The 72,089-nt window shown below is 41.0% G+C and overlaps 1 protein-coding gene across 1 annotated transcript; it reads left to right on the plus strand.

Moving 5' to 3' along the window:
* The first annotated feature begins 5,833 nt into the window (after positions 1–5,833).
* On the plus strand, positions 5,834–35,765 carry QPCT (glutaminyl-peptide cyclotransferase). The gene is made up of 7 exons (XM_040224651.1): positions 5,834–6,077; positions 13,731–13,877; positions 20,826–21,104; positions 27,118–27,294; positions 30,743–30,842; positions 33,258–33,374; positions 35,137–35,765. Exons 1-7 carry the CDS (start codon positions 5,958–5,960, stop codon positions 35,280–35,282), a joined length of 1,086 nt encoding a protein of 361 aa, XP_040080585.1. The 5' UTR covers positions 5,834–5,957; the 3' UTR covers positions 35,283–35,765.
* The last annotated feature ends 36,324 nt before the right edge of the window (positions 35,766–72,089 follow it).

The raw sequence follows: 72,089 nt of genomic DNA on the forward strand, positions 1-72,089 counted from the left end.
CTCTTCCTTTTTCCATGATCCAGTGGATGTTGGCAATTTGATCTCTGGTTCCTCTGCCTTTTCTAAAACCAGCTTGAACATCTGGAAGTTCACGGTTCACGTATTGCTGAAGGCTGGCTTGGAGAATTTTAAGGATTATTTTACTAGCGTGTGAGATAAGTGCAATTGTGTGGTAGTTTGAGCATTCTTGGGACTGCCTTTCTTTGGGATTGGAATGAAAACTGACCTTTTCCAGTCCTGTGGCCACTGCTGAGTTTTCCAAATTTGCTGGCATATTGAGTGCAGCACTTTCACAGCATCATCTTTTAGGATTTGAAAGAGCTCAACTGGAATTCCATCACCTCCACTAGTTTTGGTCATAGTGATGCTTCCTACGGCCCATTTGAATTCACATTCCAGGATGTCTGGCTCTAGGTGAGTGATCACACCATCGTGATAATCTGGGTCATGAAGATCTTTTTTGTAGTTTTTTTGTGTATTCTTGCCACCTCTTCTTAATATCTTCTGCTTCTGTTAGGTCCCTACCATTTCTGTCCTTTATTGAGCCCATCTTTGCATGAAATGTTCCCTTGGTATCTCTAATTTTCTTGAAGAGATCTCTAGTCTTTCCCATTCTATTGTTTTCCTCTATTGCTTTGCATTGATCGCTGAGGAAGGCTTTCTTATCTCTCCTTGCTATTCTTTGGAACTCTGCATTCAAATGGGTGTATCTTTCCTTTTCTCCTTTGCTTTCGATTCTCTTATTTTCACAGCTATTTGTAAGGCCTCCTCAGACAGCCATTTTGCTTTTATGCACTTCTTTTTCTTGGGGTTGGTCTTGATTCCTGTCTCCTGTACAATGTCACAAACCTCCATCCCTAGTTCATCAGGCGCTCTGTGTATCAGATCTAGTCCCTTAAATCTATTTCTCACTTCCACTGTATAGTCTGTATATAATCACTGTATGGAAACTAAATAATATATTCTAAATAACCTATAGGTAGAGATGGAATTGTTCATTTCCTTGATTGTGATGATGATTTTGTGGGTGTAAACATACGTTAAAATGCATGAGATTGTATGCCTTAAATGCACTGTTTAACATATTCTAATTCTATTTCAATAAAGTTGTTAAAAAAGAAAACACACTTGCTCAAATGTTGAGATTTAACAATAACGACAAATTTTATTGTTTTGTCAATGATATTCTTAAACTAGACTGGATCTTTTCCCTTTCTTTGGTCTTTCTCTCTTTTTTTTCTTTCTTTTTTTTTTTTTTATTGTGCATGCAGTGAAAAATGCAATTACTAAAAGTAAGTGGTTTTTTTTTTTAATAGTACAATTTTGTGCTCTGTCTTGGTAAGTGACTGTGAAGAAAGCTGAGTGCCGAAGAATTGATGATTTCAGACTGTGGTGTTGGAGAAGACTCTTGAGAGTCCCTTGGACTGAAAGGAGGTCCAACCAGTCCATTCTAAAGGAGATCAGTCCTGGGTGTTCTTTGGAAGGACTGATGCTAAAGCTGAAACTCCAGTACTTTGGCCACCTCATGCGAAGAGTTGACTCATTAGAAAAGACTCTGATGCTGGGAGGGTTTGGGGGCAGGAGGAGAAGGGGACGACCAAGGATGAGATGGCTGGATGGCATCACCGACTTGGTGGACATGAGTTTGGGTGAACTCTGGGAGTTGGTGATGGACAGGGAGCCCTTGGGTGCTGCAATTCATGGGGTCACAAGGAGTTGGACCCAACTGAGTGACTGAACTGAACTGAAGGTGCCAGAAGTTTTAGTCACTATTGCTTTAGCAACATCAGTACAAATTTAATACAGTAAAAAGTAAACATTGTTTTTGTATTATTGTAAAGGTTGATTTGACCTTGAAGACATTCCCCAAAAGGGTCTTGGGGAATCCTAAGGGATCCATGGATCACATTTTCAGAACTGCTGTTTTATTACAACTTTCTGATTATTACTGCTTTAGTCCAATAGTGTCACTTTAAAGGCAGGACTTGGTATATGAAAAACCTGCCAGCAAAACTGAATGGGTAAGACCTTTTTTTAGCAGTTGAGCCCTTAAAGTGCTTCAAATTACAGTACAGAATCTATACTATAATAAAGATGATAACCATTCCACTTGTGACTAATGCTTATCACTGCATACACAAATAATTTTTTCCATGGTTAAAAATTGTGCCTGCAATTGTCTAGTTAAATGTAATAGTCATGGGTTACCCTCTACAGAAAGAGTTTGAAGACAGAAAAAGTTGTAGTAGGGAAAATAATAACAGATAGAAGAGATTTGAAAAGTTTACAGAATGAAGGAGGAGAGAAGAGAAGAATGAACGAAGAAAAGGGAAAGATATATATTTCGGATATGTTGTTGTTCAGTTGCCAAGTCATGTCCAACACTTTGCAATTTCATGGACTGAAGCATGCCAGACTTCCCTGTCTTTCACTATTTCCTGGAGTTTGCTCGAACTCATGTCCATTGAGTTGGTGATGCTGTCCAACATCTCATCCTCTGTTGTCCCCTTCCCCTCCTGCTTTTAATCTTTCCCAGCATCAGGGTCTTTTCAAATGAATTGGGTCTTCACATCAACTGTCCAAAGTATTGGGGTTTCAGCTTCAGGAAAAGTCCTTCCAATGAATATTCAGGACTGATTTCCTTTAGGATGGACTAGTTTGATCTCCTTGCTGTCCAAGGGACTCGCAAGAGTCTTCTCCAACACCACAGTCTGAAATCATCAATTCTTTGGCACTCAGCCTTCTTTTATAGTTCAATTCTCACATCCCTACATGGCTACTGGAAAAACCATAGCTTTGACTAGATGGACATTTGTTGGCAAAGTAATGTCTCTGCTTTTTAATATGCTGTCTAGTTTTGTTATAACTTTTCTTCCAAGGAGCAAATGTCTTTTAATTTCATGGCTGCAGTCACCATCTGCAATGATTTTGGAGCCCAAGAAAATAAAGTCTGTCATTATTTCCACCCTGCCCTCCCCGGCCATCTATTTGCCATGAAGTGATGGGACTGGTGAAAGTGAGAGGAGAGTGAAAAATTTGGCTTAAAGCTCAACATTCAGAAAACTAAGATCATGGTGTCTCGTCCCATCACTTCATGGCATATTGATGCGGAAACAGTGGAAACAGTGGCTGACTTTATTTTTTGGGCTCCAAAATCCACTGCAGATGATGACTGCAGCCATGAAATTAAACGATGCTTACTACTTGGAAGGAAAGTTATGATCAACCTAGACAGCATATTAAAAAGCAGAGACATCACTTTGTCAACAAAGGTCTGTCTAGTCAAGGCTATGGTTTTTCCAGTAGTCATGTGTGGATGTGAGAGTTGGACTATAAAGCAAGCTGAGAGCTGAAGAACTGATGCTTTTGAACTGTGGGGTTGGAGAAGACTCTTGAGAGTCTCTTGAACTGCAAGGAGATCCAACCATTCTATACTAAAGGAGATCAGTCCTGGGTGTTCATTGGAAGGACTGATGCTGAAGCTGAAACTCCAATACTTTGGCCACCTGATGTGAAGATCTGACTCCTTGGAAAAGACCCTGATGCTGGGAAAGATTGAAGGCGGGAAGAGAAGGGGATGACAGAGCATGAGATGGTTGGATGGCATCACTGATTCAATTGACGTGAGTCTGAGTAAACTCTGGGAGTTGGTGATGAAGAGGGAGGCCAGCTGTGCTGCAGTCCATCGGGTCACAAAGAGTTGGACGTGACTGAATGACTGAACTGATGACCTGAACTGAACTGATGGGACTGGATGTCATGATATTCATTTTTTGAATGTTGAGTTTTAAACGAGCTTTTTCGCTTTCCTCTTTCATTGTCATCAAGAGGCTTTTTAGTTCTTCTTCACTTTCTGACTTTAGGGTGGTATCATCTGCATATCAAGAAAAGATAAAAATAAAGAAGGAAGAGACATAAGTAGAGTTGTACTGGATTCATTGCTTATCAAAAAATCTCACCTGTGTAAAAGAACAATTTACTAAAATCAGTTTCACTTACTATGCAAATGTTTTAGGGGTACAGGTACATCATAAGGATGCATGAGTAGTGAATACAGAGATATACTGTTCACATTCCCTTTATCGAAAGACTGCTCCAGTTGCTGGCGTGTTCCTGGCAGACAGCCTCTAGCTGTCAGCTCCTTTGGCTACAGAGAACTGTTTCTTGTAGGAAGAAGAGGAGGTGAGGTTATAAAGCTTCAGCCATTCTGGGTCACGGTGGGACAACTCTTCACTCTGGGTGAAGCTGTGGAAGACGGCACGCTCCCCTGCTGACTCTTGCCTCCACCCAGTGGAGTTCCGCCCTCTCCCTCCCACAGGGGTTTGTCCCATGGGCACTCCCTAATATATCCTGAATGTCTAGCTCTGTCTCAGTCTACTTCCCGTAGATCCCAAACTGGAACTGCATCTTACTGACTTAAATATAACCAAAATTGGAGAAGACTTGAGAACCCTAGGCAATGGAAACTAATTAACCTATTAACACAAGCATTTATTTTGAATTGCTTATACTCAGCATATTATCTTTAACATTTGTTTTCATATTTCCACCTCCCCTTTCTTGAAGAAATCTTATTGTGGAAAGATAAAAAGGTAGTAAGGTAAGAAAAACAATTATGCTGTTTCTTACCCAGACACTCAGGAAACCCACAATTTCAAAGTTGGCCTAAGCAGCAAAAGAGGAGATGTGAATATATACCAATAGAAAGTTCTGAGGTTGTCTGATGATGAGAAGTGTTTAATTTTGTTTGAGCCTGAAGATTTGCATGGTTACACAAAACTCTCAGATATGAACAGGATTAGTCATTTTGATCAGGAAAGTGGGTATTTCCTTCCTGTCTTCCTCCCTGGCTCCAGAGGAGGGCAGACAGAGTATTCCCAGGTCAGTTCTCTCCCTTTTCAAACTCACTCTTATAGCCAAGCCTAAAACAGAGTGGGTGAGCCTTCTGACTGTCCATTACCTTCAGACCTTCACCCTCTGGGAAATAGGTCTGTTTAAGTGTCCTTGTTTTGATTCTTTTTCTGGGATCTATATGTTACTAGCAGATGACTCATGGCAGCCCACACCCTGATCCTCAGTTTGGAAGAAAAAGAGGGTGGCGAAGTAATTGTCCCGACAAGTTAGACTAGAAACGTCTCAACTGCCTAAAACTGAGATAACGTTTTGTTTCTAGGATTACCTGGATAACAGTGATCTTTGATGTTACAAAGTAAAGACGATTGTATTGAGCTTTTCCTTTGGGGGTATGGATTGGAGGAGTTGGCCCCTGTGAACATTTTAGATCTCAGTTATTTCAGAAAATTACTTCAGCCATACTCCTCAGCTTGGGAGTATGATTGTCTCCTATAAGGCACAGTAACTATTTGTGAGAAAAAAAAGAGAAAAGATATATGGGCTGTTATAAAGGAAATACTCTGAAGGTTCCATTCAGGCTTTGTCTCCTCATCTGTTAAATGGGATTAATACCTGCATAACTTGGTTATGAAGATTCAATAAGGAAACATCGGAAAAGCACCTAGAACGGTGGCTAGTACAGAAGTATTCGGTAAATAGCGATCCCTGTCCATCCCTTCTAAATGGGCCGTGGGAAAACAATTCTTAACCTCACAGGGTCTCCTCCCCTTTTCCTTCCCCGTCACAGCAGTGGAGATTGTAAAGATGCTTCTCCCATGTCTCTTCTCTCCTTCCCTTCTTCCAAGGAAGTGGCAGTGTGTCCCCGTGGATTCGGAAGCTCGTGCCTCCTAGGACAGCCCAGTCCCCGGGTTGCTAAGGTGGGGGTGGTGGGTGGAGAGCTGCGGCTTTGGCCTGCGCAGAGCGGCGGGGAGGCGACCCGGAGACGATGGGGAGGCGGGCGCAGTCGACCCAAGGGTGGAGAAGGGGGAAGGCGAAGGACGCGCGTTCCCGGGCTCGTGACCGCCGGCGGCTCCGGGAACCGGCACCCAGACAGCCCAGGAGAGATGGCAGGCGGCAGGGACCCGCGCGTCGTGGACACCCTCCACCTGCTGCTGCTGGTGGCCGTCCTACCCCTGGCAGTCCGGGGGGTCCGTCGGGGCGCGGTAGACTGGACCCAGGAGAAGGTGAGGGGCTGCTGCTGCGCGATTGTATCTGGGCGGCTCGCGCGCGTGCGGGGACTCAGTCCCGCGACCCCCACCTGGGCAGGATGGGAAGCGGGCAGAGCCGAGGTCCCCCAACCCTGCGCCCAGAGGAGTTGGGGCTCTGCGTGCTCGCCAGGGTGCCTCGCTGGCCGCCGGGAGGCTTTGGAGCTGCCTCGGGAGCTGGGTGATGTCACCGAGCTCAGCTCGGCTGCGGTCTGATGCTGGTACTGATAGGCACATGAAGTGTGACTTGCCTGCGGTGGCGGGGCGGGGAGGTGAGGGCGCAGGACCGCGCATCCGCCCGCTCGGGAGACGCGGGGGCTGGGTCTCGGCGCTCCCGGCGGCCTAGGTGCGGGGCTTGCCTGGGGGTGTGCCACCGCTCCCTCGCCGCGCCGCCGTATCCCGAGACGCCCTCCGGGTGTTGAAGTTTCCAGGCACGGACGTGTGTGTGGGTCCGTTTTAGGTTTTTAAGCGCATCAGCTCCGAAAGGAGGAGATTACTTGGAGATCCACTATACTTTAAAATGTATTTTTTTTTTCGTTAAAAGATAGTAAAATACAATTGTTAAAGAAATGTATAAAATTGTAGGTGGAGATTTCATGTAAGGAACTTAGGATAAAAGGGATTTGCAAGTTCCTTCTGTGTGAAGTAAATAGGTTCACAGTTATTTCCATTTCTTGTGTAACAGTTTTGAATTCCTAAAACTGCTAGGGACTTAAGCAAAGGTTATTGATATTGGAGTAAAATGGTATACTTTCAAAGATACTAAGAAAAGCAGCAAAGTAAAGGGATATGACCTCTGACAGCATTGTTGAAAGATCTCTTAAATGCTTGTGGTCTGCCAGTTCTGACTTACAGGGCTCAGGGCGAATGCACAGGCCCTCTCCGGGGTTACCTGTGGGTCCTGGCCTGCACAGGCTATGGATATCAATAGCCCCCTTCAGCTCTCTGGGTGATACTTATAGCTTCACCATTCAAGGACCACAAGGGTGCTCCACTTACATAAGGACATCACTAGCCACAGGGAACCTGGGGAGGATGAGGGCAATTGACTCACAAATAACTTCATTATAAGAAAAGCTTCCCATGAGAATTCAATAGGGCTAATGTCTATTGATCCAACCAGTCCATTCTGAAGGAGATCAGCCCTGGGATTTCTTTGGAAGGAATGATGCTAAAGCTGAAACTCCAGTACTTTGGCCATCTCATGCGAAGAGTTGACTCATTGGAAAAGACTGTGATGCTGGGAGGGGTTGAGGGCAGGAGGAGAAGGGGACGACAGAGGATGAGATGGCTGGATGGCATCACTGACTCGATGGATGTGAGTCTGAGTGAACTCTGGGAGTTGGTGATGGACAAGGAGGCCTGGCGTGCTGTGATTCACGGGGTCTCAAAGAGTCAGACACGACTGAGCGACTGAACTGAACTGAACTGAATGTCCATTGATGAACATAGGGTTACAGACTTCCATCTTCTCCTTCCTGCCAAAAATTGGGAAGGGACATTAACTATCAGAATGTGGAGCCACACCAAATGCGTCTTTATGATCCGTGGAAATGGATGGGAATAAGTGAGGTGGGGACAAAAGGAGCTGATCTGAGGGATCATTTACAGGCAGAAGGTACTTGTGAGTGTGAGAAGATGCCGGATTCTTTCAGTGTTTTAAACTAATGAGACTCTAGCTTTTGAGAAATGTCTTTTAAAGCCCGAATCTTTTATATTTAAGAAGCTTCTAATCGCTGTTCTATTTGTTTCCTTTCAAGAGGTGCAAGCGAATGATGCCAATGACAAAGTCAGCCACCACAATGCCTGATTTCTGGTCCCCCACCCCCCTACTCTCTAAGGCTTTAATAAGGTCTACCAGGTGTCGAGTACAATTTGCAGCCTGGGAAATGAATTAATCCACACTAAAGTTTATGCCTTCCTGCTCTGCGTGATATTTAGCTATTTTAATCATGTGGGGTGTGCCCTTGGCACACTGGTCTGGTGTGAGGTGTGGTAAAGGAAGTATTGATTTTGAAATCCATTTTCTTTGCTTTGAAATAAAGGCGTGTCTTTTCTAGTGGGATCTAATATGTAAAAACAGCTCAACCCTAGTTTATGGTTGTGTTTAGAAGACTGCGATTTGTTTGAAACCTGTAAACAGTTTTTTCATAGAAGTCATATTATAAGTTATTTGATTCACAGATGGGCTCACTGGTATATATTTAGGGGCATTGGTATCTGGGTATCAGGCTTCTATGTATAAGCATCTGACTTGAAACTTGCAGTGCCCTCATAGTGAGAAGGATATATTCATCCCCAGTTTATAGATGAGGAACCTTGACCACCATTACAGCGGCGAACTGAAGAGTCCTCATCTTTCCTTAAATCAACCATGCCTTTATTATTGGATGTTTAGGTGGTTTCCAAACTTTCTTTATCATAAAGCTGGGACCCAATGTATTTTACCTGATAGATTTTCCCTTTGTTATTAACAAAAGTAAAAAAGACAACTTTAAGTCATAGGAAGGATGGAGGAACCTTGTACAGGAGAGTTGGCTTCACCTAGGAGTCCTCCTCTAGGATTGTTCTGGAGGAGAACTACTGCTCTCACCAGCATTTCACAGTTTTCTGCTGCTGGAGCCACATATATTCTAAAACCCCATTAGGTTCCCCTCCTCTGTGGTTCTAAAATTCTTGGCCATCTATCCCTCTGCCCATCATGATTCTTGTGAATCATAAAGCAGCAATGAAGACTCCATTTGCAGGGGCAGGGGGCCAGTGGTAGTCTGCATGTTGGTGGTAGAAGGAGGAAGAAAATGTGCTGTTTTTGAGCTTCTCATATCTGGCTGGTAAGTACTATGACATCCATTATGCAGATATGGGAGCTTTTCCTAGTCATAGCTAGCAAGTGAGGATCTGGGATTTGGCTCTAAATTGTTGTTTTTAAAACCTGCACTGCTTCGCTTTTAGATAGAAGGCTGTTAGCATTAAAGAAGATAGGACTTTATCATATTCACTTCTCAACTGTTCTACAACTTCATTTGTCATATCAGTGGAATCTGACCCAGAAGGAGTTCTGTAAATGGGTTGAATTTGGAGTAGACATAGGTGTTAATCTGAGCACTGTCTGGGAGATGCTCATATTGGATGGAAACTAGAATTGATTTGGCTGTGCTTCTGTAATGTTCTCCCTTTCATTCAATGGTGTGGGACCTCAAATCCATCTGCAAGCTGGGCCAGTTCTGCAAATTATGTAATTAAAACCCTCTTTGGCCGGGCACTGTGTGATTAGTCCAGAGGAGATGCTGGAGACCTGGTTCACACTTTTTGCAGCTGAAAGATTCTTGTCACCCAAAGCAGACTTATTGTCCTTTCTGCCTGGATGGAAAGACAAGGCAGGGGCTGTAATAGAGACTCATTCCTCTGAGAATGCCCGTACCAATGGAAAATTGTCTATGTGCCTTTTAACTGAAATAAACCTAGAGTGGTTTGGGGTTGACATTTAACATTGAGCTCAACACAGTTTTACCTCATTCATTTACTGTCCTCATACCCAATTTGCACTTTCTTTCCAGGTTTCTTCTCTTACTGCTTCCTCTCAGCTGCACATAGATTTTTTTTTTTTTTTTTTTGCACATAGATTTTTATATTTATTGAGTTCTGAGAGTCAGCCTCCATAAAAATCAAACAAATGCTGTTTAGGTTGGAAAAATCAAATGGTTCTCCATTCAGGGCTTTAATGAATAGAAAGGGTTAGGCAATTAACCGATTATGACTGTTTCCCCTTCTCTAGCTTTTAATCTCTGTGATTTCACAGGGGCATCTTTACTCCCAGAGAGGCAGGGAGGGGGAGGGCTCTTTACCGAAGTGTGTTCATAATGGGTGAGCCCAGGAGACTGAGGATCAACACAAGTAAGTTTCTGTATTCAGGAGCACTGATAGGCTTGTCTAATGAGCTTACCCTTTACTTATCCATTAAGCATTATTTGGTGGTGTTTGTCAACCATGTTTCATTCACAGTATCTGTAACAGGTAGTGATGCTAGAGGATTATTTTGTTCCTTATTATTTAAGGAAAAACCCTTAAATCTCTTAAGAACTCTTTTTAAGCCTCCATAAATCGCCTATTTACTTATTTCTCTTCTTCCTCATAATCCTTATTTCCCAACATCTTGGGGCTCATGGGAGTTTCCTTGGGCTCCTGTTTGGCTCATGAATTGTTGGGCTGCACCTTGCAGGCCTGTGAACCCTGTAGTTGCCCAGTTTTGAGGCCAAAGTAAGAGCCTGGAGATGGTGACAGAGACAATCAGTGATTTATTGAACAGAGGATCTTACATGCCCAAAACAAAGGGTCCTGGAGCAACACTCCACCCTGTTGGGCAAGCAGGCAGGCCATGGCAGCAATCTTTATATAAATCGCCCATTTAAATATCAACTTGATTTCCATTCACTGTGGACATGGAGTCAAGGACCACAGTGACCAGATAGGGTCTGGGATGGATGGAGTAATAAACAGTAAATGAAAAGGAGTCCTTGGCCAGACAGCCTTTGACACAACAGTTCTTGATTGTCACAGTGACTTTCCCAGGCCAACTCTCAACTCTAAACATCACAAGCATCGACTCTCAGAAATTCAAAAAGAACAAAGTCTACCAACATTGAACTACAGCACTTCCTGGCCCCCTAGAGCAGGCAGCCGCTTGTCTTTCCTGGCCCTATAATCTCTGTTCATTCAACTGACTTGGTATATATGATGGCAAACTTCCCATTTTACTTTATTATTATGTACATACTGTCTTAGTGAAGTTAGTTTTAGAAAGACAGTTCACTTGTTGATTCCGTATTTGATTAGTTCATCCAATAAGTATTGAGTGTGCCACGAGAGCCAGGTGCTGTGTGGTTCTGGGGAGAGCATGGAAAGTAAGAGAGATAGTTCCTGTCCTCCTGGAGTTGACATCTTGCATGAAATTAGACATTAAACAAATAGACACACAAGGCCTCTACACTCCAACCTGAAATGAGCAGGAGTTAGCTAGGTGAAGAGGAAGCGGAAAGCCTTCAAGGGTAGAAGGCACCACAGTGCAAAGGCCCCAAGAAGCCCAAGCCTCACTGCCTTGGGTCCTGAAGAGTGCCAGGGAGACTGAAGATGGTGAGTTGGTCTGAGTGGTCCTGCCCGGGGGCTTGTGGGGCAGCAGGAGAGATCAGAGGTTCTTGTCTGTGTTAAGTAATAATTAACCGTGTGAGTTTTCCAACTTCTTGCTTCCTTTCTCTTCGCTTCTCACGTTTCTATGGTTTTATCTTTTAGCTCCCTCTTTCTTCTCAAAGTGCTGTTTGAGAGTTAACAGGAAGACTTAGATCTGAGATACCAGGGACTTTAAAGGCTGCAGCAACAAATTTAGCAAGGAAATATATTTTTAAATGTATGATCAGTAAATAAACACAAACCTTAAGATGTTCAGAAGCAGCATCAATAGACAGTGTTGTACAATGAAAGTCACAGATAATGCAGGGGGGCAGAGTGGAACGAGCATGGGATTGGGAATTGACACGACCATGGTCCTTTCTCAAAGTTACCTACAACTCTCCTACAACCTTGGGAAAATCGGCTAGTCTCTCTGACTCAGTTTCCACTGACAGCAAAGAGATTGGATTATAATCATCTCTAAGTGACCTTTCCAGCTCAGAATTCTATACCTCTTCAGTGTCTGACAGACGGTAATAGAACTAATAATACTTACCAAATGTTTACTGAGGTAGTTTACATGAGTTAGCTCACTTAGTTATAATTACCCTGGGAAGTAGGTGTTATTACCTCCCTTTAACAGATGAGGATGTTAAGTCATAATGAGGTTAAGTAACCTAGCCAGAGTTATAGATAGTAAATGGTGAGGAGTTGAGTTGAGAGGCCAAGTTGAAGGGGGCTGCCTGGACCCACAGCTCCCTATCATTGTGTGATAATAGCTGAGAGTGCCACTGAGACATAGTGAAGTATAAGCATAATAAGCATTAGACAATAAAGTGAAGTTGCTCAGTCATGTCTGACTCTTTGTGATCTCTTGGACTGTAGTCTACCAGGCTTCTCTGTCCATGAGATTTGTAGGCAAGAGTACTAGAATGGGTTGCCATTTCCTTCTCCAACTAGACAATAAGTATGCTCTAATTCCACAGTTTCTCATGGAGTGAAAACACCCATGTGATAACCTGCACATAATCAATTTATACTGGTTTTGGAAAAAGCGATAAAATAGAGAGGGCTCCCATGAGCTCTGTTTTGATTTCCAAAAAATTTATGTTACCTTCATCGTTACCCTCAGAGAAGAAATCAGATCAATGACTCACTTCCCTATGGGGAGGAGTAACACATTCTGTCATTGAATGCCTGATGAACATATAATGAATCACTGGAATTATTAAAAATTCAGCATGTGTAAAGTAGTATCCAGAAACAAATTTGAATGTTATGCTTGTTCAGCTGCTTAAATTAAGGTTCACTTAATTAATATATAAGTGTATCAAAGAGTGTGAGCATTAATGGAATATTAAAATAATTTTAACTGAAGACAAAAAATGTACTATTTAGTGGATTGTAGAATCATCAATCTCTGACTGAAAAGAATTGCAGCAATCATCCGGGTTAGAGCTATTCAATAGAAATATATAATGCAAAGCACATATGTAATTTAAAATTTTCTAGTAGCTCTATTAAAAAAGTAAAAGACAATAGGTTAAATTAATTTTAACACTATTTAACTCAATATATCAAATTTTTTCATTTCAACATGTAATCACTATAAAAATTCTTAGTGAGCTATTTTGCATGTTTTTTCATACTAAGTCTTCAAAATTCAATATGTGTATTACACATAAAGCACCCTTCCACCTGACTCTCTACATTTCAAGAGCTTAATAGCACATGTGGCTCCTGGCTACCATATTAGACAATGCAGATTTAGCTCAAATTCCTTTATTAGTATTTTAGGGAAATTAGAACTTAAGTGACCTGCCCAAGGTCATACAATCTGTAAATGGCAGCAGAAACTTTGAATCCAGCTCCTCTCACCCCGAGTATGCTTATTCCATAACATCACACTGGCTTTTATAGCACAATTATGCTAACAGAGTATATTGTTTTGTTGGCTGTAGTTTTTGCAATATTGAGTTTTCTTAAGACTAGGATAGCAACAATTGTTATTTGTAAACCATAGTTTTACAAAGTAATTGTAGCAAAATTATTAAAAGTTACACAGCTACAAGTGTTAAGTATTAATTCTCAGGTTCAAAGAATTATTTTAATTCTGTTTTAAAAACAAGCTGCCAAAAGAGTTGAACTTGTAGATCTAAGGGGCCAATTTTAAAGTTGAGTAGTTTAATTTACTCGGAGAAGGCAATGGCAACCCACTCCAGTACTCTTGCCTGGAAAATCCCATGGACGGAGAAGCCTGGTAGGCTACAATCCATGGGGTCATGAAGAGTCAGACACGACGACGTGACTTAGCAGCAGTAGCAGCAGTTTAGTTTACTATGTTATAATGTAAGAGCTATCCCTTTATTTTGAAGTTCAAAGCAAATATTTTACAATTGCAAATGTTTCAGGATAAATCTTAAATATGTTATGAAATGATGTAAATATTAATGTTTATTTATTTCTCAGAATTATCACCAACCAGCCCTTTTGAATGTATCATCTCTTCGGCAAGTTGCAGAAGGCACCAATATTTCTGAAATGTGGCAAAATGACTTACGACCATTGCTGATAGAGCGATATCCTGGATCGCCTGGAAGCTTTGCTGCTCGCCAGGTGAGAAACAGCATACTAATCTGAAGGTTGTCCAACATGTTCCGTTCCCATGAGAAATGATGCTATGCTCAAAATTCTGAGTTGTCTAATATTCAGATCTGTCATCTCATCTTATGAACTAAAATAAGCATCCTAGAAAAGCAGACAACTAAGAGTAAATATCTATTCTGAATTAAGAGATGCATGTTAACCTAAATCAATTTATGTATGAATTCTCTGCCTGGGAGGGCCAAAATCAGACAGGATACTAAGTACCCAACTCTTGATTTTTTCTATAACACACCCTCAGGCACCCAACCAAGTTTTCTTGAACCTTAAACACCCAATCTCAACAGACTTGGACATTTCTTTCTTAACAGTTCTGGGTCAAGAGTGTTACCATCTTAACAGGCCTTTATTCCCCTTTTGAAATTGTATTTTACCTGGAGGGAGAGTTAAGACCAGTGATAAACTACTTTCTCCAGTACAGTGCTTCTCAAGCTTCTGACTCTGCCACATGGCAAATATATATATATATATTACATTTTATACACAAAAACATAGAGTTAACTAATAAAAAAGTTTCTTAAAAATACTCCTACTATGTGCAATCTGTTGATGTGGTTCAGTAGCTAAGTCATGTCCGACTCTTTGTGACCCCATGGACTGCAGTACGGCAGGCTTCCCTGTTCTTTACTATCTCCTGGAGCTTGCTCAGACTCATGTTCATTGAGTTGGTGTTGCCATCCAACCACTTCGTCCTCTGTCGTGCTTCCCCTCCTACTTTCAATCTTTCCCAGCATCAGGGTCTTTTCTAATGAGTCAGCTCCTTGCATCAGGTGGCTAAAGTTATTGGAGCTTCATCTGTAGCAACTGTCCTTCTAATGAGTATTCAGGATTGATTTCCTTTAGGATTAACTGGTTTGATCTCCTTGCAGTCCAAGGACTCTCAAGAGTCTTCTCCAACACCACAGTTCAAAAGCATCAATTCTTTGGCGCTCAGCCTTCTTTATTCTCCAACTGTCACACCTGTACATGACTACTGGAAAAACCATAGCTTTGACTACACAGACCTTTGTTGGTAATGTCTCTGCTTTTTAATATGCTGTCTAGGTTGGTCATAGCTTTTTTTCCAGTGAGCAAGCATCTTTTCATTTCATGGCTTCGGTCACCATCTGCAGTGATTTTGACGCCCAAGAAAATAAAGTCTGACACTGTGTCCATTGTTTCCCCATCTATTTGCCATGAAGTGATGGGACCAGATGCTATGATCTTAGTTTTTTTAATGTTGAGTTTTAAGCCAGCTTTTTCACTCTCCTCTTTCACCTTCATCAAGAGGCTCTTTAGTTTTACTGATTTTAATTTTATTTTACTAGTTTTCTTTTTACTTTAGTCATGAACCACTAATCTGATTTCAAGACCCACTGATTTTTGCACTGTAGTTTGGAAGACACTGCTATGGAGGGTAGATTAGGCCATAAGAGGGACTAAACCTGAATGTCTTTCTGACTCCTAAGTGTCTATCCTCTTCAGCAATCTGAAACCCCAGCTCTGAATGCCTATTTTTTCAAGGTAGCCCCATTTTTCGGGGCAGCTTGGGAAGGAATGGGGAGAGGCTGGCCTCTCTGAGAGTAGCCCACTTGCCTAACTCTTCCAGCAAACCCCTTGGCACTTCACTGCAGTGACAAAATGACACCCGCAAGGCCCAGCAGCACAGCTGGTGGGCTCTTCCTCTATATGACTTCTGCCTCTCAAGGTGAGCCCAGATGCATTGTCTGTTGCCCCATTAACCTCTTGTTCCATCCAAACAGCTCTTGCTTTCCTTAAGGACTTAGGTGGAGGAGACCCAAAGACGACATTAGTTCCTTCTAAGCTCTAGGCAGAGAGAGGAATAATGCTGATGATGGCAGACTTTTATCCAGGGCTTTTTCCAGCTCTGTCAGGCACTTGATGGAAAACTTTGCCTGGATAATCTCATTCAGTTCACACGGCAGTGCCGCCTTGTTGGGGACAATTATTCTCCCAGTGCTACAGATTTAAAAAGGCTGAAGTATGCAATTTAACTTGCTCATGGTTATACACGTTGTAGAGATGAGGCTGGAACCTGCACTCTGATCTTGACTTCTCCATCCAACCCCTGGAGAGCAGTGGCTGGGCGAGCCTAGTTCTGTGGTGTGTGTTCACACATGGGTCCAGCTCTGTGTCTTCTCAGGCCCCAGTTGGAGAGCAAGGCACATACCACTCATTTCAATGATCTCCCCTGGGCCTCATCTCTCAAGCATTTTCCAGAAAAGTTCAGGGCACTGACTGGGTCTTTGCAAAATCTTCAGTTCTTCATTTGAAAAAATCTATGTCTGTAATGCTCACCCATCTCCACTTTTTCACTTCCCCACAGCATTTGCTCAGAAGGCCAAATATATATCCCTAAAATGTATATGCACACTTTAGACCTGAGGTTTCTGGCTGTGGCCTCTAAAAAGCAATAAGGACAACAAAATATTGCTATTTTGATCTTTAGCTCCAGGAGTATAGATTGCAGAAATAATATACATAGATTCTGTTGTGATTTTAAAACTACATATTCATTTAAAAGTTTTACAGAATTCATAATAACATCTCCCATGTCAGGTGGGGGTGGAGGCAAATGAGAAATTTATTGACAGTATTTTGGAATGTGCCAGGAACTGTTGCTGGATTCCCTACATATGGCTGGCTGACACAGCAGCAGTGCTGACAGAATGGTTGTGTTAGAAATCTCACTTAAGAGATTCAGTTTTATAATTTGGGGAGAAGAAAATTACCATGAATTTTAGGAAAGCTGTCCCCCCAAAATGTGGTAGATAAGAATTCCCTGTTTTGAAAATGAAACAGATGATACTGAGATATTAGGGGGAACTGCACTAATGACTTTAATTTGACTATTAGTACCTTTTGCTCTGAACTAAATTTAGACAAGAATGGTGGAAAATTAATTTTTCTCCTGAGGCACTTTTGAGGACCCAATCAGATGTTTTATAATTTATAGAGTTTCAGGGTTATAACTAAAGAACACTTTAAAAATCTAGAAAAAAAAATGTAGACTTGGTATAAAATTGATTAGTGAATTAACTTTTATCAGTTATCAATAAAGATGTATATTGCTCTGAATTCCCTTTCAGAGGATAATATGGGAGCAATATCCCATAGTCTTCATTTTTATTGTCTCTGATCAGTGGGTCTAATGCTGCCTCTTGGATTTTTAGAATATATTTTTTGAAAAGATACTCTATTTGTAAACAATACTTTGAAGGTATTAAATTTTGGAGGATTCCAGTGATTTCTAGCTGAGAGAGGAATAAAAAATGAATTAAAAAGTCAGAATGATAAAGTCTCACTAAGGAGCAAGCCAAAAACTTTGTCTAGAAGCAAGCTAGAAATTTGGTGGTTAAAAATCTCCTGTAGATGACCAGTGTATCTGAATAGCTGAAGCTGGCCTTCTTTAGTGAAAAGTATGTGTATCCCTGAATGGAGGGCCCTGGGTTGAAAGCCTGAGGGACTAGTACATGGTCCACCCAAGAGGGAGGAGGTGCCCGGAGTCCCCAGTGGCAGCATCCAAGGCAAAATTTGCAGACTTATTGCAAATAGCACAGAATCTACTTCTTCCAAACAAATCTGGTCTGCTAATGACAGTGTTTCTCAGACCTTGGAAATGAGAAGTAAGTTTAATTAACTTGACCCGGGATCATTCACCAATGTTACCTAAAATCCCCTATGGGCCTTCCTCCCCAGGAAGCAGGAAGCAGGATGTCATGTTTACTTTTATTTTTCTCTTTGCTCTCTTTCCACCCCCAGTCTTGGCCTCTCTTTGTCTCTCTCTCCTTGTCTCCCCCTCCATCTTCATACGCTTTTCTTTCTCTCTTTACTCAGTCTCACTCTCTCTCTGTCTTCATCTCTCTGTGTCTTTATCCATCTCCTTGTCTCTTTTCTTCTCTCTCCATTTAAAAAGATAGATGTATAGAAATCCGTCTATATTCTAAATTACGTTTTAGCATGCTTGGTAGGCTGAGGCTTCTGCAACCTGGAGTTTGGGAAGCATAGCTGCTTTAGGCGCCCTCTCATAGCCAAGCACTCTCTGTTCAGGGGCAGTCTAGAGAGAAGAGCAGTAGTTTGTGGAGCCTACCCTAGAGAATTACAGTGGGAACTTGCGGACTAAGTCTGAAAGCCACAAGCACAACAATAAGGGCTATTGGTGCCCTAATTAGATTATGCAGCCAATTTGATTGTTTATAAAGAAATTAGTTGCTAAGACAAATAAAAATACTGAGTAAAAAAGGTTAGTGCAGGGAGAACTCTTTTGGGGGGCATTTGCTGACGCTTTTGTGGATTTTAGTATCAATACAGGTATCAGATATTACGGCCAAAACCTGCTCAGGGTTGAGGAATGAGTTTGTGTGTGAGACTTCAGCGGAGCAAAGCTAAGAGATACATATTTTTAAAATCCCAGTTCATTTTGTAAGCATGCAGGCTGCTGTTGGTGTTGAACACATTTTATGGAGCAGTTCATCATCTGGATACCAGATGTTCTGGAGATGTGCTTTTTATTTATTTATTTTTAAAGACTGACCCCTTTTTTATGGAAAAATTTCTTTTCCCCAAAGTCTGGGGATAACTTCTTTTCACATTCTCTGGAAAACTTTTCTTAGAGGCAGTGATTTCTCTCTAGTCAAATGATTAATGTTCTATACCATATAATTTTATATAGTCTCATTGAGAATAAGTGTGAGTTATAATCAGTCCATATTTACTGATAGCCTACTGTAAACAAAGCCCGAAACTCAGCATTGTGGAGAATGACAAAATAAATGAGAGATGAGTAATAATTTCAAAAAGGTTATAATGTTTCAAAAACTATTTTTATATGAAAAACCAGCCTGTAAATGTGTCATAGAAAAGGTAAGGTACGTTGTATACATTGCTCTTTAGGCCAAAGTCCACCTCCTGACAGAGAGCAAGGAGTAACTGTCTGGGAAACGGTTTGTTTATTTGGCTTTTTCAAGACAGACTATAGACTCACTGTCTTCCCTCTGGCTTAGTTTTCCTCTTCCTGGAAGCTTCCTGCCCCAGTTGTTTCAAGGCTCTTGCCTACGTGTCATGTCACACTAGTTAGGGCAGGTCACACAAGACTTGGCTAGGCTAGAAAGTCATTTATTTCCTTGGTGGGGGGGGGTGGAAATTCTCCCATTCTTTTCCAGTCATTATAAGTTATTTGTTTATCACCTCAAGGTCCATCCCCACTGGATGTTCATTGTGGAACAAATTGCCGGATATGTTGATGTGTGACTTAAAAATAATTGTTGTATGACTTAAAAATAAAAAATAATTGTTGTGTGACTTAAAAATAATTTTTTAAGGCAACCTTCAAAGATCTGTATTATATTTCAAAATGAAATAAATGGAATGTAGTGAGAATTAAGCAAAGGGAAAATAAAGATAGGAAAGGGCAAACTGAACAGCCATGAACTCACCTGCAACTTCTCACGTCACAAACTCTAAATCCTTTAAGAAGACACCTCCAGTCCCTGAAGAGATGTTTCTTTTACATCTGTTGCCCTTCTCCGTCAGACACCATGTTGCTCACAAGGCCCAAGGTGATCAGGAAAGATGGGAACATAGATTCTTTCTTATCTTCACCAGCATTTGCAGAGGACCTGGACCTGCTCTGAATACAAAGGGAAAATTGCTTGTTATGTCCTTATGGTTCAGAGTTACTTATTGATTCTTAGAGCGGTGTGCTCAGGCGCTCAGTCATGTTTGACTTTTTTGTGACTCCATAGCCTGTACCCCGCCTGGCTCCTCTGTCCATGGGATTTTCCAGGTAAGATCACTAGAGTGGACTTCCATCTCCTACTCTAGAGGGTCTTCCTGACCCAGAGATCGACCTCCGTGCCTCCTGTGTTTTCTACACTGGCAGGTGGATACTTTACCACTAGTGCCCCTTGAGAAGCCCTCCTAGAACAGGCAGAACCTCAGATGTCCTTCAACCATTCCCTTGTAACCATCCCCCTTCTGTACATTATCCTTAACAGGTGAGCTCTAGTATCTTTTGTTAGTGTTTGTTACATTATGAAATATTTGCCGACTGGGGGCACGTTACGTGCTTGGGACAAAAAGAGTTGCCATTTGCAATTCTCATCCTCAAAGAGCTTAGAGTGCAAATTATGACCTATAGGATCTACTTAGTATGTCTAATGTCTCAAATCTGTCTTGTTATCCTGCTAGAAATATTAAAAGTGAGCTTTAATATAAACCGAACTGGAGCTATATCTCCTTATGTGCAGAGAGGTCCACTGTGGTTGTTCAGTCATGTCGGACTCTTTCCAACCCCATGGACTGCAGCATGCCAGGTTCCCCGTCCTTCACTATCTCCCGGAGTTTGCTCAGACTCATGTCCATTGAGTTGGTGATGCCATCCAACCATCTCACCCTCTGCCGTCCCCTTCTCCTGCCTCCAATCTTTCCCAGCATCAGGGTTTTCCCCAGTGAATCGGCTCTTCGCGTCAGGTGGCCAAAGTATTGGAGCTTCAACTTCAGCATCAGTCCTTCCAAACAATAATCAGGGTTGATTTCCTTTAGAGAGGTCCATGATACATTGTTAAGTGAGAAGAGCAAGGGGTAGAGCAGATGTAGAGTAGGATTCTATTCCTATAAGAATATATATCCCTCTGCTAAATATACATGTTTGTGTGCTAGTGTATGTTTGTATAAACAAGAAGGGTGTAGATATACATCAGACTCTTAACATAGGTAATATTAACGGTTGGGTTGGATTGCCAGGGGGAGACTATGGGAGAAGACTAGATTATTTTTCCTTTCAACATCCTTGCTATTAATACAATAAGTGTGTATTGCATTTTTCATTTAAGAGGTACTACATACAAATTCTAAAACAAAATTGTCTAGACCTGAAATTTTGGTTTTTGTTTTGATCAGCACATCATGCAGAGAATTCAGAGACTTCAAGCTAACTGGGTCTTGGAAGTAGACACCTTCTTGAGTCAGACGCCCTACGGGTACCGGTCTTTCTCGAATATCATCAGCACCCTCAACCCCGCTGCTAAACGACACTTGGTCCTCGCCTGTCACTATGATTCCAAGTATTTTCCTCACTGGGACCACAGAGTGTTTGTGGGAGCCACTGATTCAGCTGTGCCGTGTGCAATGATGCTGGAACTTGCTCGGGCCTTAGACAAGCAGCTCTCTTCCTTGAAGGTATCTGTTTCCCTCCTGCAGATTCCTGGGATAATACAATATTTAGCAGCAACTCAGAGTGAATTCTAGTTCACGGGGCACTAAGAAAGCCGTCTAGAGATGTAGACTTTCTGTGTATTTTGTGCTAATTTATTGCAAAATGAAATGAATTTGAAATATTAATTGGAAGATTGTTGTTGTTTAGTTGCTTGGTTGTGTCCAACTCTTTTGGTGACCCCATGGACTGTAGCCTGCCAGACTCTCCTGTCCATGGAATTTCCCAGGCAAGAATACTGGCGTGGATTGCTATTTCCTTCTTCAGGGGATCTTCCAAACCCAGGGATTGAACCTATGTCTCCTCCCTTGACAGGTGGGTTCTTTACCACTGAGCCACAGGGAAGCCCAGTCAGAAGATTACATTATTATAATGTCCACCATGGGCAATGAACCTTACTTAGTACATGAGAATGTATTTGTTAATTGGCACCTGATTTCTTAGTTATGAATACACATCAAATTGAAAACAACATTTTTTTTTTTTGCAAAAAATGAAGAAGGTGTAAGGTTGATTCAAGCATATGTAGGAAATATGTTTATTTCTTCTTGTTTGTATAGCCGTGAACATTACAGCCTTCTATTCTGAGAGATGGTGGCCTTGAGTTGGGGGAGGGAGTTTCAGCAAAGTGGTTCTGAAGTAGAGAATGGGTAATTCAGACATATCAAGATGAAAAGCATGAAGAAGAAATGCATTATTGTTTTATCTGTGAATCTCGGCTCAATTTTCTGTAGCATAGAAAGCTTTTGTTACATTTTCAGTTCAGAATACTTCTGGGACTCTCAGATAATGTTTTTTCAGTCTCTGTGTTCTTAAGTGTATATTGGAAAAAAGTGCTATGCCAGATGAAGACATTTTGTTCAGATATCACTCATAACCGAGTAAACACAGCAAAGCAAAACCAGAAAACTTTGTTCACAGACAACAAATACCTTTTTCCTCCCTCAAAGTTTTATGAAGGCGCCAGCTTAAGTTGGGGTAAAGAAGTAAAAAAGTTATCTTGTAATGGAAGTAATAGAGATATTTGGTTCTATTTTTGCTGGATATGCTGAACTGAAGAAAGCAAGAATTGTTTATAACCACTCAGTATCCTTTTCACTGTTTTTGTCCATTTGTTTTGTTTTCCGAACCCTCTACATTGTCTTTGTTCCATGTGCTGCCCTGCTTTTAACTAGCATCCTTTGCTAGCAATTGCCTGAGAGAGTTCAGAAGCTGATATAAAAGGTTAATTTTTCATATTTGCATTTCTAGTGTAAGGGCATGAAATTAGGTAAAATATGGTTTAAAGACACAGTCTATGCGGTGGGTGTGTTTCTCTTGGTGAGATTCTTTACCTTTTTCCATGTAATTCACTCCGCTTCTGGTAACTAGAAGTAGAAGGGGCTGAATGATTTTTGAGTAAGGCTCTCCATTAGCAAAATGCACATACATTCTTTTAATTATCCTTTCTTTTTTAAACAACAAAAAATTTTTAATCTGATCTCCAAGTCTTCATTTTAAGTTTTTTATATAGTACAGTAAAATTTTGGGAATATTTAAATTTTGATGTGGACCTATAGCTTGGAAATGGCCATCATAGTAGAAAAGTCTTCCCCATTGTCTCCCAAAAGGCATCTGGTCTTTCCAGATGATCATTCTATTTTAATAGTTTAAGTTCATGTAGGGATTCTTATATTCCCTGTGATAAGTATCTTTTCTATTAGAGGTAAACAGTGATGTAGGCAATGAAAAATAAAAACTGGTTTTGAGGGCAATCTCTGAGAGTATCAGATTTATTCTTCAGTTGTACTTTAGATTTGTATTAAGGAGCTATTTTATGTTCTTCAGCTGTCATGAGTTGTGTAAGGGGTGATAAAATGTGACCTTGGAGAAGCCTGGATAGGAAACTAACTGGATGATGGCTCCAATTCTTTGCAGTCTTCCCCTTCTAGTAATAAGATGGTAATTATACTTTCACCTCTCTTGTCTTGTAACTTTGCTGTGCCCTTCCACTTTAGCAGGTGGTAATTCCTCATTCCTTGACTCTGGACTTGGTTACTTGACTTGCCTTGGCCAATGGGATGCTAGTAGATAACAAACAGAGGCTGGAAATGTGTTTGTGCAATTGCGCTTGCTCTGCTGTGCCTTGTTGTGCCTTGGCCATCACTGCGAGAAGAGCATGACTTGGCTAGCTTGCCAGTCCTAGGAGGAGACTAAGAGGCTTGTGGAACAGAGCCAGCCTTGATGACTGCAGGGTGAAACAGAGCTACTCCAGCCTAGACCAGTTGTCCCCAGTTAACCTGCAGATCCCAGAGAACTCATGATTGTTGTTTTAAGCCACTGAAGCTGGGGTGGTTTTTACACCTATTTTTATGGCATTAGCTGACGCAGCCTTGGATGGGGAAAGACTGCAGGTAATGTACTGACTCTATTAACACTGGTAACTAGGCATTTGTCATATTGCCAGAAAGAAGGACTAGAAGACCTTCACAAATCTGGCCATGCATTTTTTTCTAGCTCTGAGATACTAGACTGAGTTATTAGAGATTAAAGGCCAAAGTTATTTTTCCACCAACCCTAAAAAGAAGTAAAAAGAGCAGGTTGCCTCACAGGACTCAGAGTCATTGTCCAAAACAGTTTATGGCTATCTAAATGAGATGGTGCAAAGAGAAGAGAATGAGAGCAAGCCATTGTACTAAACCATGGAGTTACCAAACTGCTGACATTTCTGAGACACCTGAACCTTCAAACTTGCAGAATATGTAAACATTGGGCATGAACAGAGTGTTTCTGGTCCCAAGCAATCTTATTCTGCCTGGTATTCTATGATCATGCTTTTTGATTTGGAGTTAGAACTTTGGAACCAGTCAAGGCTCTTTGACTGTCTCCACTAATGTTTGTACTATATACCTTTTGCCAGTGAGACAATCTGTTTCACTACTTCTTGTTGTTGTTCAGTTGCTAACTCATGTCTGACTCTTTGTGACTCCATGAACTGTAGCCCACCTGGTTCCTCTGTCCATGGGATTTCCCAGGCAAGAATACTGGAGTGGGTTGCCATTTCCTTCTCCAGGAGATCTTCCTAGACCAGGGATTGAACCTGTGTCCCCTAGTTCTTATTAAACCCTGAGTGCATATATCTTTCACAGACAGACACATCTGTCTTTAGTACTATCAGGAGTTTTGAGAGACTAAAAATATAATAAGCTGTCTTTTTCTTGGGGTATAATTAAGGAGTAATATTATGACAGTTGAAATGATTACCATACAAAGATAACTTAGTTTTCAGTTGATAATGACATTTTTTTCTCCTTCTTATGAAATCGCCCCAAAGCAATCAAGAAAAATTCCATCTTTGAAGAATTTAGGGAACATCTGTTCATGGAAACCACCATACGAAGACAGAAGGTGAATGGAGAAAAGACAGATGACATATCAGAGTAGAGAGATGTCACATTGCCCAGAGGGGAAGAAGTCTAAGAAGACAGTGGTCCCTGATGAAGTCCTGACTGGCTCAGGGATAGGAGGGGACAGTAAGGAAGGCAGAAATGAGGTAGGGGATGGAGGAGGAGAGTGTTTGTAAGTCTGTATAGGGAGCACTAGGTGTATAAGAGGGCTTCCCAGATGGCACTAGTGGTAAAGAACCTGCCTCCCAATGCAAGAGCCACAGGAGACGTGGGTTCGATCCCTGCATCAGGAAGATCCCCTGGAGGAGGGCATGGCAACCCACTCCGGTATTCTTGCCTGGAGAATCCCATGGACAGAGGAGCCTGGTGGGCTACAGTCCATAGGGTCACAAAGAGTTGGACATGACTGAAGCGACTTAACACACACAAATGTATAAGATTTCCACCCCCTACCTGGCAGATAGGTGACTCTTTCACCTGTATCCTTGTAGGAGATGATGGGATATTTTTCTGGAAAAATCGAGCCAGGGAGGTTCTAGATGTGAGGACACCAGACCTACAGGAGGAGGGCAGTAATGAGGTACCTCATGGGAATCAGTGAGATGAAGTGAAAGACTACACAGTAAGCAGTGAGCTTCCCCAGCTTTTCCCTACTTCCAGCCTGAGAAAGCCAGCTCACACCCATCCGACAGGAAACTGGAGGATCCTTCTCTGGAGAAGGCAAACCACCCATAGAGAAGGCCCACAGACAGTGACATCTGGGGACCCTCAGTGAAAACCCTCAGTGGGCATCAGACTGCCTGGCAGAGGAGCCCAGCAATCTGTGTCTCTTGTCAGTGCTATAGTGTCTTATTGCTTAGTGCAAAGGCACGCAAAGGACGATCAAATATTTGAGGACCGTCTCCGGCATGAAAGCAAGAAAGCAAAACAAATAAGGCAAGTTGAAAAGTGAACTCAGAGGAAACTGGATACAGCAACAGAAAATAACTTTAAAGAATGCTATTTTCGTATCCTTAGACAGATGAGAGAAGTTTTATCTGCAACAGATGAAAGCAACATCAGAGTCAGTTGCCCAGTACTGCATAGGGTTGGAGAGAGTGGATGGTTGTGTATTTGTCTTCATCCAGGTTCAGGTGCCTGAGTGCAGGCACAAAATGGGCAGATAGTTGAACCTGATGTTATGTTTTTGCCACATGCGTTTGACCAAGGTGAAGAGAGGCACAAGAACTGAACATGTATGCAGGGATTAATTAGAATGATTGACTTCAGAATTTAAGATGAATAGTAGTCCTTCTGGTACCCTAAGCCCCACAGTCCTTCAACCCCATTGGAATCTCTAATCTAGTGATAGGTTCGCCTTTTCACAGTCTTTCCTTTATCTCTATGAGGTCTTTGCTTCACTCTATGCGTGCGTGCTAAGATGCCTCAAAGTGACTTAGCATGCATTCACCCACACATAGAGGGAAGGGGGGACAGTTTAGAGGTAAAGACTGTGAAAAGGTGAATGTATCAATAGATTAGAACATAATAGATTAGAGATTCCAAAGGGGTTGAAGGACTGTGGGGGTTAGGATACCAGAAAGACTAATCTGAAAGGTGAGAGCCGCTATCAAGACAGTGGAAAGTGTAACATCCATCAGAATCCTACTCACCCTTCTAAGTTCCGCTTAAATACTTTCTCTTTCCTGAAGTCCTCCTTGACATTCCAAGGATTCCACTTCTCAATCTGCCTGGTTCCTGGAGGACTTTTCTGCTACATTGTTGACCCTTGATACATTTTGCCATGGCCACATATTTATCTTTCCCTAACCCAAGTAAAGTGTAGGTTCCTCTGAAGGAGAGGCTGTAATTACCATTCTTTGTGTCTCTGTCGCATTCCAAGGGCAGACTCTCGAACTCAATACAGCACTGCAGACTTAACTAAGGTGAGAAGCAAGAAAGACTGGTACTGTTTCAGGTTCGGTTCCCTGGGAGGTGTGTTCTGATGTGGAGGTTAGCATTTCGGTCACTTAGTAGGGAGTGGCCTTACCATCACCCCTGTGGCAGGGAGGGGAAAGAAATGGGAGTAGGCAGAGGGAGAAGCCGGGCTGCCATGCAGGTTCAGCAACAGCCTCAGCCAAACCTTGGAGAGCTCTGGAGGTAGCATGGCCCTTTAGAGGGCCAGCTTAGGCCAGTCATTGCATGTAGGAACCTCCATGGCTGAGCCAGCCCTTAAGGGGACCAACAACTGAAGGCCTTCTGCTGACTCCTCTGCTGGCAACAGGGACAACACATCCTTCTGAAAGGGACCGGGGTGGTGTGTCACAGTGTCCACCATTGCAGTTCCAGAGTTCTCTAAAGTGTAAGAAAAAACAATGTAAAACTTCTGTTTTCAGAAGGAGTGGTAATGGGGAGATCTATAAGGGTGAAGACTATAGGATCTCTGATGATTTTCAGAGAGGAAATGGTGCAAAATAAATTCTGACATATTTTCACTTGTTCTGGCTTCTTCCTTTGCTTCATGGCACATCTTTTTGTCCAGTTAATAGGAAAACATGCTATTTTTTAAATTCTCAGAATATTTTCTCTCTTTTTCTGTTTTGTTAAAATTCAGAATATCTCAGACTCAAGGCCAGATCTTTCACTCCAGCTAATTTTCTTTGATGGAGAAGAGGCTTTTCATCTCTGGTCTCCTCAGGATTCTCTGTATGGGTCTCGCCACTTAGCTTCCAAGATGGCGTCAACACCACATCCACCTGGAGCGAGGGACACCAACCAACTGCATGGCATGGTGAGTCCAGGTACTTTTCATGATGCTGGAACTGCAGACTCTGCTTCAAAGGAAGCCAAAGCTATAGCCAATTAAAGACCTAAAAATGCCATGGCATTCTTGGAGCAGAGTGTTTATAATAGAGCATTATTTGGCAGGCATTGGGTTTTTGAGGAATCCCAGAGCTAAAAAGAATAATTCTGGTTAGAAGTTATGTTTGACTGAGCTTAATTAAAATGATATAAAAAATCAGAATAAGGAAGCATCAGATTCAGTTTGGTCCCATGGGAGCACATTCCCCCAGTAAGTTTAGAGGTGAAGAGAGCAAGTCCCACCTCTGAGGCCTCTGTCAAGCCAGAGGAGACATCTTGGGAAATGGGGTATGAGTGGAACATAGTATAAGGATGGGAGTGAAGAATTTCCTTGGTGGCTTCAAAACATTATAGTGACTTCCAGTGTGTATAGGAAATTTTGATGTAGCGTTTTTGACATGAGGGTAGTGACGTTTCAGTGCTTCCTTAAAATTTTGGTCTTATTACCAAGTAGTGGGTGCAACTTATAGCCCCCTCTTCATCCCTCATTCTGGCCCCACAGCCCATGCCTTGTCCCTTATTCCACCTTTGAATTTCCTTCCTATTCTGACTCTCTTCGCATATTTGACATTCACTAACACCAGCATGGAACCCACGAGACTTCAAGCTTCCTGTGGCTCCACCCATCCCTGACTCTCATCCTATCTGTGAACTGGTAACCTGTTTCTAACACCCTCCATTCATCCACGTCCTTTGTCCTATCACTGACATTCACCCTGTGAGTCCAAATGGCCACATGCAGCGTCCTGTCTGACTCTAGCACATCTCATGTTGGCTTTCTCTCTGTCCCGTTGCCCACTGGCAGATCACAAGGGGTCATGCATACATGCTCACTCGCTCAGTCATGTCTGACTCTTTGTGAGCCCAGGGACTGAGGCTCACCAGGCTCCTCTGTCCATGGGATTTTCCAGGCAAGAATACTGGAGTGGTTTGCCATTTCTTTCTCTGGGGGATCTACCCGACCCAGGCAGGGATCAAACCTGCATTTCCTGCATTGTGGGTAAATTCTTTACCGCTGAGCCATCCGGGAAGCCCCATAAGGTATCAGGAGAACATAATTGACACCTCATTAAATCACTTTTGCTCAAGTGGTTAAAAGAGTTCAAAGGAGGAGAAGAGGCCTGGTTGATCAGTAGGAGGAACAAAGTTATTTGTTTATGAGTCCAAATATATGAATTCATAGTGATAGTTAAGACCATTTTTTCCCCAGAACAAATTCCTAGGAGCTTATCCAACCTGGTGAATATATTACTATTTCAAACAAGTCTATTTTTTCCCGGTGAATATATTTAATCATCATTCATGAGTTAATAGATACTGTGTCTTAGAGTCATAGACTCTGAAAATATCTATTATATATCAGGATCAATGCTAAATATTACTCATCCTTACCTCACTTACATAATCAGGCGTTCTTAATCTGGGGAGTAGTCTCCAGGGAGTCCTCAAGCCTGCTAATGTTTTATGGCTTAAAGAAGAATCACTTGGCTTATTACAGAGGCTTTTAGCCAGAAAGGACCTTTATTTATTTATTTATTTATTTTTAATATAAATTTATTTATTTTAATTGGAGGTTAATTACTTTACAATATTGTATTGGTTTTGCCATACATCAACATGAATCTGCCACAGGTATACACGTGTTCCCCATCCTAAACCCCCCTTCCTCCTCCCTCCCTGTACCATCCGTCTGGGTTGTCCCAGTGCACCAGCCCCAAGCATCCAGTATCATGCATCCAACCTGGACTGGCAATTAGTTTCATATATGATATTATACATGTTTCAATGCCATTTTCCCAAATCATCCCACCGTCTCCCTCTCCCACAGAGTCCAAAAGACTGTTCCATACATCTGTGTCTTTTTTGCTGTCTCACATACAGGGTTATCTTACCACCTTTCTAAATTCCATATATATGTGTTAGTATACTGTATTGGTGTTTTTCTTTCTGGCTTACTTCACTCTGTATAATAGCCTCCAGTTTCATCCGCCTCATTAGAACTGATTCAAATGTATTCTTTTTAATGGCTGAGTAATACTCCATTGTGTATATGTACCACAGCTTTCTTATCCATTCATCTGCTGATGGACATCTAGGTTGTTTCCATGTCCTGGCTATTATAAACAGTGCTACGATGAACTTTGGGGTACACGTGTCTCTTTCAGTTCTGGTTTCCTTGGTGTGTATGCCCAGCAGTGGGATTGCTGGGTCATAAGGCAGTTCTAGTTCCAGTTTTTTAAGGAATCTCCACACTATTCTCCATAGTGGCTGTACTAGTTTGCATTCCCACCAACAGTGTGAGAGGGTTCCCTTTTCTTCACACCCTCTCCAGCATTTATTGCTTGTAGACTTCTGGATCGCAGCTGTTCTGACTGGCATGAAATGGTATCTCATTGTGGTTTTGATTTGCATTTCTCTGATAATGAGTGATGTTGAACATCTTTTCATGTGTTTGTTAGCCATCTGTATGTCTTCTTTGGAGAAATGTCTATTTAGTTCTTTGGCCCATTTTTTGATTGGGTCATTTATTTTTCTGGAATTGAGCTGCAAGAGTTGCTTGTATATTTTTGAGATTAGTTGTTTGTCAGTTGCTTCATTTGCTATTATTTTCTCCCATTCTGAAGGCTGTCTTTTCACCTTGCTTATAGTTTCCGTTGTTGTGTAGAAGCTTTTAAGTTTAATTAGGTCCCATTTGTTTATTTTTGCTTTTATTTCCAATATTCTGAGAGGTGGGACATAGAGGATCCTGCTGTGATTTATGTCGAGAGTGTTTTGCCTATGTTCTCCTCTAGGAGTTTTATAGTTTCTGGTCTTACGTTTAGATCTTTAATCCATTTTGAGTTTATCAGCAAGCTAGAGCTTCTCGTTTGACAGAAAAGGAAATGGATATTCAGAGACTAAGCTTATAGAACTCCTAGTCAAGGAAACTCTCTTATGTGCTGCTTTAAGGAATAAATAGTTCCTATGCAAGTGTTCTCTTTGGCAGTTGTATTATTACAGGCTAAGGATAAAATGACTGATTAGAATGGGGTAGACGACAAGACAGGCTTTTAAACCCATCTGAAAATAAAGCAAATGTATCCTTTTTTTCTATGAAATATTTATCCAAGTGTCCTCCTTCTAATTTAGCCTTAGTGATATTGTTCTGGAGTTACAGACATGAAGAATCTACATTTTGCTATTTCTCCACAGTGTATAAGCAAGATTTAAAAATCTCCCTCAGATGATTCATTTACAATGTTATTAAACCTTTTGTTGATTTATACAGCTCCCCATTTCATTCTCAGTTATTACAATGCAGTTAGGATTTTTTTTCTATTGATGATTATGAAATGTGTTTTGGCAACAGTGATTATATAATATTTTTTCTCCCTTAGGATTTATTGGTCTTACTGGATTTAATTGGAGCTCCATACCCAACATTTCCCAACTTTTTCCCAAACACTGCCAGATGGTTTGGTAGACTTGAAGCAATTGGTAAGCAATGCTCTTATTATGGTGGCTCAGATGGTAAAGAATCTGCCTGCAATGTGGGAGACTTGGGTTCCATCCCTGGGGGTCAGGAAGAACCCCTGGAGAGGGGAATGACAACTGACTCCAGTATTCTTGCCTGGAGAATTCCATGGACAGAGGAGCCTGGTGGGCTACACAGTCCATGGGGTTCCAAAGTGTTGGACATGACTGAAAGACTAACACTTTCACTTTTTCACTCTTAGAATCAAACCTGGTTTCTTCTCACTGATAAACACTGCATTCTAAAATTCAGAATTGGTGACTTAAGGGTGTGATCAGAGTACACAAGCCAGAGTACCGGCTTTTTTCTTGCTTTATTGATTAGTTTATTATCCCTATTCATCTGTTTTTATTTTCCTACATGAAACTGCATTTTGAAATGGAAACATAAAATACTACATTTCATATATTCATATCCTTAGAAATAGCTTCGAGATATTTTCTCAGAGTCCTGTTTGAAACATATGGAATGCATTTTTAGGGAAAACTCAGCAAAGCACATTGGATAATGATGAACGTTATGTCCTTATAATGATACCCAAAGGTATCCTTTAATGTTTCTTTTTTTCTTCTGTTCTCTTTGTCATCTTCTGTTTGCTGCCTTATGTTGTTGTGATATCCTTTTAAATTTAGTACCATCTTTGTCTGTTTTCTAAAGTAATAAGTAAAGGGGATGCAAGAGAAAGCCAAAATCCTTCAAGAGTCACTTAAGAGAAGATTTAGTGGCAATTAAATGAGAGTAGATTAGGCCAGATGAGGTTGGGCCAGGTTAGCCAAGGAAACAAAGTTATCTGTGTATGGCTCAAGGGAGATGCTGGGGGCTTGGAGAAGGAGAATAACTTCTTTCTCTTGTACCTCTACTCCACATACTCCTCCCTCTCCACACACACACACACACACAAACACACACACACACACACACGAACAAAACAAACGATAAAAGATTGGCCTTAGGGAGAGATGAACACGAGCTAGATGTTTATTATAGAATTCAGGCCAGGAGCCCTGCTTTTGTGGCAAAAACATCAGACTAAGAATTCTTTTCTAGCTACACAGGCTTCTTGCAGTGGGGTGGGATAGTACTTCCTTCTCAGCAGTGGGGAAAATGCTACCATCTCAACTGACACTTTTGCCATAGTGTGCCTATATGCAGATCTAGAATATTGTGAAAGAAATGTTTACCTGAACCTCAGATGCTTATCTTTGACAAATTTCAATTTCTAATTTGAAAGACTTGCTATTCTGGTATTAATATAAGCTTTTTGGGACACTTCCTTACAGCATATTTTCCTTACTCTGAGTAGCCTCAAGAAATTGGGTTTGGCCTTCTGTCATGCGTTTGGTTCCCTTATCTCATTTCTTCCACCAGAACGAATTTATATCAGTAACTCACATGTTAATATAATTTTAACCCATGTGTAACCCACTGAGTGGTATTTATATTCAAACTGTATCTCTAATTGTGTAAGGAAAAGTTGTATATGAGATAAGGAATTATAATTATCAATAAACAGATGGAAATATTGTGGTAGTAAGGGCTTTTTTTATGTTCCTAAAATCACATTACATATGAATGCTTACCTTTTGGTCTAATTTTACCCTTTAAATTTAGCAGTGAATATAACCAGTCTGCAAAGTTTCATTTGGTTGTCTTAAACTCTTCTTGTGATCTCTTTTCATCTTATAACATAAACTCACATTATACGTAACTCATGTAACACGCGAGCTCTATGTTACACTATGACAGGAGTGATGGAAGGTAGGTCAATGGTTCTCAAATTTTAGTGTGCATTAGAGTCACCTGGAGGGCTTGTTACACCACAGATTGCTGGACCACATCCCCAGAATTTCTAATTCAGTCGGGCAGAGGTGGGATAATCTGCATTGCTAACAAGTTCCCAGGCGGTGCTGATGCAACTGATCATAGACCACACTTTGAGAACCACTGATGCAAGTCATAGTAAGCATCCCTTTTGCAAAGAGAGGTCACTCAGTATAGTACTTCATACCTGTTCTGTCTAAGGATTCCCTTTCAAGCCCAACATCTCTTGAAACACTCTTTGTGCAGGGTTGAAACTCTGTATCTACACCTGTGTTTTCCCCTCTGCTTCCCTCTACTTTTCTCATTCTCCGTCTCTGCACTGTTCTATTCAGTTTCTGACTCTCAGGAGTCAGAAAGCTAGAGTCAGAGGTGACTCCTCCCTTGGAACTAATCCAAAATGCCCACACCCCAAGTTCAGCTCAGAGGTTTTTTTTTTTGTCATGAATGCGCCACTCACAGTGTTTTAAAACCAGGTGCCAAGATTTCAAACTCTTTGCGTTCTGACCATCAATTAGTTAAAAATACATGTTCATCTGCTGTCTAATTATCACCTGCAGAACATGGACTTCGTGAATTAGGTTTGCTCAAGGATCACTCTTCGGAGAGGTGGTATTTCCGGAACTATGGTTATGGAGGTGTGATTCAGGATGACCATATTCCATTTTTAAGAAGAGGTAATGTGTGTATGTGTAAATATGTATGCATGCATGCACATGTGTGGTTTTTTCCTGTCATATTCGGTATATTTTATGTGTATTTACAACAATCTAGAAGTGTGAAGAACCATTAAATTTAATAGCTGATAAATTAAATCATTCACCAATCATCTCATGGCTTTTATTTTTTCACAAAAGTCATTGTAAATCCCTGAAGAGACCTTTTTATTTTTTCCTACATGTAGAATATTTATCAACGCTTGTATGCCTCTGACTGACATCCTGCTTTCCCTTTCACAGACCTAGATTGTATTCTTATACTTTGTGTAACTCTGGTGTTTTCCTGCTAATAGGGAAGCTTCCTTAGTGGCTTCCTTACTGGCTCAGATGGTAAAGAATCTGCCTGCAATGCAGGAGACTCGGGTATGATCCCTGGGTTGGAAAGATACCCTGGAGAAGGAAATGGCAACCCACTCCAGTATTCTTGCCTGGAGAACTCCATGGACAGAGGAGCCTGATGGGCTACAGTCCATGGAGTTGCAGAGTCGGACTCGACTGAGCGATTAACACTTTCACTTTCGTTTCATCCTTTCCATCAGTGTTGGAAGTCTAAATTAACTCAACAATTCTTACAGTAGCCACCCAATTCATCTCCTTCTTTTGCTCTTACCTCCTTATTCTTTATGTATGAGCAAGTGTTATCTTTAAAAAATGTCAATCAAATTATGTTACTTCCCTACCTTAAAGCTCTGTTGGCTTGCCATCATGTAGAGTAAGACCCAAAGTCTTCATCATGACCTACAAGGGCTTCCATTTTCTGACTCCTTTCTTCCTCTCCAGCATCACCTCCTACCTCTCTAATTATTGCTCTGACCCAGTCACATTGCTGTTCTGCAAGCAGGCCAAGCACACTCTTACCGCAGGACCTTTGGGCTTGCTAATGCTGCTGCCTGGTCATGCCCAGGTCTTCACACAGCTTAGTTTCTCCTTTGTTGCATCTGTGTAAATGTTAGCTCCCCAAAGAGGACCTCTTTGATTTTTTTGTTTTTAACTGTATGTAATTTGTATGTATTTTTGGTCTTCATTGCTGCCTTCAGGCTTTCTCTAGTTGTGGAGAGTGGGGACTGTTCTCTAGTTGCAGTGCACGGGCTCCTCAGTGCGGTGGCTTCTTTTGTGGCAGAACACAGGTTCTGGGACCCGTGGACTTCCGCAGTTGCTGTGCACAGGCTTAGTTGCCCCACAGTGTGTGGAATCTTCCTGTACCAGGGATTGAATCCATATCCCCTGCCTTGGAAGACGGATTCTTAACCATTGGACCACTAGGGAAGTCCAGGGCCATCCTGATTTTAAATTCCTTTTTCTTGGCCCTTCTCTCTGCCCCTCATTCTCTATTCCCTTATCTTGTTTTACTATTCTTTATAAACCTTATCACTTTCAAAAATTATTTTTTGTATTTGTTTGTTTCTTTCTCTAGTAGAATGTAAGTTCCATATGAACAGGGCTTTGCATTTTCACTGATGAACCCTCAATTCCTAGAATAGGAGCTGGCACATAGTAAGTGCTTTATTATTTTTTACTGAATTTATTAATATTTGTTTAATGAATGAATGACTTTGGAGTATCAGGGTAAGATACAGGGACGTACACAGAAGTTATTAGCTGAGTTATTAGCTGTGTTTATATAGTACAGAGCTCCCACTTAGACTTCTCTGAAGGATGATACTTTCTAGCTTACTCATGGGAAATATGTATTTAATTACAAGTCATTTCTTTGTGTTAGGTGTTCCAGTTTTGCATCTGATATCATCTCCTTTCCCTGAAGTCTGGCACACCATGGATGACAATGAAGAACATTTGGATAGAACAACCATTGACAATCTAAACAAAATTCTACAAGTATTTGTGTTAGAATATCTTCATTTGTAATATTCTGGTTTAGTTTACTGGTAAACTAAATATTCTGGTGATTGCATCTAGTATCATATTCAAAAGTCAAGGAATCCTTTAAATTAATCTGACTCTAGACAATGCTGTGTGGAAACTTTTATAGATTCTTTCTGTAGGTATCTTTGAATATACTAGATTTATGTCCTGTCCAAATTGCTCATTAATTTTTATCTAGTGATAAAGGCAAATGTAAGAAAAACTGAAGATACACGTCTTAAAAAAAACTCCTTTAGATAAGAAACTATGAAGCTAAATCAGATTCATATAGTTAGTATCATGGTCTTCTAAAATAATATTTAATATGATGGTCAGGTGCAATGTATAGCCTTAGTTTTATGATTTTCTTATTCTTGCGAATCTATTGCATATAAAACAAAACAGAGATGCAGTTTGAGGACTCAATCTCCTTGAGAAATCTTTGTATGGTTTATTTTATGGAAATTAAATCAAAATTAAATACCATGTTGTGAATGTCTTTCTTTATATATAAATGAAAAAGTCATATGATTTAAAGTATAGCTCAATTTTATTGTTTTATAAATTTTGCATTTTTAATGTAAAATAATATAGTCAGTACAAAAAACATAGAAAATAGAGAAAGTAAAAAAGCCATAACTTCATTAAACCAAATCATCACTCACTCTAATTTTTCCTCACATATTTTCAATGCAGTTTTTGTGTGTTTATAATCAAACTCTATCTTCAGTTTTTTGGCTTTCTGTCTGTTAAATTATATAATTACCAGACATTTATTTGTTGTTTTGATCTTGGGTTACAATGAAGACAGAGATTGTTGAGTGTGTCCTCCACAGTCAATATGAAGGTAACACAGAGAGAGCACAGCAATTATGATCATTTCTGTGTATTGTTGTATAAATTATATGATACTCACATTTGTTTAATTATTTATAGCTAATTTCTTGTAGGAGATTCATGGAAGCAAAATTGTTTGGGCTGGAAACATGTTGAGAATTCATAGATTTTTCTTTAGCTATAGGAAACAGTTATCTAGAAATACAAACTTGATCACAGTTAAACAATGATATGATTCATCCTGCCATGTACTAATAGATGAAGTTAATTGGGGGTTGCTGCTTTTCATGTGTTCTCTGTTCTGTGCAGACATTTAATAAACCTCACTGAGTTAATGTGCTGGGACTGGATAGGGTGTGAGACAAACTGAGTGGGAAATCAATAGCAACCTCAAGTTCAATAGCAAAGACAGTCATTGGAAAAGGAATTTACTTATGAAAACATACTTTCCAGGTCAAAACAGGGGCTAAAATATAATTTATGTATATAACTTTATATAATTTTATACAAGAATAGCCAGAATTATATACAATTTTATCTAACTATGTCTGTAATTTCATGTTGGTGAATTTTATTTCATTTTAAACAATTTTTTTTACAAGTATTCATTTATTCTTAAATTTTGGCCCTGTCATGCAGCATGTGGTATCTTAGTTCCCTGACCAAGGATCTAACCTGTACCCCCTGTATTGAAAGGTGCAGTCTTGACTACTGGACCACTGGGGGAGTCTCTGGTGAATTTTACAGAGCTGGATTTTTACAGACTTTATTTTACACAAATCTGCTTCTAAAATTCTATAAAGGGAAGCCATGCATTTGTGAGTTAAATAATATTAAGAACCAACACTTATCGAGTACTAACTCTGGGTCAGTGTTATAGGTGCTGCACATGTTTTTACCAACTTAATCCTCACAACAATCCTAAAGGGTATAGGCTACTATTAGCCACATTTTTTGGTGCTCAGAGGGCTTCCCAGGTGGCGCTAGTGGTAAAGAACCCATCTGCCAGTGCAAGAGATGTAAGAGATGAGGGTTCGAGCCCTGGGTCAGGGAGATTCCCTGGAGGAGGGCATGGCAACCCACTCCAGTATTCCTGCTTGGAGGATCCCATGGACAGAGGAGCCTGGCAGGCTACAGTCCATAGGGTCACAAAGAGTCAGACACAACTGAAGCGACTTAGCACACACACATGCATGATACTCAGAATGGTTAAGTATCTTCTTTAAGATCATGTAGCTAGTAAGTGACAGTGCTGGGGCTAGAACCCAAGTAGTCTGGCACTACAGCTCATCCTCTGGAGCACTGTAGAGCACTACCTCTTTACATGAAAAGACCTTTGCAGAATATTTTTAATACCAAACACAACGCAACAGTGGCGTCTTGAAATTTTTATAGGTTGTTCATTCAGTCTGGGAGAGCATTCTTAAATCATTGCTTCAAGGGTTCACATGACAATTTAGGCTTTAGAGGTGTGTCATTTGTATGCAGAATTATTTCTCTGCCATATCAAAGGCTATTTTTACATAAGCTTGTGTATCAGAAATCAACACGAGTGGTTCCAGGGCTGAAAAATCTAAGCCACAAAGAAGGATTAAAAAAGGCTGAGTTTTTTGGATTAATTTTCAAATGAGTGAAAACATTTGAAAGGGGTTCAGGGAAAACACTTCTTAAATACCAGAAAAGAAATGATTTAAGTGGCAGATATTAAAACAGAACGAAAAGATATTTTAATAAGGAAACTAAAAGTTAGTTGACAGTACTACATATATAATTATACGCCTAAATAATACATTTTATTTGAGGCAGAATGAAATAAATAGATCTACTATAATCTTTTGGTTAACATTAGTTGAATTATTTTTAGAGGAGGAAGTTGGAGAATATGTTGAAATGAGATAAGAGGAAAAATAAAAACATAAGCAGATTAACTCAGGGAAATTTTCCTTCCTTCTAGGTGGCATCCTCTAAAATACTATTGACAGAGAGTTTGTACGTATATGGAAAAAGTAATCATGATACCGTAAAGGGAAATATTTTAAGGTATTAATCTTGATATTAATCCCTGAAATATGTTCTGTATAAAAATGCCAGTCAGAAATATTACTTTAAAAATCATACCTGCAAAGGCAGGTTTCCATAAACATTATGTTGTATTTAGAATTTTCCTATATACATTTTGGAGCATTTTACTGCCTCTAAGAGAACAATTTGTATGCTTTGTCTATTTCTGTCAACCCTGAAATACACAGGGCTATTTTTCTTCTTCAAGAGAAATGAGTTCAGAGGAAAATATTCATAAAAGGGTATTCATAACCTTGGCATCTAAGAAAATCATGAGTCTGTTATTGTAGCTTGAGGGTTGTGGCTGGAAGAGAAAAGACAGATCCTTCAAACTGCAGAAATGTTTTAGATGGTGAAGCAGTTGTCATAAGAACAAAGCAGCCCATGCTTTCAGCTCCAACTCCAAATCTGTAATTGTTTATTCCAGGGAGCTTCTTTCTTCCATCAAAGAGGTGCATTCATTCTGATGCTGCAGCAAAGTCATGTGAAAACTGAGCATATGCTCAATTAGCTTGGCTCAGCTGGAGGTGGTTACTTCTCACAAAGGAGAGAAGGACAAGACACAAGACACTTCTACTCTGATGTACAGACAGCCCCACAGGAAGCTTGGTCATGGTACATTCTGCTGAAAATGAAATCTGTTTCTTTACAAGCCCTAAATCTGAGGAATAAAGGTGTGGGAATAAAGGACATAAAGAGAAGGTGAGAGAGACTGTTTATGGCAGCCATAGTAATTTAAAGCAAAACTAATGTAGGATGGATGTGAGAGTTGGACTGCGAAGAAGGCCGAGCGCCGAAGAATTGATGCTTTTGAACTGTGGTGTTGGAGAAGACTCTTGAGAGTCCCTTGGACTGCAAGGAGATCCAACCAGTCCATTCTGAAGGAGATCAGCCCTGGGATTTCTTTGGAAGGAATGATGCTAAAGCTGAAACTCCAGTACTTTGGCCACCTCATGTGAAGAGTTGCCTCATTGGAAAAGACTCTGATGCTGGGAGGGATTGGGGGCAGGAGGAGAAGGGGACGACAGAGGATGAGATGGCTGGATGGCATCACTGACTCAATGGGTGCGAGTCTGAGTGAACTCCGGGAGTTGGTGATGGACAGGGAGGCCTGGCGTGCTGCGATTCATGGGATCACAAAGAGTCGGACACGACTGAGTGACTGAACTGAACCGAACTGAATGTAGGACACTTGGGGAAATTACTTAAATTTGCTGTTCATGATATGAGGCTGTGTTGTTCACAGCCAACCTTCTCACCAACTTTTGGCTTCAAAGATGAATGTACGAAAGATTGAGGTTTCACTCAGTTTCAGAGCCACTTTCTATACAGTCTGAAACACTAAAAGTCATTTTGAAGTGGTTTAACGTCCTCCTGTTACTTCTCCCTCTCACTTCTCTGACTTCTGTGGTACATCTTTCTCAGCCTTCAAATAGCTAGCCTATTACTCTGTTGTGAGGAGTGGGTCCCATTGTGTACATTCACTGCCATGTTTCATGGAAGGACTCAAGTGGGGAGGGAGAGGTCATTAGCTGGTTGAGCCAGTAGGGTGCTTCGGAACACCCCCATATCCTCCTCAACATGAAAATCAGCCGCAGGGCCCTGGCACTACATTCAGCAGCAGTAATTTACGGCAGTTTTGAAGGCAGCTGAGATGAAAGGACTGTTTGTGTCATGGCTGTAGCCTTCAGCCTGAATTTGGTTGGCGTGCTCATACCATGTGAAGTCATCTTATTGTGCTCATATTTCAAAGGAAACACATGGTAGGTACATGGCCCATTCTCCCAACGTATCCATATTTGCCAGGGAGAATTTAGACCATTTGTGTGAGAGTTAATATTAAGAGCACAGAATTGTTAAAAAGAGAAAAAAACTTGATTTAAAAACAGATAAGCAAGCATGCAAACCAACGAAAAAACCCTATCAACCAACCGAACAAATTAAAACCCCACAAAGATTACAAAGGTAACATTAAAAATAGATTTTAAAACTGATGAATTATAAATAGTACTGAAAACTTTGTTCTATTACGTTTAAAAGGTTCTATGGGGTACAAAAGTTCCTTGGCAGGCAAGGACTAAACTATTGTGGTTTTGACTAGCAAAGAATGACATGCAGTACATTTTTTGAGCAAAGAGATTGACTTGGAGAAGTGAATGAGTCTAGCTGACGGCTGGCCATCAGTTGTTATTCACCGTGATTCTCTAAACACTTGGGAAGTAGTAAAACACATTTGTTTGTAAAAAAGGAGTGCACTCCCTGCATTTCCTAAGCCAAGTGCTCTTACTGGAGATGTAATTAAGGAGGTCATTTTTGATGGTGGCACAGAGTAGTTTTACGCATGATTTTAATCCCTTATTGATAGATGAATTAAGGATAGGAAAAGATCATTAGAAAATTTTAGGGATTTAAAATTATCTTTTTAGGAATTCTATTTTGCTGAATTGTTTCATAAATTTATAGCCCTAACTCCTTTTGGCCTAAGTGGTGTTCTAGGTTCACTCTTCACTCAGTCTCTGTGCTGGGGACTGGAAAGCACTGATAGACTTTGTCCTCTGGGTCATGCCTGCCCACAAAGCTGGGGCGGTGGGGGTGGGGGGCGAGGAGGGTTACCCCAACAAACCTCAGGGTTAGAGGTGGGGATGAAGTCTCTCTCCAAGGGAAGATCTAGAGAAAGGATGCTGTACAGATAAGAGCAACAAATGTCCACCAAGGTAAACATGTGAATTAGGTGACTTATGAACCATACTGCCTTCCTCTTGTCTTACAAAGGATGTGGTATTATAATGTCCCCCTAAAATGAAGATGTACTTGATCCTCCATCAAAGTTCTTAAAATGTAGACTCAAAATCTTGGAAGAGGAGCACAGGTGTTATAAGACTGTATTATACCTCTTACCACCAAACCAGGTCCACTTGCCATACATGCAACAAGCCAAATGCTGAGATGCTGAGGTTTATAGCCAAGAAATCCAACTCCCTGAAGGCAACGGTGTCTGGTGAAGTGAAAGTGAAAGTCGCTCAGTCCTGTCTGACTTTTTGCAACTCCATGGACTGTCCATGGAATTGTCCAGGCCAGAGTACTGGAGTGGGTAGCCTTTCACTTCTCCAGAGGATCTTCCCCACCCAGGGTTCAAACCCAGGTCCCCCTCATTGCAGGCGGATTCTTCACCAACTGAGCTATCAGGGAATTGGATAAGCAGAGTGTCTTAGGCATGGGGAGAGGTGATTGGAGGTCAGGAAAAGATGAGATAGTCGCTGTTTTGCACAGGCGCATCTGGGTTACATGCGTGTGCCTATTCAGAATAGAGGCATTTAGCTTGATGTGGGAGAAGGCGATGGCACCCCACTCCAGTACTCTTGCCTGGAAAATCCCACAGACAGAGGAGCGTGGTAGGCTGCAGTCCATGGGGTCGCGAAGAGTCTGACAGGACTGAGCGACTTCACTTTCACTTTTCACTTTCATGCATTGGAGGAGGAAACGGCAACCCACTCCAGTGTTCTTGCCTGGAGAATCCCAGGGACGGGGGAGCCTGGTGGGCTGCCGTCTATGGGGTCACACAGAGTCGGATACAACTGAAGCGACTTAGCAGCAGCAGCTTGATGGAAGGGTAGAGTTTTCCAGCCCGCCCCCCGCCCCTCCATAACAAGAGGCTCTTCATGGGACACCTGTGCAGGCCCAGTTTTAGGGTTGGTGGTTCCAACCAACTCCGGTAGCCTTGCAAGTTCCTGTAAAAGGGCTGAGCTGTGTGAAGCTCGGAAGGTGTGTAGCTAAAGAGAAAAAAGAAAGAAATAAAAAATAATAACTAAACGAGCTTAATCAACGAAGGCAGTTTATGAGCCAATGGGTTCTGACAAGCTGTTCCTTTATCTGTTGTTCTGTAAGACAAGCTCAGGAATTTGTTAGTTATCAGCTTCTGTTAACTCTATGGGGCATGCTTTCACTTCAGGCTTTAAACATCCGGATTTAGAAGGTGCCTAATCCAGCTACTCATGCTTCGTTTCTTTGCAGTTGGATCCTAGTCTCTGTCCCTAAAAGCAGATTTTCTTCGAGATCATTGTGTTTCTTCCCCAGACTTATATTGCAAGCTGACAGAGCTTCGAAAGTTACATTTTTGCAACCTAAACTTGTTAACATTTCCTCTGGGCGGTGGGAAGACAGAGAGATGAGAGTATCTGAGAAACCATGAAAAACTGAGAATACTTAGAAGTTGACCAGAAAAGGTACATAGCTCTGCTGTAGGAGGCTGGCAGTCATGATAAAACCTCATCCAGACGCTGCCTGAGGCCAGAAAGAGTGAAACTGGTGATGATCAGGGGCGGCAGAAGGAAGGGTTTGTTAACTCATGGTGAAAGTCGCAGTCCAGCAGTTCTCAAAATCAAAGAGTTCAAAGCACTTTGATCAAATCGATGTTCCTTATACCCCTCCTCAAAGGCCCGTAAATGTTATCAGACCCATGTAGGAGGGCCAGCCAGGTCACGCGTCTCCATCAAAGTCATTGTCAGACTGGAGTATGAGTGGAGTCTGAACTGAGATTGTTGTTCAGGGTTTGGGAAGGAGAGGCTAGAATTCAAATGTTCTAGAGCTGAAAAGGGCCTGAGAAATCATCTGCTCTGTGGTTTTCACCCTCAGCTTTAGATTTTACCCTGGAGGTGGTGCTGCAGAAAGGGCACCTCTCCACAGTCACGCCTCTGTCTCAGTAGTGCAATGTGCTGCAACAGATTTTTAAGTTGTGTGTATGAGATAGTAGAACCCTTTCTTTAGAGATCTCAAATGGAGCCCCAAACTCCAGGTGATGAGGTTGTTCCCTGCCTTCTGTTCTAGACAGTGTTCCTCTCTAGGGATGGGGCAGAAGTGCAGTCCTTGTGGTCCCATGCCCTCTCTCTTCTTCCCATTCCTCTCTGCCAAACTCAGTGTGTTTGTTTTGGGCTGAAAGTGATGGATAGCAGGATTTATTAAAAGCATTTTTAAATCAAGAGATTAAACTCTGGTAACAGTGGAATTTCATCCATTAGTCAGTGTATAAATCAGATTGTAGAGCTGATGCTTTAAAGGTATTTCCACGTTCTCAGAACTGCAGACAGGAATTCCTAGACATCGTTTCTTCCTGAGGGCAATTTCAGCTTGTTGCCAATAAGGATAAAAGGCAGGACTCTTGCAGCGGTAATAAGCTACAAGTCTCAACTTGTAGGATGCTCTGGGCTGCTGAGTCTGTCTCTTTCCCCGGATTCTATGCCTCGCCTTCTACATATAGCTGAGCTCCCACATGCTGCATGACACCCTGACAGTTTACCCCAGACAGGCTGGCTTGAATTTGTCTCATGCTGTGTTTTGACAGTGTTGGGTAGGGCGCAGTCTGTGGGGATCTGTTTGGACTGGCGGTCTCTGGACATGAGGTGTATCAAAACAGCAGACAGGCTGCCTGCCTGGGCCATTTTCCTGCCATCAGGGCTACTGCTCTTGGCTGCTATCAAACCTACATGGTAATTGCATGGAAAGGGCTTGAAATGGCTGGGTATCAAGTGCAAAGGAAAATGCACTCAGGTGTGGAATTTATTTGCACTGGTCCAGGGAACCAAAGGAAAAAGTTATAGGAGAATGGAATATTCTTGGCCTGTGTGCCCAGTAAACTTGGAATTTGTCTTACAGCATCTTCCTGGTTCTCTTCCAATCCAGTTGGATCTTTCCCAGATTCTTTTGCTGATTGCTCTTCATCTCCAGACTGGTTAATATCGACAGGCCCAGGGCTCAGCTGTGTTGGTCCTCTTTTCTTCTCCATCTCTCTTAGTTCATTCTTGACCTCATTCAGCTTCAGGTCTTTACCTAAGAACTGATGACTTCCAGAGCTCTCACCTGCCTCCTGGTCTCCCATATTCAACTGCCTGCGGAACAGCTACAGGTCACATTCAACATGCCTTCACCGAACTCCTGATCTTCTCCCCGCTTACCTGCGCCACCTTCTTCCTCTCTCTAGCTTCATTCTTCCTGTGGCTGAGCCAAAAACATTGGAGTCACTCTTGATTTCTCACCTTCTTTCACATATCCAGTTAGTCAGGAAATAGCCAGTCAAATGTACTTTCAAAGTACATCTAGAATCCAGTCACCTTTTACCACCTCCATTGGTAGTATACTGATCCAAGCCATCTTTCTCCCCTGCCTTGATGACTGTAAGAAGCTCTCATCAATCTTCCTACTTCTATCCCAACCGGGGCAGTCTATACTCAGTGTAGCAACAAAAATGATCCTTTAAGGAAGTAGGTCAGATTGTGTTACTCTTCTCCTCAGAACTCTACAATTGTTTCTTATTTCACTCAGGAGTAAATGTCAGCGTCCTTACAGGGGCCTGCTTGACCTCCTGTGATCTGTCCACTAACAGCACTCTGACCTCACCCCTGACCAGTCTCTCCGTTTGCTCGCTGGAGCCAAGCTCCAGCAACACTGGCCTCTTTGCTGTTTCTGGAACATGTCAGACTGGATTCTACCTCAGGACTTTTACGAAGGCTGTTCCCTCTGGCTGGAGTACTTTCCCTCTAGATAACTTTGAGGTTAATTTCTTTATCTTCTTCCAAGCTTTGGTAAAGTATAACTTTTTAGTGAATTATTTCTTGACCTCTCTATTAAAAATTTTAATCTTGTTCTGTTCAGTGTTTTTTTTTTTTTATCATCCTCTAACATACTGTACAATTTATTCAATATGTTTGCCTTTTTATTGTCTGCTTTCCACTTTTAAAATGTAAGCTCCACAAAAGCAGGGAACTTTGCTCATTTGAACAGTGCCTGGCATATGGTGGGTTTGTTAAATAAATGAATGAGTGAAATGCAGTGAAACCCAGGACAGTCTTACAAGGCAACCAAATGAAAGGTGAGCCGCAGAGGCTGCAGAGCATGGGAGTCTCAGCTGTGGCCAGGTATTGTCGAGGACCAGAGAGATTCAAGAATGTAATCAGAGCCAATGTTTTGGGCTAGAATGGTCAATTCAGGAACCCTCTGGGGTCTGCTGCATGGTCATTGATAACAAGCTGCTGCTGCTAAGTCACTTCAGTTGTGTCCGACTCTGCACGACCCCACAGACGGCAGCCCACCAGGCTCCTCCATCCCTGGGATTCTCCAGGCAAGAACACTGGATTGGGCTGCCATTCCCCTCTCCATGATAACAAGCTAATCTGACCAAAAGAACAATCAGTCATCCTATTAGTTAGTCCCCATGAAGAGGCCTGACTTGTAGATTAGTGTTTCTTTTCACCTTGGTTATTGGAAGGCTACATCATACTTCACGATGCAAAATAATCTGATTCTTGATTAGAATATGGAAATAGATACTTGTTATATAGTTTAATGGCGAAGGCAATGACACCCCACTCCAGTACTCTTGCCTGGAAAATCCCATGGATGGAGGAGCCTGGTAGGCTGCAGTCCATGGGGTCGCTGAGGGTCAGACATGACTGAGCGACTTCACTTTCACTTTTCACTTTCATGCATTGGAGGAGGAAATGGCAACCCACTCCAGTGTTCTTGCCTGGAGAATCCCAGGGACGGGGGAGCCTGGTGGGCTGCTGTGTATGGGGTCGCACAGAGTCGGACACAACTGACGCGACTTAGCAGCAGCAGCATATAGTTTAACATTCACACAGTCATACAAAGTGGAAGGGAAAGTGAATGTTTCAGAGGGAAATGCTACATTCATAGAATTGCAGCTGGAGTAAACTAAATGGAAATTGTTTTGTGGTGAATTTTATTCCCATGCGTACTTGGTGTGCAAGTTGACTTTTAAGTTTTTTGTGACCTTTGCATATACTACCGGCACTTCTGTCACAGCCTATGGGTTGGGGTACAGCACCAGAGAAGTGACAGTGATGTATCGATGAAGAGCAAGTCATTTGACTGTTTCAGGTCCACAACCCAGAGGGATGCTCAAACCCAGCTTACTTTTCCTGCCTCTAGTCTCAGACCCTTGGACTTCTGGTACTCTGCTCTTTGCTAGCTTCTCCTTCCACTCAGTGCTACATTACCCTGTGGATATGGTGACTATAATTATCAGTAGCATCCCCTTCCACTCAGGGTACCTACTTGTGTAGGTGATCATTTGAGGGCACCTCCTACATCTAGGGTTCTGATTGGCTGGTGACCTTGGAGCCTCCTGCTGGTGGCCTCTCTGCCCTTATGCCCCCTCCCATTGGCTTTGGGGGCTGTGGTGAAGACTTGATTGTTCGAAAGTTCACTTTCCCCAGAAGTTTCAGAATTTCACTCGGTTCAGAGTGTGTAATTTGGCCATTGAATAACAGGGTGGATCCAAAAGTTTCTGGTTACGAGCAATAGAGAAGCAGAGCTAACTGAGGACAGGAACCACAGCCCTCTCCTTGGGCTTGGGTGACCAGGAACTACATTAGCTGGCAGACTGTGGAAACGATCTTGGTATTCTGTGAAGGTTGTGGTGTTTTTGATGGTGGTAAGGGCAAGTCATGTCCCCTCTCTGGGCCCTGGTGCCTCGTCTGGTGCAGTCATGTAGACTGTAGTTCACATGCTGCAGCTAAGAGTCCACGTGCCACAAACAGAGATCCTGCATATTGCAACTAAAGACCTCAGATGCTGCAACGAAGATGGAAGATCCCATGAGCGCAACTAAGACCTGGCACAGCCAAATAAATAAATAAAAATAAATACTAAGAAAATAAACTCAAGGAGTTCACCCTAATAATCTGGTGGGTCCCTTCGAGTGCTAAGATGCTATGCAGTAGTACGGTATAGTGTTAAAGAGCCCAACCTTTGGAGATTGAACTAAACGCAAATCCTTTCTCTGCAATGTAAAAGCTGTTCAATTTTGAGCAGGCTATACACTCAGTTTTCTTTTGAGTAAAACGGGTGTGACACTCACTCAAGCTTTTTATGGTGACTAAATGAAACAGGTGAGAAAAACAGCTTGTGGAGTGTCTGACACATGATCACTCAATCAGGGATGTTGGTCACTGTGGCCTTGGTTGTGGTTTGTGCGCGATATTTTCAAAACACATGATCTCATGCAAAGCTCACAGCTGCGGGACTTTAGCAGGTTGGCTGTTGTTATCTGTATTTTATCAATAAGAAAAGTGAAGTGCAAAGATGTCGGGCGATTTCATGGAGCCGGTGTTTGGGGGAAGCCTTGCCAGTTATGCTGGGGGAAGCAAGAAGGGCGTCAGTTGGACATTCAGTAAGGAGACAGAGCTGCACTCACTCACCTAGCAGGACAGACCTTTAATAACCATCATTCATGTAAGAAAACTCCCCAGAGGTAATTGCAAAGGAGAGCCAGTTGTAAAGAGCCTGATGACGAGACCAGAGAGAACAGAACACTTTCTGCTTTTCAGACAATGAAATAACCTCATACTCTCATTCTGTTGTTCCACTGTCCAGCCACATTGCAGTATTGGATGTTGCTAACGTCCTCGTCGGGGTCAGACTGCTTCTCTTAGTCTCTCTGATCATAGTTCTTGAGATCTGAGTGTCAACTCTTCACCTCTGATCTTTACCACTTTTCCATCTATCTCTTCTGGGGCCCCTCTTCTCACTTAAAATGGCATTGAAGTTCTTTTTCCTTTTTAAAAAATACTTTTTAAAGAGAATAGATCTTAATTGTTCTCACAATACACACATACACAGATTTTAATTATGTGAGGTGATGGAAGCTTTAGCTAACCTTGTGGTGATTGTTTTGCAATATATGTATATAAAATCATCAAGCTGTACACCTTAAACCTACACAGTGTTATAGGTCAATTATATCTCTATAAAGCTGGAAAAAATAAATAATTTTTACTATTTTGCTTTCTATTCACTAAGGTAATACATGATTGTTGCAGAAATGTTTAAAAATACATAAATGTATAAATAAGAAAATACTAACCTCAGAAATGACTGCTATTAATATTTTTACATTTCAAACCATATTTCTCCTCTGAGCATATAGATATTGATTTTACTTAATGAATATTCTATATATGTTTGTTTTATGCTCTTATATTGGCATTAAAATCTTTATGTTAGCATTTATTCATGTTATTAAAATGATTTGAAAACAGCTTAAAATGTATGTCCATTACATGCACATACCAAAATGTATTGAACGCATTTCCCAAATGTTGGACTAACTCTTTCCAACATTTCATTTTATAAATAATAGCTGATGAAGACTTTCGAATGTAAACTTTTGCCCACATCTCTGGTTATTTCCTTGACAACATTTCCTGTGAATGAATCTGAAGGATCAGTCCTTGCTGGAAGCAGCTGAGCAACAGAAATGTCCTGTGCAGGGGCCATGCTCTGCCAGTAGATGTCATCTTTGCCTCATGGTTTCTGCTCTTATCTATTTTCCTCAGGATTGTTTTCCAAGGCCAGGAATAGAATAAATTTGCAAGTCAATGGAGTTCAACTCCAAATTTTAAAGTCTCCTACAAGAGACACAAATCAGCAGTGCCTTGAGGGCTGCAGGCCTGATTATTTTGTTTTCTCTGCTGGGTTTATTTCATCCAACCCAGCAGTGTGTTTGCTGCTGACCTAATTCTAAGAAAAAGAGTTCAATCAGGACTGCTGGCAAAACACTACCCTTTTAGACTCTCTAGGAAAAAAAATACACAAAAGTGTGGGGGGAAAAAGCGACTGCTTACTGACTGCTTTCAAGAAGCATATGGTTAATTAAAAATTCACAAAATTTTAAAAAGGTAACGATTATCAACACCCTATTTTGGATATGGAAACTGAGGCTCAGAGATACTTTCTTGATCAAGATGCCATGATTTATTTATGGTCTAAGGCAGCATTCAAACCTGAGTAGATTTATTTCTGAAGGCTGCAATTTTATCAATTTTCCTATTTTAGTTAAAAATACGGATTCCAGGGATTTCCCTGGTGGTCCAGTGCTTAAGACTCTGCAATCCTAAAGCAAGGGGTCTGGGTTTGATCCTTGGTCAGGGAACTAGATCCTACAAGCTGAAACTAACAGCCAGTGCAGACAAATTTAAATGTAAATACACTCTGAGCTCTGTCCCAGTTCTGTTGGGCCAGAATACCTGGGCCCAGGAGCTTAGACTTTGCCTTTAAATGACCTCCTTGGGAGATCTGTATGAGCACTAAAGGGAAATGCTCATTTCATCTATTCAGTGACCAGCTTAACCAACTAGAGGTCATGAGTAGAGAGGCAGGGTTGATCTTGGGTGGTCTGAGTCTTAAGTCACTTGTCCAATTCCCATTTTATGTCAGCAGCAAAGGTCTTGAAATACTCTAGGGCTGATTTGGCTCAGAGCACGTGATATATTTTGAAACTGAGAGCTTTGTTGCCTGGGCAACTGTTCTCCTTTCTTTGTTAAAAAGATTCTCTGAAACCCTTTTCATTCCTTAGCCGATCAACAGTGTGGCTTATGGACTGGGTCTCTGCTGCTAAGTCAGACAGATTTAGATTTGCATTCTAGCTATGCTACTGATGATTTGTCTGATCCTGGCCAGATGACTTAAGCCTGAAGTCTGAAAAATGAGTATATTTATAACAACATTATTGAGTTGAAGTGAATATTAAATGTTACAGTAAAAGTGAGATAACTAGTACTTGTCTCATAATTTGTTCTTCAGTAGCTCAGTCATGCCTGACTCTTTGCAACCCTATGGACTGCAGCACACCAGGCATCCGTGTCCTTCACCATGTCCTGGATATTCCTCAAACACATGTCTGTTGAGTCAGTGATAATCCAACCATCTTGTCTTCTGTCATCCTCTTCTCTTCCTGCCTTCAATCTTTCCCAACATCAGGGTCTTTTCTAATGAATTGGCTCCATGGATCAGGTGGCCAAATTATTGGAGCTTCAGCTTCAACATCAGTCCTTCCAATGAGTATTCAGGACTGATTTCCTTTAGGATTGATCTCCTTGTAGTCCAAAGGTCTCTCAAGAGTCTTCTCTAATACCATAGTTCAAAAACATCAGTTCTTTGGTGCTCAGCCTTCTTTATGATTCAACTCTCACATCCATACATGACTACTGGAAAAACCATAGCTTTGACTATACAGACCTTTGTGAGCAAAGGAATGTCTCTGCTTTTTAATACACTGTCTAGGTTTGACATAATTCTCAGAGATTATGGCCTTTCCCTCTAGATCCATTACTAGTCAAGGTTCTTTATGGTCTATCTCCATGAATTACTGCTTCTTTTTTCCCTTTGAGGATATCATCCTGTGGGTGTTCAGCCTTTATTACGAGTCCTTCATCCAGCATCTTATCTTCCTTAGGACACAAGCCTTGTTGCTTATGGCTCACTGAAATTTACTCTCTAGTTTATCAGAAATCACTGGATACTTGGGGGTAGCTTTTTGCTTTAATGTTTAGTTATCTTGCTGAATTTGTGCTTTTTTTTTTTTTTTTTAACAAGTTTGACCATGAAGGATTTCTATTACTTTCTTGCCAACTCTGTTGCTAGGCATTTAACAAAATGCTTTGTATATTTTTTCAGCATTGGTAAGTGTTTTTTATTAGGAGACATTTTCATTATGCTTAGTCAGCTATTTTGCCAGAAAGAGAAGTTTTGAAGTGTTTCTTGGAATTTTTAACATACAAAGAAAGTGAATTTGATATTAAACTTGAATTTTTGGGGGCTTTTCCTTTTTTCAGCCTTACGTTTGTAAAGGGATTTAATTTGAGGATTTTAATTTCTTTCTAGGAACTTCATGGTAAGCAGGCTTAAACTTATACATAGGGTGTCTAGTGTATTTGGAGTGGTTTTTTTTTTTTTTCCTTAAAGGATTTGTGTTTTGCAGAACTATTGGTAATATATTTTGGACACTGTGGATGGACTAAAGTGAAAATAGAATAAGGTTATAAATGTTCTCCCTTGAATGAAAAGTGGCGTTGGGATCAATTTAATTGGTGAACTCCTAGGGACTATTTTAGAGCCTTCTAGGGGCAAAACTGGGGGCAAAACATTGTTCAGCAGAATCTTTATTAATAATATAGATGCTAATATGCTCTCTATCTGTTTTACACCTTTCTCTATATAAATTTAGAACTTTGGCAGAAGAGAAAGTGTGATTTATTGGGTCCTCTCAAGCTCCAGTAATTTTTTTCATAAGTATATTACTCAACAATGTTATAACACTGGATAAGAATAAATCCTTTTTTATTATTTGGTTAGTATCAGGACATTTAAGATGACTTCCTTCCCACTTCACCCGCCATTTCCCAGCCCAAGGTTTAAATCATTAAATTGAGAGAAAATCATTAGCACTCCAAGTTCATTTCTCATCCAATGGCTGATTCCTTCCAGAAACTCTAGCAGCATCCCTGCAATAAAATAAAATTAGATCAAAAGTATTATCGGTTTGGCAGGTGTTATCAGAGAAGGCAATGGCACCCCACTCCAGTACACTTGCCTGGAAAATCCCATGGATGGAGGGCCTGGTGGGCTGCAGTCCATGGGGTCACGAAGAGTCAGACATGACTGAGCAACTTCACTTTCACTTTTCACTTTCATGCATTGGAGAAGGAAATGGCAATCCACTCCAGTGTTCTTGCCTGGAGAATCCCAGGGCTGGGGGAGCCTGGTGGGCTGCTGTCTATGGGGTCGCCCAGAGTCAGACATGACTGAAGAGACTTAGCAGCAGCAGCAGCAGCAACAGCGAGTTCAGTTTGAACTCAAACAGAGGAGTTCAAGGATACCTCTTTTGATAGTAGAGAAGAATCTGGATGCTCCTCAAATGCTCTGTCTGGCAAGTGTTTCCCTATCTAAGGCTGATAAGGAAAAGAGCAAGAACGGCTTAACCAATTGTTTAATGATTGTTTTGCTCTATCTGATTTTCTGAGTAGAAAAGATTTAATGGAGTAACTAGGACTGCTGAAAAAGCAATTTGATGTCATTCTATGACAAGTACAATAAGTAGATCTTTGTTTTTGACCGGTAGTATAGGAGTGTTGAAGCCCACTGCATTGGTCCGCCTTAGCCTAAAGTCTTGTCTCTGGGACCGAATTCCTGTACAAGCCTGGAGTTACTTGTTGGGGATAGTTACTCCTTTTTGTAGATGAGGACACTGACCTTGAGAAGTTGGCTAGAATAATGTCTGTAAGGTACTTACAGCACTCAATAAATTAGAGCTGGAGTGAAGACATTACTTTACAATGTAACCTTTTACCAAGTAAGCGCATTGCCAATGGGCTTGGAAAAGACGGACGAGTTTATATAGGGTTTTGTGTGGCATATTACAAATCACATACACTCACTATTTGTGTATTAAGAAATTAAGAGATGACTTTCAACATTCTTAACTCACCTCCCTCCTATCAGTTTGGTGACACTAGAGCCTTAACAATTATATTTCCTCCCAATGTATGGCCATAGTACTGTAATTTCCATTTGTGCAGATCCATATCATTCTGAAATTTAAGACTTGCTTTTCTTTAATATATCATTGGCTGCATATATTATCTTTTGCTGAATTCTCTGTTCTGGCCATCTCTATACTTTGCTAACCTGCTAACTTGTGCTATGATGGTGGGAAGGATTTTGTAATAGTGAGAGAAGAGCAATAGGGTCTGAAAAGGATGCCTCATAACCCAGTTCTATGGTGCTCCTGAAGCATCCTCATCGTACTGCTGAAGTAACTCAGGATTTTACTATTTACCTATATCCTATGTACTGTTATGTTCAAATTGAAGCTCTCAAAATGGTTTATGTGAAAACAAAAGAACTACTATTTATATTTAGCTTTTAATTTCTTCCTTTAAAAATTCTAAAGTTAGCATATTTTAAAGTATAGTATCCATATATATTTTCTAAATAATATACAGATACTGTGAATACCTCACACTCATTATTTTTAACTGATGGGACAGTAATTATATTTGCAGAGTTGACCATTATCAATTCTAATATATTAATAAAGGCAAAACTCATATTTAGTAATAAGACTATCCAAAGTTTACATATCATTTATATCCAGTAATAGCTGAACTTCTATTACTCAGATTTTTATTTTTTAAATTTTTATTTGTTTATTTATTTATTTCAAATTTTAGTTGGAGGCTAATTACTTTACAATATTGTGGTGGTTTTTGCCATACACTGACATGAATCAGCCATGGGTGTACATGTGTTCCCCATCCTGAACCCCCCCTCCCTCCTCCCTCCCCATCCCATCCCTCTGGGTCATCCCAGTGCACCAGCCCTGAACACCCTGTCTCGGGCAGCGAACCTGGGCTGGTGATCTGTTGCACATATGATAATATATATGTTTCAATGCTATTCTCTCAAATCATCCCACCCTCACCTTCTCCCAGAGTCCAAAAGTTTGTTCTTTACATCTGTGTCTCTTTTGCTGTCTCGCATATAAGGTCATAATTACCATCTTTCTAAATTCCATATATATGCATTAGTATACTGTATTGGTGTTTTTCTTTCTGACTTACTTTACTCTGAATAATGGGCTCCAGTTTCATCCACCTCATTAGAACTGATTCAATGCATTCTTTTTAATAGCTGAATAATATTCCATTGTGTATATGTACCATAGCTTTCTTATCCATTTGCCTGCCGATGGACATCTAGGTTGCTTTCATGTCCTGGCTATTATAAACAGTGCTGCGATGAACATTGGGGTACATGTGTCTCTTTCAGTTCTGGTTTCCCCTGTGTTTATGCCCAGCAGTGGGATTGCTGGGTCGTATGGCAGTTCTATTTCCAGTTTTTTAAGGAATCTCCACACTGTTCTCCATAGTGGCTGTACTAGTTTGCATTCCTGCCAACAGTGTAAGAGGGTTCCTTTTTCTCCACACCCTCTCCAGCATTTATTGTTTGTAGATTTTTTTTGATAGCAGCCATTATGACTGGCATGAGATGGTACTTCACTGTGGTTTTGATTTGCATTTCTCTGATAATGAGTTATGTTGAGCATCTTTTTCATGTGTTTGTTAGCCATCTGTATGTCTTCTTTGGAGAAATGTCTATTTAGTTCTTTGGCCCATTTTTTGATTGGGTCACTTATTTTTCCGGAATTGAGCTGCAGGAATTGCTTGTATATTTTTGAGATTAATTCTTTGTCAGTTGCTTCATTTGCTATTATTTTCTCCCATTCTGGAGGCTGTCTTTTCACCTTGCTTATAGATTCCTTCATTGTGCAAAAGCTTTTAAGTTTAATTAGGTCCCATTTGTTTATTTTTGCTTTTATTTCCATTATTCTGGGAGGTGGGTCATAGAGGATCCTGCTATGATTTATGTCAGAGAGTGTTTTGCTTGTTTTCCTCTAGGAGTTTTATAGTTTCTGGTGTTACATTTAGATCTGTAATCCATTTTGAGTTTATTTTTGTGTATGGTGTTAGAGAGTGTTCTAGTTTCATTCTTTTACAAGTGGTTGACCAGTTTTCCTAGCACCACTTGTTAAAGAGATTGTCTTTTCTCCATTGTATATTCTTGCCTCCTTTGTCAAATATAAGGTGTCCAGAGGTGCACGGATTTATCTCTGGGCTTTCTATTTTGTTCCATTGATCTATATTTCTGTTTTTGTGCCAGTACCATACTGTCTTGATGACTATAGCTTTGTAGTAGAGCCTGAAGTCAGGCAGGTTGATTCCTCCAGTTCTATTCTTTTTTCTCAAGATTGCTTTGGCTATTCGAGGTTTTTTGTATTTCCAGACAAATTGTGAAATTATTTGTTCTGCTGCTGCTGCTGCTAAGTTGCTTCAGTCGTGTCTGACTCTGTGCGACCCCATGGATGGCAGCCCACCAGACTCCCCCGTCCCTGGGATTCTCCAGGCAAGAACACTGGAGTGGGTTGCCATTGCCTTCTCCAATGCATGAAAGTGAAAAGTGAAAGTGAAGTCGCTCAGTCGTGTCTGACTCTTAGCGACCCCACGGACTGCAGCCTACCAGGCTCTTCCATCCATGGGATTTTCCAGGCAGGAGTACTGGAGTGGGGTGCCATTTGTTCTAGTTCTCTGAAAAATATCTTTGGTAGCTTGATAGAGATTGCATTGAATCTATAGATTGCTTTGGGGGTAGTATCCTCATTTTTACTATATTGATTCTTCTGATCCATGAACATGGTATATTTCTCCATCTATTTGTATCATCTTTGATTTCTTTCATCAGTGTTTTATAGTTTTCTATATATAGTTCTTTGGTTTCTTTAGGTAGCTTTATTCCTAAGTATTTTATTCTTTTCATCACAATGGTGAATGGAATTGCTTCTTTAATTTCTCTTTCTGTTTTCTCATTGTTAGTGGATAGGAATGCAAGAGATTTCTGCGTGTTAATTTTATATCTTGCAACTTTACTATATTCATTGATTAGCTCTAGTAATTTTCTGGTGGAGTCTTTAGGGTTTTCTATGTAGAGGATCATGTCATCTGCAAACAGTGAGAGTTTTACTTCTTCTTTTCCAATCTTGATTCCTTTTATTTCTTTTTCTTCTCTGATTGCTGTGGCTAAAGCTTCCAAAACTATGTTGAATAGTAGTGGTGAGAGTGAGCATCCTTGTCTCATTCCTGACTTTAGGGGAAATACTTTTAATTTTTCACCATTGAGGATAATGTTTGCTGTGGGTTTATCATATATGGCTTTTATTATGTTGAGGTATGTTCCTTCTATGCCTACTTTCTGGAGGGTTTTTATCATAAGTGGATGTTGAGTTTTGTCAAAGGTCTCTCTGCATCTATTGAGATAATCATAGGGTTTATATCTTTCAATTTGTTAATGTGGTGAATTACATTGATTGATTTGTGGATATTGAAGAATCCTTGCATCTCTGGGATAAAGCCCACTTGGTCATGATATATGATCTTTTAAATACGTTGTTGGATTCTGTTTGCTTGAATTTTGTTAAGGATTTTTGCATCTATGTTCATCAGTGATATTGGCCTGAAGTTTTCTTGTTTTGTGGCATCTTTGTCTGGTTTTGGTATTAGGGTGATGGTGGCCTTATAGAATGAGTTTGGAAGTTTACCTTCCTCTGCAATTTTCTGGAAGAGTTTGAGTAGGATAGGTGTTAGCTCTTTTCTAAATTTTCAGTAGAATTCAGCTGTGAAGCCATCTGGTCCTGGGCTTTTGTCTGTTGGAAGATTTCTGATTACACTTTTGATTTCTGTGCTTTTGATGGGTCTGTTAAGATTTTCTGTTTCTTCCTGGTTCAGTTTTGGAAAGTTATATTTTTCTAAGAATTTGTCCATTTCTTCCAAGTTGTCCATTTCATTGGCATATAGTTGCTGATAGTCCAAAATCACTGCAGATGGTGACTGCAGCCATGAAATTAAAAGACACTTACTCCTTGGAAGAAAAGTTATGACCAACCTAGATAGCATATTCAAAAGCAGAGACATTACTTTGCCGACTAAGGTCCGTCTAGTCAAGGCTATGGTTTTTCCAGTGGTCATGTATGGATGTGAGAGTTGGACTGTGAAGAAAGCTGAGTGCCGAAGAATTGATGCTTTTGAACTGTGGTGTTGGAGAAGACTCTTGAGAGTCCCTTGGACTGCAAGGAGATCCAACCAGTCCATTCTGAAGGAGATCAGCCCTCGGATTTCTTTGGAAGGACTGATGCTGAAGCTGAAACTCCAGTATTTTGGCCACCTCATGAGAAGAGTTGACTCATTGGAAAAGACTCTGATGCTGGGAGGGATTGGGGGCAGGAGGAGAAGGGGACGACCGAGGATGAGATGGCTGGATGGCATCACGGACTCGATGGACATGAGTCTGAGTGAACTCTGGGAGATGGTGATGAACAGGGAGGCCTGGCATGCTGCGATTCATGGGGTCGCAAAGAGTCGGACACGACTGAGTGACTGAACTGAACTGAACTCAGTAGTCTCTTATGATCCTTTGTGTTTCTGTGTTGTCTGTTGTGATTTCTCCATTTTCATTTCTAATTTTGTTGATTTGATCCTTCTCCCTTTTTTTCTTGATGAGTCTGGCTAATGACTTGTCAATTTTATTTATCTTCTCAAAGAACCAGCTTTTAGCGTTATTGATTTTTGCTATGGTCTCTTTTGTTTCTTTTGCATTTATTTCTGCCCTAATTTTTATGATTTCTTTCCTTCTACTAACCATGGGGTTCTTCATTTCTTCTTATTCTAGTTGTTTTAGGTGTAGAGTTAGGTTATTTATTTGATTTTTCTCTTGCTTCTTAAGGTAGGCTTGTATTGCTATGAAACTTACCCTTAACAGTGCTTTTACTGAATCCCATGGGTTTTGGGTTGTTGTGTTTTCATTTTCATTTGTTTCTATGCATATTTTGATTTCTTTTTTGATTTCTTCTGTGACTTGTTGGTTATTCAGAAGTGTGTTGTTTAGCCTCCATATATTTGTATTTTTAATAGTTTTTTCCCTGTAATTGACATCTAACCTTACCGCATTGTGATCAGAAAAGATGCTTGAGATGATTTCAGTTTTTCTGAATTTACCAAGGCTAGATTTATGGCCCAGGATGTGATCTATCCTGGAGAAAGTTCCGTGTGCACTTGAGAAAAAGGTAAAATTCATTGTTTTGGGGTGAAATGTCCTATAGATTTCAATTAGATCTAACTGGTCTATTGTATCATTTAAAGTTTGTGTTTCTTTGCTAATTTTCTGTTTAGTTGATCTATCCATAGGTGTGAGTGGGATATTAAAGTCTCCCACTATTTTTGTGTTACTGTTAATTTCCCCTTTCATACTTGTTAGCATTTGTCTTACATATTGCGGTGCTCCTATGTTGGGTGCGTATATATTTATAATTGTTATATCTTCTTCTTGGATTTTATCCTTTGATCATTATGTAGTGTCCTTCTTTGTCTCTTTTCACAGCCTTTATTTCAAAGTCTATTTTATCTGATATGAGAATTGCTACTCCTGCTTTCTTTTGGTCTCCATTTGCGTGAAATACCTTTTCCCAGCACTTCACTTTCAGTCTGTATGTGTCCCTTGTTTTGAGGTGGGTCTCTTGTAGGCAGCATATATAGGGGTCTTGTTTTTGTATCCATTCAGCCAGTCTTTGTCTTTTGGTTGGGGCATTCAACCCATTTACATTTAAGGTAATTATTGATAAGTATGATCCCATTGCCATTTACTTTGTTGTTTTGGGTTCAAGTTTATAAACCTTTTCTGTGTTTCCTGTCTAGAGAAGATCCTTTAGCATTTGTTGAAGAGCTAGTTTGGTGGTACTGAATTCTCACAGCTTTTGCTTGTCGGTAAAGCTTTTGATTTCTCCTTTGTATTTGATTGAGATCCTTGCTGGGTACAGTAATCTGGGTTGTAGATTTTTCTCTTTCATCACTTTAAGTATGTCTTGCCATTCCCTTCTGGCTTGTAGAGTTTCTATTAAAAGATCAGCTGTTATCCTTATGAGGATCCCCTTGTGTGTTATTTATTGTCTTTCCCTTGCTGCTTTTAATATTTATTCTTTGTGTTTGATCTTTGTTAATTTGATTAATATGTGTCTTGGGGTGTTTTGCCTTGGATTTATCCTGTTTGGGGCTCTCTGGGTTTCTTGGACTTGACTGGCTATTTCCTTCCCCATTTTAAGGAAGTTTTCAACTATTATCTCCTCAAATATTTTCTCATGGCCTTTCTTTTTGTCTTCTTCTTCTGGGACTCCTATGATTCGAATGTTGGGGCGTTTAACATTGTCCCAGAGGTCTCTGAGGTTGTCCTCATTTCTTTTAATTCTTTTTTTCTTATTTCTTCTCTGCTTCATTTATTTCCACCATTCTATCTTCCACCTCACTTATCCTATCTTCTGCCTCAGTTATTCTAATGTTGGTTCCCTCCAGAGTGCTTTTGATCTCAGTTATTGCATTATTCATTATTGACTGACTCTTTTTTATTTCTTCTAGGTCCTTGTTAAACTTTTCTTGCATCTTTTCAATCCTTGTCTCCAGACTATTTACTTGTAACTCCATTTTGTTTTCAAGATTTTGGATCATTTTTACTATCATTATTTTGAATTCTTTGTCAGGTAGACTCCCTATATTCTCCTATTTTGTTTGATTTGGTGGGCTTTTATCATGTTCTTTTACCTGCTCAATATTTCTCTGCCTTTTCATCTCATTTAGATTTCTGTGTTTGGGGTGGCCTTTCTGTATGCTGGAAGTTACTCTTCCACAGTTCCTCTTTATTGTGGAAGGTTCCTGTGGGTGGGGTTGGACGAGTGGCTTGTCAAGGTTTCCTGGTTAGGGAAGCTTGCATCAGTGTTCTGGTGGGTGGAGCTGGATCTCTTCTCTCTGGAGTGGAATGAATGGTCCAGTAGTGAGTTTTGAGGTGTCTGTGGGTTTGGTGTGACTTTTGGCCACCTGTATTTTAATGCTCACAGTTATGTTCCTGCTTTGTTGGAAAATTAGCTTGGTATATCTTGCTCTGCAACTTGTTGGTTCTTGGGTGAAGCTTGGTTTCAGTGTAGGTATGGAGGTTTTTGGATGAGATCTTATTGATTAATGTTCCCTGGAGTTAGGAGTTTTCTGGTATTCTCAAGTTTTGGATTTAAGCCTCCTGTCTCTGGCTTTCAGTCTTATTTTTACAGTAGCCTCAAGACTTCTCTGTGCATACAGCACTGATGATAAAACATCTAGGTTAATGGTGTAAAGATTCTCCACAGTGAGGGACTCCCAGAGAGGTTCACAGAGGTACATGGAGAAGAGAAGAAGGAGGTGGGAGATAGAGGTGACCAGGAGGAGAAGAGGGGGAATCAAAAGGGGCAAGAGCAATCTAGCTAGTAAGCAATTCCCTATTTGCTCTCCACAGTCTGGAACACTCAGAGAGGTTCATGGAGTTACATAGAGAAGAGAAGAAGGAGGAAGGAGATAGAGGTGACCAGTAGGAAAGGAGGGGGAGTCAAAAGGCGAGAGACCAATCTAGCCAGTAATCAGTTCCCTAAGTGTTCTCCACAGCCCAAAACACCCAAAGAGATTCACAGACTTAAGTAGAGTAGAGAAGAGGGAGGGAGGAGATAGAAGTCACCTGGGGGAGAAAAAGGAGAGTCAAAAGGGGACAGAGCAATCAAGCCAGTAATCACACTCCTAAGTAAAAATGGTTGCTGAAGATTGGATTCTTAAAGGTACAAAATTGATAACACATACCAAAAAGCAAAGATTAAAAATCCAGAGTAGAGGTTAGACTCTCAAAAATATAATATAAAAAAAAATTGCAAAAATTATAATATATGGAGAAGGCAGTGGCACCCCACTCCAGTACTCTTGCCTGGAAAATCCCATGGATGGAGGAGCCTGGTAGGCTGCAGTCCATGCTAAGGGTCAGACACGACTGAGCAACTTCCCTTTCACTTTTCACACTTTGCAAAAATTATAATATATATATATGAAAATTGCTTTAAAAACAGGGTCTTTTTTTTGCAAGGTAATAGGTTTTAAAAATGAAAATTAAAAGAGCAATAAAGAACTTAAAAATTAAAAAAATTTAAAAATGATAATAGTAAAATATATCTAGGAATTTCTCTGGAGCTGTTGAGGGCAGTGTGGGGTCAGTTCAGTTTCAGATAGTTCCTTGTTCCAGCTTACACTTCTTTTCAAGGTCTATATGCCCCTTCCAATGTAGCCAATGCTAACTGCAGGGTTTTAATCTTTTGCACCTGTCATTTCCAAAGCGGTTCCCTCTTTGTTTACTTTGGCTTCTTTTATTTGCAAATCTCTTTAGTGTCTAACTTCTGCCCTGACATAAGGGGACGGAGGTGGTCATTTATTTAGGCTCACTTGTTCAATTGTGCTGCGGGGAGGGAGGAACACTGCAAACAAATATCACTGGCATGTGTGGGGAGTGTTTGCATTGTCTGGGCCACACTGGGTTTGCCCCCACTCACAGCGTGTGTGCTTTCCTGGTCTACACTGCTCAGGCTCCAGGTTGCTCTGCAGGGGAACTGTCTAAGCGAGCCCTGGGTTGCGAGCACTTCCCAGGTCTAAGCTGCTCAGGTTCAGGTTCTTGGGTACTCCACAAAGGCACAGACTCGGTCGGGTGTGTGTTTTGTGTCCTTCCCAGGTCTGAGCAGCTCAGGCGACCAGGTGCTTGGTGAGCACACTCTCCCCAGGTGGGGCGATGTGTCTTATCACCTCCCCAGTCCCAGCCGCTCAGTTTCCTGGGTGTGCAGCGGGAGCGCTGTCTCAGTTGTGCCGTGTGTCTCCTTGGGGATTTGATCTCTGGTTGCAACCCTCCTGGTGGATGTCAACTGTCCAGGATCCCAGGAAGCCTTAGCAACTGGGAGCCTGCTTGCAGTTTGGTAGAGGATGCCATCTCTGGGACTGACTTTGCCCCTTGCCTTCTGGCTCTGGCTGTCGCCCGCCTGCCTCTCTGCCTCTGGTGGGGGATGGGCCGGTCCGCTGCCAGCTAGCTCTCTTCTGGTATTTGCTCAGTTCTTTGTTCTGTGAGCTGGCCAGGCAGTGCCGTAGGGTTAGAGCTTTTCGTGGGAAAGTTCTCTCTCTCTCTTTTTCTCTCTCTCTCTGGCTCTCCCACAGTTTGGGTTGCTATCTCACATTAGCTCCCTCAGATTGTCCTCAGGGTGCTCAGGCCCGGTCCTTACCCCAAGCAATGCAGCCTGTGCATCCTGTTCAGCCCCCCTTGCTGGTGGCTGACACATCGTCTGGGCTACTTCTCCACTGGGAGTTGCGGTTAGGTGTGTAATCTGTGGGTTTTATTTATTTATTTTTTCCTCCCGATTATGTTGCCGTCTGAGATGCCAAAGCTCCCCACAGACCCACAGGTGAGAGGGTTTCCTGGTGTTTGAAAGCTTCTCTTTTATGACTCCCTCCCCAGGATGGGTCTCTGTCCCTAACTCCTTTGTCTCTCTTTTTATCTTTTATATTTTGTTCTACCTCCTTTCAAAGACAATGGGCTGCATTTCTGGGTGTCTGGTGTCCTCCGCCTGCATTCAGAAGTTGTTTTGTGGTATTTGCTCAGCGTTCAAATGATCTTTTGATGAATTTGTGGGGGAGAAAGTGGTCTCCCCATCCTATTCCTCTGCCATCTTAGGACCCCCCCCACCAGTCAAATTTTTAAATTTTGTTTTTTGTAAAATCATGTCTAAATTGTTTGATAGCAATAAATAAACTGAAAAAGCGTAAGTAGAAAGGAGATAGGACTAAATCTCTTTAGAGATGTTGTTGTTCAGTCACTCAGTTGTGTCTGACTCTTTGCAACCCCATGGACTGCAGCATGCCAGGCTTCCTGTCCTTCACCATCTCCCGGAGCTTGCTCAAACTCAAGTCCATTGATTCAGTGATGCCATCCAGCCATCTCATCCTCTGTCATCCCCTTCTCCTCCTGCCTTCAATCTTTCCCAGCATCAAGGCCTTTTCTAATGAGTCCGCTCTTCACATCAGGTGGCCAAAGTATTGGAGCTTCACCTTCAGCATCAGCCTTTCAAATGAATATTCAGGACTGATTTCCTTTAAGATTGACTGCTTTGATTTCCTTGCTGTTGAAGGGACTCTCAAGTCTTTTCCAACACCACAGTTCAAAAGCATCAGTTCTTTGACACTCAGCTTTCTTTATGACCCAACTCTCACATCCATACATGACCACTGGAAAAACCATAGCTTTGACTACACGGATCTTTGTTGGTAAAGTAATGTCTCTGATTTTTATTATGCTATGTTGGTCATAGCTTTTCTTCCAAGGAGCAAGTGCCTTTTAATTTCATGGCTGCAGTCACCATCTGCGGTGATTTTGGAGCCCAGGAAAATAAAGTTTATCACTGTTTCCATTGTTTCCCCATCTATTATTTGCCATGAAGTGATGAGACCAGACGTCATGATCTTTTTTTTTGAATGTTGAGTTTTAAGAGATATTAGTTAGCTAAATTTTGAAGGAAAAATGCTTTTTTTTAAAAAAGACTTTTTCCCTAAAATGAAGTATCCCAGGGTAGTATGAAATGTATTTCTAAGAGATTCACATAGAAGTTTCAAATGTCACACCCTAATTTAAAAACAGACTTTCATTTAAATGTCTATTTTGGTTTTCCATATGCAAAAAAGAGTTTGTCTCTTTTAAGTAAGTGGGGAAGAGAGGAGGACCCAAGGCGATTGGAGATGATTCCCAGTGGAGAGAAAGGCTAACTGTAGTATTAAGAGAAAGAAGACAGCCATAAAAGGAAGAAAAAGAGCTGAAGTTCACCCCTTCTTGTGAAATTTTAAAATTCTCTGGAGTGTGGGAGAGCATTCAATATGGTCTGAAGTATGGGAGTTCCCTGTGGTAAAGATGGTCTGAAGTATGTGAGAGAATTCATGATGGCTGCTGACTTAGTTTCCTTGGGCTGTTGTAACAAAGGACCATGAGCTGAGTTGCTTAAAACAATGGAAATCTAGTCTCTCAAAGTTCTTGAGGCTGAAAGTCTGAAAGATTCAAGGAGATCCTTCCTTGATTCTTGAAAATTCTGGTAGCCCAGGTCTTCCTTGACTTACAGCAGCCTCACCCCAGTCTCTGTCTCCTCACCATTTCCCCTCTTCATCTCTGTTCAAATTTCACTCTTCTTGTAAAGCTATCAGTCATACTGGATTCGATTCTACTCAAGTATGACTTCATCTTATCCAATTACACTCTCAGTGACCTTGTATCCAAATTCTGAGGTATTGGTTGTCTTTTTTTTTTTTTTGGTGGTGGGGGTGGGGCGGTGGTTGAAAATCCAACACATAACAGCTGTTGAGTATTCTATAGTTTCTTGGGAGGAGAGAGGGAGGGATCATGTAGTGATTCTGGATTTGCAGGCTGTGAGTGGGAGGTGAACTATAAAGCATGAGAATGAAGTGGAGACGATTAGACATTCTAAGTCAGGACATGAACTTGGAGATCTGGACAAATACTGTGGGGAATTAGGGAAGAGAGAAATTGCCCACATTCATTGCTAGCTATTACATTAATATTAAATCGGGTGCTCTTGTTCATTAACTTTCTGGAGTGGTCTTGGAAGGTTTGTTTGCAAGTGGGTCAGTGAGTGGATAAGTGAGGGCCACTGTTAACCGGACTCCTCCTCCCCTTGCTGCAAGGCCACGCCCCCTCTGCATGGCTGCTGCCCAGTCTATTTAGCACATAATCCATGCTGATTGATGCCATTTCAGTTGTTATATCTCTTAAATAACACCCCTGGGAATAGCTATTTAAATAAATTATCACTCTAAGTAAGCAGAGACATTACTTTGCCGACTAAGGTCCGTCTAGTCAAGGCTATGGTTTTTCCAGTGGTCATGTATAGATGTGAGAGTTGGACTGTGAAGAAAGCTGAGTGCCGAAGAATTGATGCTTTTGAACTGTGGTGTTGGAGAAGACTCTTGAGAGTCCCTTGGACTGCAAGGAGATCCAACCAGTCCATTCTGAAGGAGATCAACCCTGGGATTTCTTTGGAAGGAATGATGCTGAGGCTGAAACTCCAGTACTTTGGCCACCTCATGCGAAGAGTTGACTCATTGGAAAAGACTCTGATGCTGTGAGGAATTGGGGGCAGGAGAAGAAGGGGATGACCGAGGATGAGATGGCTGGATGGCATCACTGACTCGATGGACGTGAGTCTGAGTGAACTCCGGGAGATGGTGATGGACAGGGAGGCCTGGCGTACTGTGATTCATGGGGTCGCAAAGAGTCAGACACGACTGAGCGACTGAACTGAACTGAACTGAAGTAGTGAGGTGGAGTCAGCACAGAAAAAAAAATTTTTTAAGAGTTATTAAAAAAAATAATTTATTTTTGGCTGTGCTGGCTGTTCATTGCTGCATGTTTTTCTCTAGGTTTGGGGATGGGCGGGAGGGCTATTGTTTGTTGCATGCATCAGCTTCTCTTTGTGGTGGCTTCTCTTGTTGCGGCAGGTGGGCTCAATAGTTGTGTTTCCCGGACTCTAGAGCACAGGCTCAATAGATGTGCTGCAAGGGCTTGCTTGCTCCAAAGCATGTGGGATCCTCCTGGATCAGGGATGGAACCTATGTCTCCTGCACTGGCAGGAGATTTCTTTACCACTGAGCCACCAGAGACGCCCAGGAAAAAATTTTAAAGAAATTGGTGGTAAAAGGAAGGTTATGGTGGTTTGATGTGAGAACATGTTATTTTATTTGTAAATTTTATTAAATATTTTTAACTTTAATTTTTTTTAACTTTAATTTTTAAATGATGAAATTTGAATGTGTTTATTGCCCAATGGGAGGTCTTAAGGCCCTGCTGTGGGCAGGAGAGTTTGGGGTCAGGCACGTCTGGGCTGGGTTAGCACTGGAAGGCAGGTAAGTGTTCCTATTTGGGAACATTTAACATTTTACTCCAGGCCTGACCTTTTCTCAAGTGTCCTCCAGCTTCTGAGACAGGGGATCTTGGATGAGTGTCCTAATTCATGGATGCTTTCTTAGTTTGGAATCCACCCTGGCCATCTGGCAGGCAAGGATATGACTGTTTTCTCCTCATGAGGACCATGGCACTCGGGCATGCTCACACATACTACCGCCAGAGGCAAGCAGCTTGGGAGAAGCCAGGGCCATTCTTGATTTCCTTCCTGTTTTTCTATCCTTCAGTGGCCAACTGACCTAGTTTTCAATGGGAATAAAGGACCTATTGGCTTGATTTAATATTTTTACCAGTATAATTTTATCTAAGAGTTTTATGCTTTTGAGTTAATAGAATTTATTTTAAAATTAAATCTTCTTCCTTCTACCAACTCTGGGTTTAATTTGTTCTTCTTTTTCTAGTTCTTTGAGGAATAAAATTGTATATTCTTTTTTTTTTCTTTTTTAATAGAGGCATTTATTGCGACAACCTTCCTTCTTAGAATTGCTTTTGCTGCATCCCCTAAAGTTTGATATGTTGTACTTGTGTTTTCATTTGAGTCAAGATTCTTTTAGATTTCCCTGTTGATTTCTTCTTTGACCTATTGATTGTTCAGGAGCGTTCTATTTAATCATGACATATTTGTGAATTTTTCAGTTTTCATCTTTGGATTTCTAGTTTCATACCATCGCCAGTTTCTGAGCTTTTCTCTGAGTGAGTTGCTCCATATATATTTGTAAATTTGTTTCATGAGTGGAGGGAATTTTATGAGCTTCCTGTGCTGTCATCATGGTTCCTATTAAATTCTAAATCTATCTTATTATTTTTATAACAAATTAATATATTGCAATTCAAGAAATTTTTGAAAATTGAAAAATAGAAGAAATTACGCTAAGTATTATCATCCTTCTCCGGGAGGAGAGGGTGACAACAGAGGAAGAGATGGTTGGATGGCATCACCAGCTCAATGGACATTGAGTTTGAGCAAGCCCTGAGAGGTGGTGAAGGACAAAGAAGCCTGGTGTGCTGCTGTCCATAGGGTTGAAAAGAGTCAGACATGACTGAAAAACAACAACAATTACTATCCATAAAAAACTACAGTTAGTGGTTGACTTCTTTCTTTGCATTGTCAATATAGTTATGATTATACTGCATCAACAAAAATTTTCCCTGTCTTATAAAATTTGTTATAACATAAACACTTTCCATGTTATAACAAGTTCTTTATAAACATTTTGGTGGGTGCATAACATTCAACCATGTGAATGTGTGATACCTTATATAACTACTTACCTATTTTGCCATCAAATAAAATTGTGGACACTGTCAAGGACATTCTTGTGCAGTGTGAACAGGATAACTGGAGAACTTGATGACAGTGTATACATCTGTGTGGAGAAACAGTGTTCCCCAGGAGATCCACCAACTTTGGGGTAGAGTCCATGTATAAAGGGTAGTGCTTTAGTTAGTTCCTTAGCTCTCATGGGACTCTGATCCTGCCTGGGAAGGGACCTGGGGATTGATTAGGATGGGAGATAGCAAAGTGGCACTAGAGACTGTTTACTAGTCAACAGTATTTTCTTATAGTTTTAATTGAGGTCATACAAAACACACTGTCTTGTAGCTCTTGTACTTAGAAGACTAGAGGTGAGATTTCACTGGCCCTTAATTTCCTTAGTGACTCTTTATAGAGAAGCTATGCTTACTATTTGTTCCTTTAACAGTGAAGTGTCTTGGATTGGCAAAAGAAACTGAAGAAGATACAAGTAAATGGAAAGATATCCCATGTTTATAGGATGAGAAGAGTTAAAATTGTTAAACTGTCCATACTATCCAAAACCATCCATAGATTCAATGCAATCCTTATCAAAATTCCAATGGCATTTTAAAATAGAAATTAAAAAAAATACTGAAATTCATATGGAATTACAAAAGACTTCAAATAACCAAAACAATTTTGAGAAAGAAGAACAAAGCTGGCAGCATCACATTCCTGATTTCAAACTATACTGCAAATAATATGCATAGAACAATATGTTATTAGCATAGAAACAGACACATAGATCAATGGAACACTATTGAGAGCCCAGGAATAAACCCATACATATATGGTTAACTAACATTGGCTAGGGAATATTCACTCAGTGGGTAAAGAATAGCCTCTTCAATAAATGGTGTTGGGAAAATTGGATATACTCATGCAAAAGAATGAAACTATACCACTGTGATACACCACACACAAATTTCAACTCAAAATGAATTAAAGACTTGAACATAAAACCCAAGACCTTAAAATTCCTAGGAAGAAACATAGAGAATTTGCTTCTCGGCATTGCAGTTTTATTCACAGTCCAAGACTTGGAAGCAACCTAAGTGTCCAACCATGGATGATGGAAAAAGAAGATGTGAGATACACACAGAGGATTATTATTCAGCCATAAAAAGGGAAATCCTGCTATTTGTGATGACATGGATAGATCTCGAGGGCATTATGCTAAGTGAAATAAGTTAGAGAAAGACAAATACTATACAACCTCACTTATATGTGGAACCTAAAAATATTGGACTCTACCGAAACAGAGACAATGGTAGTTGTCAGGGGCTCAGTAGAGGAAATGGGGAGATGCTGATCAAGATGTACAGTTTTTTTTTTAGTTCAAAATCTATTATTTGACTTTCCTTGTTATGTATAAGAAATAGTACAGTACAGAGACGTTCTGTGTACAGGCTGAGTGATATTCCTGCATGGGTTGGTGGAGCTTTTGAGACTCCAGCAAGATAATGATGTAAGGGTCTCAGCAAAGGGCCCCACGTCTAGGAGAATGGGGGCAGGAGAGTGAGGTGGGGCTGAACCAGGAGGCTGTGTCCAGGTCACCCAGGGTGACTAGGGGACTTTTCTTTTTTGCCAGAACAATGTGAAACCATTACAGGGAAATGTACAAACTTTTGATTGTAAGATGAATAAGGTCCCGGAATCTGGTGTATAGAATAGTGACTTTAGTTAACAATACTGTGTTATAAAGCTGGAAGTTACTCTGAGAATTGAGCTTTCATATTCTCACCATAACAACAAACTGGTAATTATATTAGGTAAGTATATATTATTGTGGCAGACATTTCGCAATATATACATGTATCAAAGTCACATTGTACACCTTAAACTTACACAGTATGTCAATTATATCTCATTAAAGCTGGAGAAAAAACAAAGAAAACCCAGTGAAGTGTCTTGCTGTGTTCTCAGGTTACCCTCGATGTAAGAATGACTGCTCCAGTTTCTCTCTTACTCAACGTAAAGGAAGAATTTTGTGAGTTATTCTAGGATATCACCACTAGGAGATGCACAAGACTCAAGGAAGTCAGAGAAAGCAGAACTAGATTTTTTTTGTTCCAGTTTTATCTGAGTTTTGCAGGCTCCTTTTGTTCTAAATCTATTGAAAACTAAGGGTGAAATATCTGTTTCTCAGATCCCATTAACTCCCCAAAGTGAAAAAAGTGGTTTTGCCCTTCGTTTGACCTAGTGAAATAGATGGAAGGAAAGGAAAAACCAGACTCCCTGTGATAAGGATAATAATAAATGTAGCACTTGATTCCTTTCAGGGAGATATGAACACTGTTTTGCCCCTTTGACCAGAAGATGATGATGATGGCAATGCAAATGGCTAACATTTATTGTGTTTTTACTTTGCTTCCTGCCAACAAATTTATATACTTCTTACCTTTTGTTCCCATGTACACTGTTTCAGTTCACTGATACAACAGTGTTATTATCCCCATTTTGCAGATGAGAAAACAGAATCCTAGAGAAGTCAAGGAACTTAACCCAAGTTACCCACCAAGTATACACCTGAACTGCAATGTAAACTCAAATCTCTGACACCAGAGCTCTGACCCCTTAATTCTAAAGGGGTTGAACTATAAACTATCAGTTCAGTTCAGTTCAGTCGCTCAGTCGTGTCCGACTGTTTGTGACCCCATGAACCGCAGCATGCCAGGCCTCCCTGTCCATCACCAACTCCCGAAGTCCACCCAAACCCATGTCCACTGAATCGGTGATGCCATCCAACCATCTCATCCTCTGTCGTCCCCTTCTCCTCCTGCCCTCAGTCTTTCCCAGCATCAGCTTCCTGGCTATTTTCCCAACTTGATAAATGAGAATCCATCTGATAGAGGTCAAGCCAGTTACAGGACTTGTCCTGGCTCACAGAGATGTCCAGATGGCTCACAGAGATGTCTAGACTTGGTGTTCATTCTCCTGATCCAGAGGTTTCCTGTTCTTTATCATGTAGGCTCGTCTGAAAAGGGACATGAGGGAAGAAAGAGGAAGAGGTGGGATTTTTGGTGGGGACACATTGAGGGGATCTTAACACAGAGGAAAAGCCAGAAGGCTGCTAGGTGGCAGACCCTTCTATCACCAGGTCCTTGTGGGCTACAGCTGCCTTGACCTTGGCTTGGGTCATGAACTAACTGGAGATTGTCTACATTTTGGTGCTGGGTAGAGCAAGCTGGGGCAGATGGGGCAGCTTGAACAAAAATGTGTAACCTTGTCTGACTCATCCTGGCTTTGGAACTGGTCAACAGTGGGTGGCAGCAATTCCTTCCTGGAAGGGGCAAGTGCTTTGAGTTCCTTTCTGCTACTCTTGCTTTATTTTGTCCTTGGTAGTGCTGGAGCGCAAAGTTTGATGATCTTATTATCTTATTCCTATGTTTGTAGGGATTTGTTTTACTCTGCCTAATCTTCTATCCCCTTGCTGCTTGTCTTCATGAGAGAGGCTCACAGCTGTCACTCAGGCAAACTTCACACTTACTCACTCCCACCACATCCTTGCCATCATAATCAGCTGCCTTTGCATGGAGACTTCACCCCCACAGTGATCCAAGACTTTACCCTCACAGTAATCCAAGACTTCGAAACTTGGCAGAGCCTCCTCCTGTGGTGGGTTAAGACCCTGTCCCAGGGGTCTCTTCTGTAATATATGGCACTGAACTACAGGGAGAGGTGGCATATTTATCTTCTCTGGAGGGGATGAGGGGCCAGACTAGCTAGTTGAAATCCTTAACTCTCTGGGAGGGCTGCTCTCTGATAGAGAGGAGTGGATTCTGGGGCAATGAGAAGGAGTCCCCAGTATTTCTATCTATAAATTATGAATGAGAAAACCAGGCTTTAAATCCCTCCTTCCTTCCTTTCTTCTTCTTCTTTTCTAATAGACTTGTAGGCACACAGGCATGTATTTCAGTTACAGTCAACAGTTTCGGTGACCTTTGTAACTTAAAAAACTACTGGACTGTGGGAGGTAGTAAAGCTAGAATTAGAATAGAGCTGGCTCAACTGGTGTATAAACCATCCTGGCTGCCAGTTTCATTTTCTGAAAATTAGAGATTTGGACAAGGAGAACTTTTGGAAATTTTAAAACTTGTTAATTCCAACATTTTATTTTGGGGAAAAAGTGGAAATTTCAAGCTGACTCTTTGAGTAAGACAATGATATAAATCTTTAAAAACATAAAGTGGAGAAGGGTGTGGGGGTGGGTCTTTAATTTCCTGGATTTTCATGGATTCAAAGTGTCGACTCTTGTCACAGCCACCTACGTGGTTTAACCCACTATAGGTTTCTAAGCTGAATCCACATAGAATATTCTTCAGACTTGTGTGGTAGTTGTACAAAGCTGACCATTTATAACCTGCTAGGGCTTAGTTATGTGTCTTAAACACTCATAAGACAAATAAATTGTCCTAGTGGTCTATATTTGGTGCCTTTTTTTTTTTTTTTTTTTTGCATCCCTGTGTACAGAGCTGAACTGAGCTGGTTGCTTGTTCTTGATGCAAATAAATATAATGGCCCAATTGTCTCCTTATGCCAGGGGGTGGACTATGAGCACACCCAGAGCCCTGTGGGAGCCCACAGAAGGGAGGTGGCTATTTGGACATTTAGTCTGTAACGGAGACAAGTTAATGATCCTGCCTGGGGCATTCCAGAGCTTATTTAATGATAAAATTGGACTCAAATTCTCCACCAGGGCTTGTAAGTTCTGTGCAACGCAGGATGGGGTGAGAGTGTAGTTAAGCACACATCTGAAAGGCATTTTAACCTGTGAGGAAACAGCAAATTCCCTTTGTGATTTGAAAATCCCCTCTATTTTAAAATGTGGCAAGACGTTGCCTTGAAAACACTGACTGCGCTGTGAGGCAGAGGGGATCAGGCAAAGGCATTAGTGACTTGGTGCACTTTTTGGCAAATGATGAAGCAAGGCAGGACCTTCAAATACAAGAGGGACTAGGTCAGGAATGAGGGAGATCCATGGAAAGAAGAGGTAAAAAAGAGGTGAGGGAAGAATGTACACGCCAGGAGTGAAGTCTGTTGTAAACTGTGTATAAATATGGGCTTACCTGTAGTAACAAACACATGCACAAAGTTAATAATTGGGAAAACTGGGAAGGCAGGTATGTGAGAAGTCTACACTTTCCCCCAAATTTCCGTAAACCTAAAACATCTTCCTCAATAGAGTCTACTAGTTAAAGAGATAGCCAAAGAGAGAGAGAGGAGAAAAAGGAGAAGAAGAAGAAGAAGAAGGAAAGAGAAGAAGACTGTGGGAAAGCAGAGAGCCCTTGTCTAGAGTTGACATGTTAAGTCTAATTGAGTGGAGAGCAGAGAAGTTTCTCAATGCGTTGGAGAGAGAAAGTAGAACGTACACTTGGCAG

This window comes from Oryx dammah, unplaced genomic scaffold, assembly GCF_014754425.2.
Source record: "Oryx dammah isolate SB20612 unplaced genomic scaffold, SCBI_Odam_1.1 HiC_scaffold_25, whole genome shotgun sequence".
NCBI classification, from domain to species: Eukaryota; Metazoa; Chordata; class Mammalia; order Artiodactyla; family Bovidae; genus Oryx; species Oryx dammah.

Excerpts from the sequence above, each read along its gene's own strand:
- QPCT (XM_040224651.1), top strand. The coding sequence starts at position 5,958 with ATGGCAGGCGGCAGGGACCCGCGCGTCGTGGACACCCTCCACCTGCTG. Across the intron at positions 21,105-27,117 it reads AGCAGCTCTCTTCCTTGAAG|AATATCTCAGACTCAAGGCC; the intron begins GTATCTGTTTCC and ends GTTAAAATTCAG. Across the intron at positions 30,843-33,257 it reads TGGTAGACTTGAAGCAATTG|AACATGGACTTCGTGAATTA; the intron begins GTAAGCAATGCT and ends TATCACCTGCAG.